This window comes from Callithrix jacchus, chromosome 2 (assembly GCF_049354715.1).
Source record: "Callithrix jacchus isolate 240 chromosome 2, calJac240_pri, whole genome shotgun sequence".
Lineage (NCBI taxonomy): Eukaryota > Metazoa > Chordata > Mammalia > Primates > Cebidae > Callithrix > Callithrix jacchus.
In genome coordinates this window covers 111746852-111807799 of record NC_133503.1, presented here as the reverse complement: position 1 = coordinate 111807799, position 60948 = coordinate 111746852, and the positions used below count along the sequence as shown (strand labels likewise).

The 60948-nt window shown below is 39.5% G+C and overlaps 1 long non-coding RNA gene and 1 pseudogene across 1 annotated transcript; both read left to right on the top strand.

Annotated features, from left to right (window-relative positions):
• Window positions 1-1047: 1047 nt before the first annotated feature.
• LOC118151453 (uncharacterized) lies at window positions 1048-45596 on the top strand. Its single transcript, XR_013532576.1, has 3 exons — window positions 1048-1179; window positions 2016-2100; window positions 45482-45596. It is a non-coding gene; the product is annotated as an uncharacterized LOC118151453 (long non-coding RNA).
• On the top strand, window positions 17584-18094 carry LOC100399157 (transcription elongation factor B (SIII), polypeptide 1 (15kDa, elongin C) pseudogene; annotated as a pseudogene).
• Window positions 45597-60948: the final 15352 nt, after the last annotated feature.

Sequence of the window (60948 nt, the reverse complement as noted above, 5' to 3'; positions counted from 1 at the left end):
CTGAGTAGCTGGGATTACAGGCACGCGCCACCATGCCTAGCTAATTTTTTGTATTTTTAGTAGAGACGGGGTTTCATCACGTTGACCAGGATGGTCTCGATCTCTTGACCTCGTGATCCACCTGCCTCAGCCTCCCAAAGTGCTGGGATTACAGGCTTGAGCCACTGTGCCCGGCCAGATTCTTATTCACTACTGTCCAAATACTGTTGGTCCTCTGTAACTTTCAGTACAGAGATTCAACTGTAAGGGACTTGAACATCTTCAGGTTTGGTAAATGGGCGTCCTGAAACTAATTCCCTGCAAATACTGAGGTAAAAACTGTAACATCCATTTTTTGCAGAAATTTTGTATTCGTCCTTTCTTTTTCAATCCCACGACCAGCTTAGTTTAGGCCTCTATTTTCTCTACATCTTTCCCTTCAGCTTACCCTTTAGGTTTCCTTCAAACTTGAAATCTAATTAAATCACTCCCCTGCTTATATACCACATATATTTATAAACTAAACTTGCATGGATATAACCACATATGTACACATCACATACTCCTAATATTTTAGTTACTTAGTGTTTTCACAGACTGATCTCAGTATTGCCTCCCATCATTCCTAACAGACACTTGACACTCTAGACACTTCTTCAGGTCACTGGAAAGGTATCTCATTGTAAATGGATATAGCCCATTTATCTTATGGGTCAATCTTTTGTAGGTTCATTTAAGTAAATGCTCAAGAACTGTTGAGTATCCTGACACAATTGTGCTGATAACTTATGAGACTTGTCAGACAACTCTCTGACCTCCCTTTTAGGACATGGAATTGAGTATTCTAAGTGCAGCATATCATTGTATCACAATATAGCATTTATTGCCATGCTACATTATGAGATCATTAAGCAAAGAGACTGTGTGCATTGTATTGACATTCATTCAATAAAAATGTAAGATTGTATTACCAGACATTCTGCTAGGGGTAGGGAGGGATCATAACACAGCAAAAACTAACACTTGCAAAGTTAAAGTCTAGTTCAGGAAACAGTTACACTATAAAATCACAACTTAGAAAAATAGTATGACGAGACATACAGTGCTGTGAGAATCCATAATAAAGAACCCTAGTCAGGAGAATCTCAAGGAAGTGATGTGATCAACATGATCTAAAGCTGAAGAATTAATATGAATTAGGTAAGCAAAAAAGGGAAATAAGAGTTGCTTTCTGGGTAAAAGAAACAACATGGGCAAAAATTCCAGGGTCAAAGAGATCATGTCAATGCACTTGCCAGTTTGCCAAGCACAGGCCATATTCACTTTCAGAAGTGTTCAGGTTTGGATAGTAAATTGCATGGCCACCCTATCTATAAGGGATTCTAAGAAGCATGATACTGCTGAAGCAAATAGCAGCTGAACAAGATGTGGCTACATAGGCCATTTAGGGCCCAAACGCTAAGTAAAGTATGTTTTTCAAGACAACAAGGAAACTACTGAAGGACTTGTAACTGCATGGTAGCTTGACGGGATTGGCAAATTGAAAGTTTTACTTTAGGCACAAATCCCAAAAAAAGGATTAGATGTGGGTTGAAGTAGCTACAGTATTCCTAATTTAGTCAGGAGTCTTTGGCAGATAAGAGGTTAGAAATGACATGATAGATTAGGGTAGTGTAATGGAACTGGAGAGAATTAGAATTGGGAAGGATGACAAAACTTGATGGGATTGGATTCAGGCAGGGTTAGGAGGAGGGATGTTGGACATTTGTAACTGAATGACATTCACTTATAAAGTAATGTATTTGGAGATGTATAGGTGGGGAGATCATTATGTTTGGTTGAAGACTTAAGAATTTCTGATGCCTTTGAATTGCCCAAGAGGTTTCTGGATAGAACATGGAGCTATGTGAGGTCTAGACTGAAAATTAAAACTGTTAAGTATGTAGGGAAAGATTAAAGTCTTGAGTATTCATGAAGTAGACTGAGAAGACAGCCTAAGTGTGTACAGTGAAGAATTCCAGTTTATATTTGACTAGGTTGAAGATGAACTGAACAAGGAGGAGTTACAGATACCAGAAGGGTGTTGTGCTATTGAAGATGAGTAAGTGCTTCATGGAAAGTGTGAGTGTTGAATAGTGTCCAGTTGCTATGTAAGAATTAGGTAGAAGGATTAACACATATTAATCATCTAAAAAACAAATACATTAATATCTTAAAAGTCTGATTTGGGAGAATTTGTTTTTCATTGTTTTTTTTCAAACAGGAACTGAACAGTACCACCATTTACAGTTGTGGTCACTTAACTGGTGTGATTTGAGACTGAGAACCTCCTATTCCACAAATCTGTACTTTATCCTCTACTAATGCTTGAAAAATCATTGATGGAAATCTATTTTAAAGCATATATTCCTGGGAAGAGTAATACGTTTAGAAGATACATAATTCTCAGCCATGCCAACATTTAGAATTACCTCAGGATTTGTACACTAAAAATGCTCAGTCCCCATCAAGAGATTCTATTCCATGGTTCTGAGGTAGGGCCTTGACAAAGGCATTTTTTAAAAGCTCCCCTAGGTGATTCTAATGTGCCATTATTGAAAAGTCATTGACAGTATCCTATTAACAGTATTGATTCATGTAACATTTTATTTAGATGAAATGTGGAGAGGACAGGACACTTATTATAAAACAGTGGTTCGTAATGGCCGTTGAGCAGGGTGGATTTCGCCCTAAAGAGAACATTTGCCAAACTCTGGAAACATTTTTGTGGTTGTCCCAGTGGGTGGTTTTTGTGGCGTTGCTGCTATTCATATGTGGTAGTTAGAGGCCAGGGATACAACTAAAAATCCTACTTTGTACTGCACATTCCCCGGTCCCCCAAAACAAAGAATGACCTGGCTCAAAATGACAAGAGTGCCCTTGTTGGAAAAAACTTGCTGTAAGCGATGGCAAGCTAGTTAGTATTTTCCAGTGAAATCTGACATGGATTGGAGTTGTGATTTGATAAGAGTGCTAATGAATGAGGATCTACTCTCTACCTAACAGCTTACCCTTTCTAATAATGAGTAGCAAAGGAGCCTTAAATAAAATATATTTTACAGAACAAAGAAATGTGACTAGCATAATAGACTGATTGCAATGTTATTTTTCTTGTTAAAAACAATTTATAGGCCGGGCACGGTGGCTCATGCCTGTAATCCCAGCACTTTGGGAGGCCGAGGCAGATGGATCACGAGGTCAAGAGATTGAGACCATCCTGGCCAACATGGTGAAACCCTGTCTCTACTAAAAATACAAAATATTAGCCAGGCGTGGTGGCACATGCCTGTAATCCCAGCTACTTGGGAGGCTGAGACAGGAGAATCACTTGAACCCAGGAGGCAGAGGTTGCGGTGAGCCGAGAATGTGCCATTGCACTCCAGCCTGGGCAACAAGAGCGAAACTCCGTCTCAAAAAACAAACAAAAAAACAATTTATAGGGTAACAAACTCTTATTGCTAGTAGGGGTGCAATTTGGTTACAACCACTTTGGAAAATTGATGGGCAGTATTCATTATAGTTGAATTTATGCCTACTCTGTTATTCAGCAGTTTCACTCCTGAGTGTATTCTTAAGAGATATTAATATATGTACCTACTAAAAGTTTTATGTAACAATGTTCCTAGCAGTTTGATTCATTATAGCCCCAAACTGGAATAAAGTATATTCATAAAATTGAGTATTATCTGGTAATAAAAAAAAATGCTATACACAGTAACATAGATAAATCTCACAGGCATTGCATTGGGTGAAATAAACACAAAAGAATTCATATTATATAATTCAATTTATATGAAATTCAGAAACAAGTGGAACTAAATGATGATGGAAGTCAGGATGGTATTGACCTTTCTGGTGTTGGTATTGACTTAGAAGGGGCACAGTAAGCCCTCTGAAGTGATGAAAATGTACACCTTGATCTGGATGGTTGTTACACTGGTATATGTGTATGAGAAAGTTCATCAAGCTGCACATTGAAATTTTGTGAACTTTATATATGTTATACCTCGTATATGTTATACTTTATTTATGTTATTCCTTATAATTAATTATTATTATTAATAAAAACAGCAAAGCCAATTATTAACTACTTGAAGTCTTCTGTCTCAAGCTTGGTTAAATACAGGATCAGCTACCTCATCTCAATAAATATAAATAACTCTAATGCATTATTTAGTAAAAAGAATATTGGATTTGGAATTGGACCATGTTTGTTTGTTTAAAACTAGTCAAGAGCAGTAGTGAGAATCTGGGAGAAAGAGTAGAATGAGTTCAATCTAGAACTTGCTGAACATCCAATTGAGATAACTCACTACCTTTGGACCATCTTCAGACATAGTTTTATATCACAGCTTTATCTATCATTAGCTGTATAACATTGAGTAGGTCACTTACTTGGGGACATTTTGTGACTATAGAAGAACAGAAGATCACTGAGCTGAGAGAAGTATAAAAAGCATTTTAAAAATTTTAGTCTTGATTCATGATCCCTCAACTGAGAAACATCCACATACATTCAGAAATAGGCCTCAGCAGCTATGAATGTATTAGGTGACCTAACACCTCTGGCTTTAGCTAAGTGAACAACAGAACCCTATCTGAATGAATCAGATTGTTCTGAGAATTTAGAATTAGGATTGAGAAAAGCATGTCAGACTGCTGATTACTTGAACTAGGAAAATATAAACTTAGGCCAAGGCTGCCTTGTTTGGTATCAAGCAGCATGTGGAGAATCTGACAGCTGTAATGCAGAACAAGAGTAATCTCAGATTACTTACTGTGTCACCCAGTGTTGTAAGTGCTGTAAGTCTATGAAGTTGGGTACAGGTTTAGTATTCCTTATCCAAAATGATTGAGACCAGAAGTATTTAGGATTTGGGATTTTGGAATATTTGCATATATATAATTAGATATATTGGGGATGGGTACTCAAATCTAAACATTGAAATTCTTTTATGTTTTATATACACCTTATACACATAGCCTGAAGGCAATTTTATACAATATTTTCATAATTTTGTGCATGAAACGTAATGTATCATATGAGGTCAGTTGTGGAAATCTGTAGTGTCATGTGGGTGCTCAAAAAGTTTCATGAAGCAGGAAGATTGCTTGAATCCCAGAGTTCAAGACCTGCCGGAGCAACTTAGTAAAACCCAAGCTGTATTTAAAAAATAATAAGTTTCAGATTTTGGAGCATTTCAGATTTTTTAATTAGGGGTGATCAACCTGTACTATTATCCTTGCCTTACAGATAAGGAAACTAAGAAGCTTGCTTAAATTAAATGCTAAAGATAAGTAAAATCCAGGCAGTTTGACCCCAGAGTCTGCCTTCATGAAGCAGTACTGACATATCAGACATAGATACAGTAGCCGCCTCGGTTCCTGATTTTAGTGGCTTGCAAAGATAGGTCTGCTCCCTATCTTTGAATTATTTATGATAATTTATCCTTATAATAAATTTTTGTGTCTTTGCTTAATCTGGCTTGAGTGGATTTCAGCCATTTGCAACTGAAAGAGCCCGGCCTCAGTTTGCCCATGAGTGGGGTTGCAAATAACAAACCTCAGAGAAACTAAAACGGACTGATGGAAGGTGAGATAGGGTATGCCTTAAATGTGGACTTTCCACCATAAGATGGAAACTTAGTTTGTGTTATGCAGCAGTGAATCTTTTATCCAGACTTTCTCCATAGTGTTTTAGAACTCAGATTATATAGTCATTGAGTAGTGTATTAGAGAATTTGGTAGCCAAATATTTTTAAATGTCAAGTATATTTGTTACTGTATGTAAGTTTTGAAAAGTACATTGGAAAAGAAAGACAAGTTTTCCAGAAGAAAGCAGATTGAAGCAAACTGCAGATTTGACAATACTAGAAGACATTTCTGCCTATGGCCTATGGTCTGAGAATGTAAGACCAGATCAGATTATTTGAGAATCATGTTTAATTGCAGCATTTTTTTGGCCACATTTTTTCTAATAACCAGAGTTTTTACACCAAATACCAGAAAGTGAAATCTTAGTATTAGGAATAAGACTCTCAAGGAGGTGCAAGTGATAGTAAGGAACTCTTAATTTCTCTGCTCCCCCCAACAAAATATATTCTACTGCCTATCCCTTTTCATGCCTCAGAAATATGATGATGCTTCACACCATCTATCAATAGCAACTAGGATTGGAATGCACTATGTGTATAGGGATATGAATAAAGGGCAAGCTGGCATGCCTACTTATTCTCTTGTTTGCTTGTGAGGCCAAAACAGAGAAGAATGTCGATGGACAGAGTCCCAGCTGTTGCTAAGAAACAGAGGTTCAGAAGAATTGACAACTTAAGGAGAAAGCTGACCCACTAAGGTCTTCAGCATTAACTAAACACAAAAGGAATCTCCCTAAAAGAAAATTGGCAGGCAATCCTTCACAGTAGAGCAGTTGTATGCCGTAAAACCCCAAAGTCTGCAGTAGACCCAGACCACAGACTATCTCAACCCGTCAGGCACCTCCCATTTTTCAATTCAAAGGAATCTGCACCTGCAAGAAGTGAGTACCCTTGCCCCAAATGAGGAATCTCAGTGTCTCTCACGAGGAAGTGTACCCGAAGGACACTATAAAAGGGAATCCAAATTGGGTGTAGCCAGATTTTCTCATAACTTGTTAGGAAGTGGGTCAATTAACATATGTCACGTAAGATCACAGGGGCCTATTATGTACTGTCCTTCTCCTGCTGGATACCTATGTGCTCTAGTTGAGCTAGTTAAATTTAAATATTTCTTGAACGTTCTCTCCCTGTCCTCAGGCTAAGTACTAGGAAAACAGTGTAAGGTCAGCATTTTTCTCACTTGGAATTGACCTTCTAGTTTGAAAGTGGAGGAGGAGAAAGACAGATGAATAAGTAAGTAACAGGATTACAAATGGAAGCTGGGTCCAGGGGTACATGCCTGTAGTCCTAGCTACTTGAGAGGCTGAGTTGGGGAGGATTGCTTGAGCCCATGAGCATTCAAGCTTTAGTGGAGACCCACCTAGGCATCATAGTAAGTCCTTCTATCTTAAGAAAAAAAAAAGGATATTGGGATGGTTTCTGTAAAGGAAAGATAGGGTACTGTCAGAAAGAGTAAAGAGACATTTAAATGGCAAGAGCAGTTGGGATGGTCAGAGACAGCTTCTTTGAGCTGTATCTGGAAGGATGAGATGGAGCTGATTGTAGGAAAAACCGTGGGAAGAGTAAGAAGGAAAGCAAATGCAAAGACCTTAAGGATGGAAAGGACTCGAGGAGGCAGATACTGCTGGAGAAAAGTGAGTAAGAAGTAGAGTTGATAATAGAGTGAGCACTAATCTAACAATTACTTTTTAAATTTTAATTCATTTTTATTAATTTTGTATTAACATTAATTTGAGGAATTAAAAAATGCTCATTTGGCTAGAAACTTCTCTCTTCATTTTTTAAGTTCTCCATACATCTTAATTTTTTAACTATCTCAAATTAGAAGTAGTTAGAGACTTGGTCTAACAGTTATAGAGCAATTTTATGGTTTCTTAACATTTATATTATGAATCATGTTTCCGTTTTTTGCTCTGACTAGTTAATATCATTTTAATTAGAGGAATGTAAGTAAAACTGTGTAAAACTATTGTTTCATATACTGTCATTTACAAAACTTCCAGAGGAGATAGTATATGAGCTTACATAACTCATCAAAAATAATTAACCAAGACAAATAGACATATTTGGTAGGCAGGGAAAAGAAATACAATTAACTCTCCATGTTGTTTTCCTGTGGGTTTTCACAACTAAATCAACGTATAGTTTTACATGACAATACATTAATAAAATAAGCTAATTAGACATTTTGAAAAGGGTTCAAACTTAAAAAAAAAAACCTATCTGTATAGCCCTTTAAGAACAGTCCAATAGAACTGCTGCAAGGAAGAGAATGGTAGTTGACTTCTGCCTGTTTTTCATACTTTGATTTCTGCTCTGTCCCTTCACCGCCTGCCACTCTCATATAGAAACCAGAGAGGAATCTATAAAAATGTAAAACAAATAATATTCCTTCAGACTTTTTCAGAAAAATTCAACCTCCTTCCCATTGAGTCTTATAAGAGCATGCATGATCTCACTTCAGTCTAACTCTCCAAAACCTCATTTCCTATCATTCTCCCTGCTACTCATTAGGTTCCAGCCAATTGGCTTGCTTTCTGTCCTCAAGCCTGCCAAATTCTTCTCCACTTGCAGGCTTTTGCTCTGGTCATTTCTGTTCCTGGAATGCTTCCTTGGCTTTTCACACATAGAGCCATTTGTCATCCTTTAGATCTGAGGCCAGATGTCACTTCCTTAAAGAGGCTTCCAAAACATTTTCCTAAGAGGGCTTCTTCTGTTACTTTTTCTAATTACCCTGTATATTTCCTTTGTAGGAATTATCATGATTTGCAATTACTTTATTTTACCTGTTTGTCTTGTCTGTTGTCTTCTCGTTACTAATAGGTAAGTTCCCTGATAAACTAATCTGATGAAACATTATAAGGATGTATTAAAAGTAAATTTTGTAGGATTTTTAAGAAGAAGCAATTACAAATTACCAGTGAAGCATAACAATTATACAGAAAGGAAACAAAATCATCATAGCCTGTTACCATCTATTGTCAACATGAAGTAAATATTGTTACTGATTTTAATAAACATGGTGATATGCAGTAGTTGTATTGGAGTGGTAGGGGTGGAGGTAGCATGTGAGTGCTAAATGACCATAGTGGAAGTTGGCGTTGTTAATCCAACCTACATTGTCTTTCTCCCATAGGATAGTGGCCACATGGTCCAGCTTTAGAGTTCACCCTGATTAACTTAAATTGATTCATGTAATCCCATCCTGTTTGCCACTCTACTACATTTATGGACGGGCAGGTCAAAGCCAATAAATTCATGGCTTTTCCTAGTCCATAGGATATAGTTAAGGAATGGGCATATAACCCAATTTGGAATAAAGAGTTATGAGAGATTTGTGTAGAAATTCAGAGAGGGATTTTTATTATTTTTTTTTTTTTTATGAGCCTCTTCTTTCCCTCTGGGTATTGGGTGTGTTGTTGTGAAACCAGGAACTGTTACATCTGTTTTGCTCACAAGAGATGCAATCAATCTAGAGATGAAGACATCACACAGAAGGGAAGAGAACTGAGGGAACTACAGAGAAACGGAGTTAGAGCTGCTGGATGAAGCTGACTCTGAGGCTTCTCATAAACTCTGTGCTTCCAGTTGTGAAAATAAATGCAGTTCTCTCTCATTTCTTCTTTTTTTTTTTTTTTTTGTAAATTTTTGAAATGTTTATTTATTTAGAAACAGGAGTCTTCCTGTATTACCCAGGCTGTTTTTTGAACACCTGAGCTCCACTGATCCTTCCCTCCTGAGTAGCTGGGACTACAGGCACATGCCACTGTGCTGAACTACAATGCTCATTTCTTAAACTAGGTGGGATTGTTGTTACTAGAAGTTGAGGCATCCTAACTGATAAAATCCTACTAAAAAGAAGTTAAAGGCCGGGAGGTGGCTCAAGCCTGTAATCCAGCACTTTGGAAGGCCGAGGCGGGTGGATCACGAGGTCAACAGATCGAGACCATCCTGGTCAACATGGTGAAACCCCGTCTCTACTAAAAATGCAAAAAAATTAGCTGGGCACGGTGGCGCGTGCCTGTAATCCCAGCTACTCAGGAGGCTGAGGCAGGAGAATTGCCTGAACCCAGGAGGTGGAGGTTGCAGTGAGCCGAGATCGCGCCATTGCACTCCAGCCTGGGTAACGAGCGAAACTCCGTCTCAAAAAAAAAGAAGTTAAGAGATAATGTCTGAAATATATAAATGAAGAAGTAGCTAGTAATACATATTATTTAGAAAAATAGAATTTGCTACCAGAATAAACAGCTTTCGGGAGCTAAAAAAAAGTCTCTGGAAAATAGAAAGCAGAGATGGGGAGAAGAGAGATGAGGCACAGGCTATTTTTTTTAAATTGTGAGCTTTTCAACACTTTGATTTGTTAATTGCATATTTTAATTATTAGCTTTTTTAACCTGATGATGCTTAGACTTTTAAATTGAGCCCATTTTTAAAATTGTATCTTAAATTGCTATTTTAATATAAGCAATTAAAAAAATATTTGGTGTTCCAGATATAGAAAATGGTTAATAGAGGAGTAGCTGGAGTAGACCTAGAAGGAAAGTCAGGATCTTAAAGGATAAGAAGTTTGAAGGTTTTGGGGTTTTTTTTTTTTAAGTGCCTAATGGCTAATATTTTTAATGTATGTACTACGCTTAAAAGAAAGTATTGCAGGCTGGGCGCGGTGGCTCACGCCTGTAATCCTAGCACTTTGGGAGGCCGAGGCGGGTGGGTCACGAGGTCAAGAGATCAAGACCATCCTGGTCAACATGGTGAAACCCCGTCTCTACTAAAAATACAAAAAATTAGCTGGGCACAGTGGCGCGTGCCTGTAATTCCAGCTACTCAGGAGGCTGAGGAAGGAGAATTGTCTGAACCCAGGAGGCGGAGGTTGCGGTGAGCCGAGATCGCGCCATTGCACTCCAGCCTGGGTAACAAGAGCGAAACTCCGTCTCAAAAAAGAAAAAAAAGAAAGTATTGCAAAAGTATTGAAAAATAACAAAAACACTGAATGCTTATCTGTTAAGATAGATTTCCTAAAACAAATTGAACATTTTATACATAATATGATTTATCAAAGCCCATTTTGGAAAGATACCAGTTTTTCTTTTTCTTAGGTTGATATTGGCAATACGTTTTCCCAAAGTAATATTATAGTCCTGTATTCCACTTGTAAAATAACAACTGGTTCTATGTATAGCAAATTTACTAATTTACAAATTTCCCAGTAGATTTTCACAGTGTTTTCATATTCACTGCGTAAAATTCCAGATAGATGTTTGATACTTAACCTCTCTTATTTCTCTTACTACAAATCCTCTTTGCATCTTATCTCACCCAAAATTCAGATGGCATCTAACATGTATTTTAGTGGAATGTTTCGATATCTTTACAACCACTTAATTTTTATACGGGATATATAGTTGGAGACACATTGAGTAATTTGTTTTACTACATAAAAATGTTCATGGGAGAGGAAGGTTGTGAAATCCAGCGTGGTGTCCATTCACCATGTAGTTGGGAATTTGCTGCCAAAAAGAAAGGGCACATTTTGTAATTGACACAAATTTTCTGTGTGTATTAGTGGTAACTAAGGTTAGAGAGAGCAGTAAAAACAGCAGTAGATCATGCAGTATATAATAAATTTTAGCTAAGGTTTTTGAAGTGCCCACTGAGTGTTAGGCAGTGAGATCACAGCGATGATGAATTCACTGGGCCCATGATGGAGTAGGGTGACCACAGGCCAGTTTGCAGAGTTCTACCCCAGTTTGCATCTGCTTTCCCATTGTTTAATCTCATTAGTGTCCCCTTTCTTGCATGTGTCACAGTTTGGACAATAAGTTATCCAATCACCCTAAATAAGGAAAAATTCATCCCAGACTGATTGGAAAAGACATGGATACATAAAAAAGCATGATCTCTGGTTTGGCATGAAAAGAAAGTTGGCAGTGGAAAATGGCACAAGGTAGAAATAAGACTGAAAAGATGTGAGGCTCCAAGATGGTATAGGGCCTCAAGCACTAAGAGCTTTAAGTTTTGTCTGGAAGGGAATGGGGACTAATAGTGGTTAAGGCAGGCATATGATAAAATTTTATCTGTTTAGAGTTGAAAAGAGCAAAAATTTTACTATGCTGCCCTCTATCCCCTCCTACAAATCCCCTGGCACTCCCTCACACACAAAGCTGGAAGAAAGAGAGGAGAATCATATTCTTTCTGAGTGTAAATGCATTCATAACTGAGCTTTACTTAACCCGTGGAATGAATGACAGACCCTCTCTATTCTATCTGTAAAAGTGCTGTCTTCGGCATGACGAATCTACATGTTTACAGGTGGTCAGCCACTCTAACATAACATGCATTTATTTTCCTATAAGTTGAATTGTATGTTTTAAGAGATTATTGTGTGTGTTTTTAAGCCTGTTAATGCTAGTTGCACATTATTGCAATTATGTAATTGAAAAAAATTATGGAAATTGATCAATTTGGAATTGAGAATTTCTGTGAGAATTTTGTTTCATGCTTTTGAAAAACTGAAAAATAAGTGTCTTAGTTCAGGTTGCTATAACAAATTACTATAGACTGGATGGCTTATAAATGACAGAAATTTGTTTCACACAATTCTGGAGCTGGAAGTCTAAAATGGGATTAGCATGTTCGGGTTCTGGTGAGTGCCCTTTTCTGGGCTGCAGACTGCCTACTTGTGGGATTTTCACATGGCAGAGAGCAGAAAGAAGCAAGCCCTCTTGAGTTTTTAGAATCCCTCATGGGATTCGTATCCCTCAAGACCACACCTAATCCTAATTACCTACCAAAGGCCCTACTTTCTAATATTATTACATTACAGGTAGTGTTGAGTTTTGGGAGGACACACACATTCAGTCCATAGCAACAGGTTGCTCAAAATATTTGGATAATTGAAATGTGGATGCAACAACTCTAAAAAACAAATAAATAAAATTAAAGGGGTGGGTAGCATAAATATCAAGAAGGTGTGTGCTCATTTTGCTATACCACATACTGTGTGCCTGTGGCCATATTGCTATGCTCTACTAAAGTTACAGGTCGAGTCTGGCAGCTACAATCAGGGATACTACTTGGTTGGTTTAGCAGTAGCCTATGGTCCTTGTCTAGGATTTATCTAGTTCTTGTGGGGAGCAGACAGGTGAATTAAATGGAGATATGATAGGGACCAAAACCGAGGCATATTGAAAGTGGGCACGGAGGTTTGCGCCTGTAATCCCAGCACTTTGGGAAGCCAAGGTGGGTGGATCACAAGGTCAGGAGTTCCAGACAGTCCTTGCCAATATGGTGAAACTACGTCTTTACTAAAAATACAAAAAATTAGCTGGACATGGCGGCACATGCCTGTAGTTCCCATCTACATGGGAGGCTGAGGCAGGAGAATTGCTTCAACTCGGCAGGCAGAGGTTGCAGTGAGCAGAGATTGTGCCACTGCACTCTACTCTGGGCAACACAAGACTCTGTCTCAAAAAAAAAAAGAATTGGCACTAATCTCCTCCATCCCCACCTAAAATGTGAGATACTGCTTTTGGTTTACTCTTGTCTGAAGTGGATTGGGGATCAGTTTCCAAGACTCTACTTTGCCTTCCTCACTACAGTAATAGCTCTTACTTCAGGATCTAGAACTCAGTGCAGGGATTACTCTAACTGCCAAGCATGTCTATATCAAATATAACAATCAGGGACTGGTGACCGTCAACTGTCCCTATGGACCCAGGGAACACATCATGAGCCAGGATTTGGCCAAGACTAAAGTTTATTGGTTTGGTGCGAAAGTAATTGCGGTTTTTGCCATTAAAAGTAATGACAAAATCCGCAATTACTTTTGCACAAACCTAATACCTGGCTCCTCTATGCTGCTGCTCTAATAAGAAGGCCAAGATGATACTGTTGGTCTGCAGGTATCAGTGTTAACTCAGATCCTATGTCTGTCTTCCCCGAAGTGTCTAAATGTTTCCCACTTTCCAATGTGCAGTTACCTAAGAAAAGGCCTAGATTCCTTTAGGGAAGGATGGGAAAAATCATTACAGTATATGATTATGGAGTCCTTCCCTCCAGGGACACGGTCATCTGTCAATAGGTTCACAGTCTGAAAATTGGCTCAGAACTGGCAATTGGGTGAGGAATCATGATGCTTTTTATTGTGATAGCCACTCTTACTCTCCCCATCCACTCTTTCTTTTTTTGATTATGTATATGAGGCCATACTCTTGTTGCCTGCCCATCTATTTTGTACCTAGGGACACTGAACTCTTAGCCAACTCCCCAGCTCGTTTTGGGTTGAACCTCCTTAACTATCACTCTGATTTTGCCAGTCATGACAATTTTGATTCTCCCTGACTTCTGGCAATAAACCCTGCCCCCCTGGCATTTAATGTGCTTCTGGAACCCATCATTCCCATTCCTTTTGATAACCAAGGTCTGTGATAGTATCTTCTATTGTTAGCTCTGATCATTAAAAGTGAACTGTCACTGAACTTTTTAGTGAGGCTGGTGCCTCTCTTACCAGTTCATTCCCAATGGCTTTGGTGAATGGCGTGTCCTCCGGGTCCTCCAATGGAACATAATGCTTGTGTAGGCTTCTGGCCTCATATACTATATCTACTTCAGCCTATCCTTTTCCCTGATCCCTTTTAATTCTGTTCTTCACTTTCTGCCTTCAGAAGTTCAGGTATTTTGACTTCATTCATCATGAGCAATTGCTTCTAGTAACCATCCTAATAGGAAGTTTGCACCATCCCTTGGCACCTCGATAGGGTATTAAATCTCATGTCTTGAAAATGTCTCCAAGTTAATAAGCTCACTTTTTTCCAGTCTTATGTTTCAGTCTTCTTGATCAAGCACCCTCAACATCTAGTCCCACATACTCCTCTGTTTCCTACCAATATATTCTGACTAACTCATGCAGTTTCTTGGAGGGTATAGATTAGGCCTAGCACATTCCCATCTAGGCTGTGACTTAATCCTAGTTACTGGTCTGGCAGCTGTGAGATGAGATAGGTTTCCAAGAGGGCCCTCTGTTGTTGCCTTATTCAGGAACTCTCTACTCTGGGGGAGTACTAGCTTTTAGTAAGAAAGGTAGACAACCTCTGCAGACTTTGAGTGTTCAGAGGATATTTAGCAGTCAAAATCTTTGGGGTTATCCCCGCAGCTGTCCTCGTCCTGTAGGCCAGAGTCCCAAGTTTTCCAACTAGCAACCAAACCTTGGCTTCAATTGTATTTTAATCTTTTTGACTATTAAATCCAGAGTTTGGCGTTCCAGCTTTTTTCTGTTTTCCCAGTGCAAAAGATAAGGGCCTCTTTGTATGCTACTAAAGAAGCTATCTGGCCTACACAATAAGTTTTCACTTGTTTGTTAACAGCTCTCAGATTTTCATTAACCTTTTGTAGGACTTAATGTAATTTTATAATAGCTGGCCAATTCCATTGTCCTTGTAGATATTATTACTTACACACACACACACACACACACACACACACTGAATTTTTGCCCCAAGGGCATTGCTCTGCATCAGAACATTCTCCCAAGTCAATCCTGTAAGTTTTAATGACTAAGCCAACACGTTCTTCCAGCGACTGGCTATAGTCCAAAAATCACATGTCTCATTGACAGTGGGACAGGTCTGATCTAACCTCAAGCCCCATCTATCTTTTTGAGTTTGTAATATAATATGAAATAATTTGGTCTTTGTTTCCAGTTCCTGTCATAGACCTAACACCCTTGAAGTTTCCTTGTTATTCAAAGTAACCCTTTCTTGATCACATCTGAGTTTATGCTAATGAGATAATTTAGGATGGGGCCCCTAAAATAGCCTTAGGATCACCAGAAAAACCAGGTGATTACAGGATTAGAGGATTGGAACTTTTAACTACACCCACCAATCTCCAGGAAAGGGAGTGGGGCTGGATGGATGTTAAGCTCTACAGGAACTCTTGGACAACATGATTTGAGGAACTGGGTTACTAAAGATACAGAGATGTTGGAAGGCTAGCACAACCAGAGAGGGAATGGCAGCTCTGTGCCGGCTTTTCTCCCCATACCTCATCATGTCCATACCTCGTCCTGTCTATCTCTTCATCTGGCTGTTCATCTGTATCCTTTATAATGTCCTTCAAAATAAACCAGCAAATATAAGAAATAGACATTGTTTCCCTGAGTTCTGTGAGCCAACCTAGCAAATTAATTAAGTGCTAGGAGGAGGTTGTGGAAACCCAGGTTTGTAGCAGGTCAGAGTGTAGGTGACAAGCTAATACTTAATCTGAAGTGAAGGCAATCTTGTAGGACTAAACCCTCAAACTGTGGGATCTGACATTATCTCCAGGTAAATTGCCAGGTGGATTACACTATAGATAGTGTCAGAACTGAATTCAATTAAATAATACCCAGTTGGTGTCCAGGAGAATTGCTTGGTTTTGGGAACAGCCCCCCACACATCTGTTCACAGAAGTGTTCTGTGTTGAGTGTGAGAGTGCAGTGGTGGGGAACAGTATGTTTCTTTCTTTTTTTTTTACAGCATTGCTGTAAGAAAATACTATAAACTGCCTGACTAATAAATAACAGAAATTTATTTCTCACAGTTCCGGAAGGTGGGAAGTTCAAGATCAACGAGCTGGGAAATTTAGTGTCTGGTGAGGGCCCACTTCGTAATAGATGGTGTCTGTCATCTTATGTGCCCTCACATAGTTTTCTCTCTCTCTTTTTTTTTTTTTTTTTTTGGTCGGAGTTTTGCTCTTGTTGCCCAGGCTAGAGTGCAATGGTGTGATCTCAGCTCATCACAACCTCTGCCTCCTGGGTTCAAGTGATTCTCCTGACTCAGCCTCCTGAGTAGCTGGGATTACAGGCATGCACCACCACATTCAGCTAATTTTGTATTTTTTTTTTTAATTTTTTATTGGATTTTAGGTTTTGGGGTACATGAGCAGAGCATGCAAGACAGTTGCGTAGGTACGCACATGGCAGTGTGCTTTGCTTTGCTTCTCCCCTTCACCCACATTTGGCATTTCTCCCCAGGCTATCCCTCCCCACCTCCCTCTCCCACTAGCCCTCCCCTAATTTTGTATTTTTAATAGAGATGGGGTTTCTCCATGTTGGTCAGGTGGTCTTGAACTCTTGACCTCAGGTGATCCACCCACCTTAGCCTCCCAAAGTACTGGGATTACAGATGTGAGACACCGCACCTGGCAACCCTCACATAGTTTAAGAGACAAACTAGATCTCTGAGGCACTAATCTCAACCATGAGGGCTAATCACTTCCTAAAGGCCCCACCCACCTCCTAATACTGTCACCTTGGAGGTTAGTATTTGAACATATGAATATTGGAGGGACATAAACATTCAGACCACTACTCCTTATACCAAATGGGTCACTTTGGATGTTCCAGGAAGCAGAATATAACATTAATTTAGAAGTACAGAAGTCCATTGGAAAAATGACAAAGGGGAAGAAAGCAGAATTGGGAAAGAAAAGGCACAGACTGTGGTGTAGATCTAACCAAATCAGGCTGGGTTGTGTGGCTTATGCTTGTAATTCCAGCACTTTGGGAGGTTGAGACAGGTGGATCACTTGAGGTCAGGAGTTCAAGACCAGCCTTGCCAACATGGCGAAACCTCATTTCTACTAAAATATACAGAAATTAGCCAGGTATGGTAGTGCACGCCTGTAATCCCAGCTACATGGGAGGCTAAGGCATGAGAATTGCTTGAGCCTGGGAGTCAGAGTTTGAAGTGAGCCAAGATTGTGCCACTGCACTCCAGTCTGGGCAACAAAGCAAGACTCTTGTCTAAATAAATAAATAAATAGAGTAGCGACACACTTTGAGTCCTCGCTTCACCAGGTACATATCTCCTGAGCGTAGTAGAAGGTGATCTGACCCAGCGGAAGTAATTCTTCCTATTGCCCCGGAACCCAAGGCAGCTGGCTGCTGGGGGTGGGGGGGGCGGCCCTGGAATAGGGGCTCTGGCGGTACGTGGGGACCCAGCTGCGGTGGCTGCGGGGCTGACGGGAAACTGCTGAAGTTCTTGGGTAAGCAAAGTAGAATTTTTCATAACAACAAAATGGATGGAGAGGAGAAAACCAATGGTGGCTGTGAAGGCCCTGATGCCATGTATGTCAAATTGATATCATCTGATGGCCATGAATTTATTGTAAAAAGAGAACATGCGTTAACATCAGGCACAATAAAAGCCATGTTGACTGGCCCAGGTCAATTTGCTGAGAACGAAACCAATGAGGTCAGTTTTAGAGAGATACCTTCACATGTGCTATCAAAAGTATGCATGTATTTTACGTACAACGTTCGCCACACTAACAGCTCCACTGAGATTCCTGAATTCCCAATTGCACCTGAAATTGCACAACAACTGCTGATGGCTGCGAACTTCCTAGATTGTTAAATAAAATAAATTATAATAAACTGTTAACTCTTTTCAGTATTTAAATAAATAAATAAAGATATATAAAATAAAATCTCAGCTAACCCATTGTGGGTATCTAGAGAAAATATTGCTTGTTAGGGAAATTCAACATTGGCCAGAAATGACTAGACCCTCATACCATTGCCATGTTCAGTCATTGGCTGCGGGCTGTCAGGGAAGAGGTTGCCTCAGCTGGTATGCTATAGTAGATCTTGACAGTGCTACAGATGGAGGCAGTTAACTTACTGGTATTCAATGCACCCTAATGGCAAGTTCTATCTAAAAGGAAGACATTAGCAATGTACCATTATTGCTGCCCACTGACCTAACCTGAGAAGGTTCAGGAGGTGCCTGCAACTAGTAGCCTAAGCATTTGATGGGGAAGGAGAATAAGGCCAAAACAAGGCAGGCTGGTTGAAAACTGATGACGAGCAGAGTCAGATATCTCCAGCTGTCACTAGGCAAAGTCCAGTAGAAAACTTTTTATTAGTACACTGTCACACCTATTCATTTACATATTGCCTATAGCTTCTTTTTATTTTTTCATTTACATATTATCTATGCCTCCTTTATTTATTTTTATTTTTATTGTTTTTCTTTCTGAGATAGGGTCTTGTTCTGTTACCCATGCTGGAGTGCAGTGGTGCCATCACTGCTCTCTGCACTCTCAACCTTCTGGGCTCAAGTGATCCTCCCACCTCAGCTTCCCGAGTAGCTGGGACCACAGGCGCACACCACCACGCCCAGCTAATTTTTGCGGGGTTTTTTTTGGTAGAGAAAGGGTTTTACCATGTTGCCCAGGATGGTCTTGAACCCCTGAGCTCAAGCAGTCTACCCTCTGGGCCTCCCAAATTGCTGGAGGCATGAGCCACTGCACCCAGCCTGGCTCCTTTTTTACTACAATGCAGTGTTGAACAAATGAGATGATATTTGCTGTTTAGTCTTTTCCAGAAATGTTTGCTGAAAGGTTTGCTGATTCTCAGTCTATGCTGTTGGAGTTATTTACATCTAAGCATTGAGGTTATTTGTATCTATTGTATCCCTGTGGTAGAATTACTACATAGTGGTGTGCCACTGCTTATCTCGTCCCAACTGCATTCAGAGGAATCATGTTGGTATTTTAAATTGGCTGTAGTGGGGGAATTTTACCATAGAAGTTAGCAAATGCTACAATTTGGGCCTTTTTCTTTTTGGACAGCTGATTGTTAAATATTGACCTGCAGTATTTTTCACTACAGGGTATTACGGCTGAATTGTTTCCCCTCCCCAGAGGTATATGTTGAAGTGCCTACCCACAGTACCTCAGAATGTGAGTGTGTTTAGAGCTAGGGTCTTTAAAAGGGTATTTAAGGCTGGGCACATTGGCTCATGCCTGTACTCCCAGCACTTTGGGAGGCTAAGCCAGGCAGATCCCCTGAGGTAAGGAGTTTGAGAGCAACCTGGTCAACGTGGTGAAACCCTGTCTCTACGAAAAATACAAAAATTATCTGGACGTGGTGGCATATGCCTGTAATCTCAGCTACTTAGGAGGCTGAGGTGGGAGGATTGCTTAAACCTGGAAGGCAGGTTTCAGTGAGCTAAGATCACACCACTGCACTCCAGCCTGGGTAACAAAGTGAGACTCCATCTCAAAAAAAAAAAAAAAGTTAAAAAGGCATTTAAGTTAAAATGAGGTGATTAGGGTAGGCTCTAATCCAGTATGACTGGTGTCCTTATAAGAAGAGGAAATGGGTACAAACACGTATGGGGGAAGACCACGCGGTAACACAAGGAAAAGCCAGCCATCTACCAGCCAAGACCAGAGGCCTCAGAAGAGAACAACCCTACTGGCACCTTGATCTCAGACTTCTAGCCTCCAGAACTATGAGAAAATAAATTTGTCATCTCACCTTCCTATTCTGTGGTACTTTGCTATTGTAGCTCTAGTAGACTGATAATATAAGTGACCTGAGAAAGTCAAAAGTTCCTGCAGAAGAAATTGATTAAAATGGTTTCCAAAGAGCTCTGGTCTAGGACCAGGCATAGTGGCTCACACCTATAATCTGAGTGAGCACTTGGGGAGGCTGAGATGGGAGGATCACTTAATGCTAGGAGTTCAAGACCAGCCTGGGCAACATAGCAAGACCCTGTCTCTAACGTCAGTTTAAAAAACAAACACAACGACAACAACAAACAAAAAATGAATATATACTGCATGGTCTTTTCTGGAAAAGTTTTCATCTCACAGAAGTTTGCTAACTTCTGTGGTAAAAAATTCCCCCACTACAGCCAGTTTCAGGCTACCAACGTGATATCTATGAATGCAGTTGAGGATAAGTAGCAGCACATCATTATGCAGTAATCCCCCCATGGGGAGACAGTAGATACAAATAACCTTAATGCACAGATGTAAATAACCCCAAGAGCATGTCAGCAAATACACCTGGTTCTCCTTACCCCAGCCACATTTTGGTGACATTTAATAAATTTGTTGGGCACTCTATGTATCATGCAAGCCTTTTGGACTCTGTAAAGACCAGTTTTACTAGGAAATAATCTGCAAGACTCTAGAATCAGAGTTTTACAAAGGCAGAACAGTTTTGTTCCCTCCCACCTGTACCCTGCCTTTTGTTGGCCTCATTCCTGAAGTAAAGTGATAACTAGGTAAAAAGCAAAAAATACTAACAAGTCTTAAGGGAGAATTTCAGGAAGGATCCAGTAGGCCAGGTGAGTGACACCTGAGCTCCTTTTTGTTTAAGATATACTCGTGTAGAAAGCTCTTGAGAGCTGGGTGTGATGGATCACGCCTGTAATCCCAGCACTTTGGGAGGCCACGGCAGGCAGATCACCTGAGGTCAGGAGTTCAAGACCAGCCTGGCCAACATAGTGAAACCCCATCTCTGCTAAAAATACAAAACTTAGCTAGGTATGGTGGCGGGTTCCCATAATCCCAGCTACTCCAGAGGCTGAGGCAGGAGAATTACTTGAACCCAGGAGGAGGCGGAGGTTGCAGTGAGCCAAGATCATGTCATTGCACTCCAGCCTAGGTAACAGAGCAAGACTTGATCTCAAAGAAAAAAAAAAAGAAAGCCCTTGAGAGAAAGGGGCAAGTAATATGAATGTACCACTCTCTAGATAGTAAAATCTTTGGCCTTAAAAGTTCTCTGTGACTTGACCTAAGGTGTTTTTAACAGGGTAAGAGCAAACTGATTGGGAAAGTAAATTATCCCAAGACTTCAGGAGAATAAAATAATCCCAGTGACCTTTTATGCTGCTGTGGTGTGAATATGGCACCCCAAATTAATATGTTGTAACTTACTAGCCAATGTGATAATATAAAATGTGGGGCTGTTCGAAGGTAAGGCCCTTATAAAAGGGCTTGAGGAAGTTGATTTGCTTTCTCCCACTCTTGCCATGCAAAGACACAGCAGCTATTCCCTTTTTGGCCCTTCTGCCTTCCACCATGTGAAAAGGCCCTCACCAGACATCAAATGCCAGTGCCTTGATCTAGGACTTTCCAGCCTTCAGAACTGTGAGAAATAAATTTCTATTGTTTACGAATTATCCAGTCTGTGGTATTTTGTTATAGCAAACAAATGGACTAAGACATATGCCATTAGCACTTTTGGAACATGATTTACTGTACTGGCACAGTACATATATAAAATTAACTCTCATTTCCTTTATCCTTTTGAAAATCAATAAATATGCTTTGAATGCCTATATGTTTATGTAGATGTACACAGGCTATAATAGGAGAGCTCTAAGATATTTAAACATTTATTCTCCCATTATTAATTACTTGATAGTATAAAGGACAGAAAGCCTTGAAGTGGTGGGAGCATAGCCACTGCTGATTAAAGACAAAAAATAAGAAAGTAGGTATACAATTATTTGTCAGTTAAAAATAAAATCAAACTTTAAAAAATTAAGAAAATATATATGTGAAGTTCTGTGTTCTTAAAAGGTCAGCTTACATGTTACTTTTCTGGAACAAATATATTTACTGAAGTAAAACATATATATATATATATATGTATAAAGGCATACTTTCATTTAGTACTACTAACATATGAAATTCCACATTTATAAAGTATACAAACTATTAAGTTTCTCTAGTGGGACAGAACTAATAGGATATATATATATATACACATACATAAAGGGGAGTTTATTAAGTATTAACTTACATATAATCACAAGGTCCCACAATCGACCGTCTATAGTCTAAAGATCAAGTAGATCCAATCCAAGTCCCAAAACTGAAGAACTTGTAGTCCCATGTTCCAGGAAAGGAAACATCCAGCACAGGAGAAAGATGTAGGCTGGAAGCCTAGGCCAGTCTTGTCTTTTCCCATTTTTCTGCCTGCTTTTTAATTCTAGTCCCACTGGCAGCTGATTAGATGGTGCCCACGCAGATTAAGGGTGGGTCTGCCTTTCCCAGCCCGCAGACTCAAGTGTTAATCTCCTTTGGCAACACCGTCACAGACACACACAGAATCAACACTTTGTATCCTTCATCCCAATCAAGTTGACAGTATTGACTATCACACAAAATGCGGTGGATCCTTTGGCTTTCCAAATGGTTATGCCGTGAGATTAATCATGTATTTCACAAATTGAACGCCAATAATACTCAAAAATATTTTGCAACCAAACACATTTTATGTAATCATTCAATGGCATTCTTTAATTTCATGAAAAAAACACAAATTCAGCACCCCCAAAATGAAAATTATTTGTACAATAAAGCATAATGTAAATGTGTTATGTAATGATATGACATATAACTTTTTGCTATTAATACTGATTTAGACTATGTTGTATAGTGAGTACTAGAATGTGTATTTGAATACAATTCTTTGGCATAATTTGATTTAAGGATTTTATTTTATTTTTTAAGACACAGGACCTCACTCTGTCATCAAGGCTGGAGTGCAGTGGTGTGTGATCATAGCTCACTGCAGCCTTGAACTCCTGGACTCAAGCAATCTTTCTGCCTTGGCCTCCCAAAGGGATTACAGGCTGAGTCACTGCATGTGGTATATTTTACTTTTTAAAATGAATTTTTCTAGCCCCTTTTGCCATAACCAGGACCTACCCTTAGGTGAGGCACAGATGGACATGCACAGCCAACACATCAGTCATCCTGAGCTGGGTCAGAAAACATATGTGATTCCTGGGAGACCCTTTGAGAAGTCCCCCGTTAACCAAGAGTTAACACAGATAGGCAAGTATGGCCTTCAGAGCAAATGTGACATCTGGAGGGTCAAATGTACCCTGGACAAGATCTGCAGGGCTTCCCAGGAGTTGCGATGCTTGATAAGAAGGACCCATAATGTCTGTTTGAAGGCAGTGCTCTGCTGCAGTGACTCATTCACATCAGAGTACTGTACAGGGGCAAAATGAAAGTGGATTGCATCCTAGGCCTGAGGATTAAGACTTTCTTGGCCAGGCGCGGTGGCTCATGCCTGTAATCCCAGCACTTTGGGAGGCCAAAGTGGGCGAATCAGGAGGTCAAGAGATCGAGACCATCCTGGTCAACATGGTGAAACCCTGTCTCTACTAAAAATACAAAACATTAGCTAGGCACGGTGGCGCGTGCCTATAATCCCAGCTACTCAGGAGGCTGAGCAGGAGAATTGCCTGAACCCAGGAGGCGTAGGTTGCGGTGAGCCAAGATAGCGCCATTGCACTCCAACCTGGGTAACAAGAGCGAAACTCCGTCTCAAAAAAAAAAACTTTCTTGCAGAGAGATACCTGCAGACCCAGCTCTTCAAGCAGAGATTGGCCAAGTCCAGCCATTATGCCCCTGTGCTGACCCACTAGCACCATATCCGGATCTGCAGGTAGTGAACATCCTGTATGTCCTTCATCGTCTGCCTGGACTCACGGCAGCTTCCCTTTGCTCTTTGTTTGGCAGTGGTCGCTTGGGCCTCCTGAGGAGAAGAATTCCAAGAAGGGCCAGGGTGGGGCTGGAGCACTCCTAGAGATAACCAGGAGGAGAGTTAAGCACACCCATCCCCTCCTGGAGTGGTGGATTGTCTAGTTTTCCAGTCAGATAATGGGATCAACACTTTGAAAAAAAACATGTATTCTAGGGATGATGCTTCTCTATTTTTCATTGATACTATAGAAAAATGTTTTTGAATGTACATACTTTTATATTCCATTAATAAGTACAATTATCTACCCATATCATTTTTTCCTGCCATTTCAGTAACTTAATTTGAGAGAAGTAAAAATGCTTTGTTTTTTTCTTTAAACATGCACAATCTACTTTCTAAAATTCTGCAAGCATTAAAAAGAAGCAATTCTTAAAACACATACCATTTACCAAGAAATCTGTTAATGTTCAGGTGGTGCTGCAGTTTTCTAGGCAGAATATTTAAACCATATGTGCAGTAATAGCCACATACCTCCTTTGGACAATATGGAATTACTTTCCCTAAGGTATTTTCAAAAAATGTCCATGTATTTTTTAGCAATGGAACTTTTTTTTTTTTTTTGAAATGGAATTTCACTCTTCTTGCCTAGGCTGGAGTGCAATGGGGTGATCTTGGCTCACTGCAGCCTCCGCCTCCCAGGTTCAGGTGATTCTCCTGCCTTTGACTCCTGAGTACCCGGGATTACAGGCATGTGCCATCACACCTGGCTAATTTTGTTCTTTTAATAGAGAGAGGGTTTCTCCATTTTGGTCAGGCTTGTCTCAAACTCCCAACCTCAGGTAATCCGCTGGCCTAGGCCTCTCAAAGTGCTGGGATTACAGGTGTGAGCCACTATGCCTGGCCACAGTGAAACTATTTTTAAACAAAAATTTGCTTAGAATCTTACAAGTTGAAGAGGTAAACATAGCGAGGCTAGAATTGAAGCAGGGTTGGGATGCAGAGGCTCTTTCACTCAGCCATTTATCCATTTTCCTAGAAGCCCTGTAGGTTTCACCAAGAAACCTGGGTCCCTAAGACATCTAGTTTGGGAACTGGCATAAGGAACATGCACTGGATTGGAATCTGAAAGCTTTGTTCTGAGTTTGAGACTTGGAGCTTGTCATTAACTGTCTCTGGTTTTTGGTTCCCTGATGGTATAGTAGAGGTATAAGATGTAGATGATCGGCCGGGCGCAGTGGCTTAAGCCTGTAATCCCAGCACTTTGGGAGGCCGAGGCGGGTGGATCACGAGGTCAAGAGATCGAGACCATCCTGGTCAACATGGTGAAACCCCGTCTCTACTAAAAATACAAAAAATTAGCTGGGCATGGTGGCACGTGCCTGTAATCCCAGCTACTCAGGAGGCTGAGGCAGGAGAATTGGCTGAACCCAGGAGGGCGAGGTTGCGGTGAGCCAAGATCACACCATTGCATTCCAGCCTGAGTAATAAGAGCAAAACTCTGTCTCAGACAAAAAAAAAAAAAAAAAAAGATGTAGATGATCTCTAAGGTGCTGCCCAGCTCTAAAACTTTTTGATCTCAAGGGCTCCTGGTGATAAATTACTCCACATCTGTCCAATTAATGCTGGAGATTTAATCTAAATTCATGAGCAAGCCAGGCTGTGCCAAAGAGGAAATTGTTCACAACTCTGTATTTGGCATTGTTTTTAACACTGGAAGCAAATTCCATTTTTCACGTTGGCTACATTCATCCCTGATTGTGAACCAAGAATTATTTCAACATTGCCTAGTTTATCTGACATAAGTAAGGAATGTTTATGTTGCATATTTGAAAACTCTGACTTCTCTTTCATGAGTATCAAGTTGAACAAAACCTTGGCACATAGTAAGCACTCAATAAATAGTTGTTGTTTCTTATGACCTTGCTAAAAACCACTGAATTGTACACTTTAAAAGAGTGAATTTATAGTATATGAATTGTATCTGTTTTTTAAGTTGTTGAATGAATGAATTAAATAGTTATATTTGTTGCAATTTTAAAATCCTCATTTCTGGTGCTCAGAACAAAACAACAGCAACAACAAAACCAAATTTAAAAAGAACAAAAGAAGTTTAAATCAACAAGCACCACTTGTTGTCAGGTGACATTAATTAGGGCTGGACACAGTGGCTCACACTCATAATCCCAGCACTTTGAGAGGCCAAGGTGGGAATATTGCTTGAGCCCAGGCTTTCAAGACCAGCCTGGGCAACATTGTGAGACCCTGTTTATATAAAACAACAACAACAAAAATTTAAGCACTTTGGGAGGCCGAGGCGGGTGGATCACGAGGTCAAGAGATCGAGACCATCCTGGTCAACATGGTGAAACCCCATCTCTACTAAAAATACAAAAAATTAGCTGGGCATGGTGGTACGTGTCTGTAATCCCAGCTACTCAAGAGGCTGAGGCAGGAGAATTGCCTAAACCCAGGAGGTGGAGGTTGCAGTGAGCCGAGATCGCGCCATTGCATTCCAGCCTGGGTAGCAAGAGCGAAACTCCGTCTCAAAAAAAAAAAAAAAAGATATTTGGGATATCCTTTTTGTTTTTTTTGGATATGGTCTCACTTTTTCATGCAGGCTGGAGGGCAGTGGTGCAAACACAGCTCACTGCAGCCTTGACCTCCCAGGTTCAAGCGATCTTCCTGCCTCGGTTCCCCAAGTAGCTGGGACTACAGGCCCATTCCACCACACCCAGCTAAATTTTGTATTTTTTGTAGAGATGGGTATTTGCCATGTTGCCCAGGTAGTCTTGAATCCCTAGGCTGAAGAAATTCTCTCATCTCAGCTTCCCAAAGTGCTAGGATTATAGGTATGAGCCACTGCACCTGGCCACATTCTTAAATTTTAAGATTTTGGCAAGCATGTTACATGATAGAATTTTCCTTGCTGCTTTTTCAGAGGTGAAGTAGTGACTAGATTAACTTCACTTATAAATTTCTATGGCATTTTATAGTATTTTTATGGGCTGGGTGTGGTAGCCCACACCTGTAATCCCAGCACTTTGGGAGGTTGAGGCGGGTAGATCACTTGAGGTCAGGAGTTGAGACCAGCCTGGCTAACATGGTGAAACCCATCTCTACTAAAAATACAAAAAACTAGCCAGGTGTGGTGGTGCTCACCTGTAATCCCTTCTACTCAGGAGGCTGAGGCAGGAGAATTGCTTAAACCAGGGAGGTGGAGGTTGCAGGAGCCGAGATGATGCCATTGAACTCCAGCCTGGGCAACAGGAGCAAAACTCCATCTCAAAAAAAAAAAAGTTTTTATGCTTTATAAGTATAAATTTAATGCTGTGAATTCACGATGCCTAATATGTTGCCTATTACTTATTTCCTTGGATCAATTTCCTAAAGCAGTGAGAGCCATGGGCTTACATGTTAACTGTAAAAATTTACAATTTGGGGGAATCAAGTGCAGTGGTTTGCACCTGTAATCCCAGATACTGGGAGGCCAAGGCAGGAGGCTTGCTTGACCCCAAGAGTTCTAGACCAGCCTTAGCAACATACCTAGACCCTGCCTCTACAGAAAAAAAATTGTATAAATTAGTCAGGTGGGGAGCAGCACATGTATGTATTCCAGGGTGCTTGGGAGGCTGAGACAGGAGGATCACTTGAGCCTGGATTTCAAGGCTGCAGTGACCTATGATTATCCCACTGCATTCCAGCCAGGGTAAGAGTGAAATCCTCATCTCTGTAAAAATAGAAATTACAATGATTGATCAAATGTACATGACGATAGTATTTTTATGTATTTCCTTTCTGAGTAAATAAGTATTTGTTGGGAGGATTTTATAAATTAGTTTAAAATAAAAACTCTTTATATTTGGTTTATTTCTTACCTTTACTATATTATTAACAAGAGAGGGCAGCCATAGACTGTTTTAAAGAATTCTATGGCTTACATATATTTCAGAGGTAAAAGTCCTTTAAAACACTTCATTCAGTAACACATGGCACATACTTTTTTTTTTCTTTGAGACAGAGTCTTGTTCTGTCACCCAGGCTGGAGTGCAGTGGCACAATTTTAGCTCACTGCAACCTCCGCCTCCCAGTTTCAAGCAATTCTCGCACCTCAACCTCCCAAGTAGCTGGGCCTACAGGCTCACGCCACCATGCTGGCTGATTTTTGTATTTTTAGTAGAGACAAGGTTTTGCCATGTTGGCCAGGCTGTTCTCAAACTCCTGACCTCAAGTGATCTGCCTGCCTTGGCCTCCCAAAGTATTGGGATTACAGGCATGAGCCACTGCGCCCAGCCAGTACATACTATTTAAAGTCATTGTTGACACATCATTTATACCTCTGATATAACCCTTAGAACATGGAAGAGCCTAAGTAACTGTCTAACCATCTTATTTTATAGGTAAGAAAAGTAAATCCCAAAAATCTTACACGACATGTCTAAGACTACCTAGCCACTTGATGGCAGAATGTGTTTAGTTTTGTCCTTAGCACCACCACCCCGCCAACCATTTCTTCATTAAGTATCCGTGACATAGAAACTAGCTATGTAGCTTATAGTGGATTCAGGAGAGAGCTGAAGAAATTTAGCCTTGAGTAAGATCAGGTTTACACTTCAGAATTACTTAGAAATTCAAAAATTTATTCAAAAATCATTTACATTATCAGATTCACAAACCTGATGGCTTCTTTTGATCCTATAGTCTAATTCTCATTAACCATTTTTCTCCTGTTGCTATGTTAATATTTATATATATTTTAACTATTTACAAAGAGTATTTGAGTCAACTCAGCAGCATGTTTTTTTAAAAGCATAAAGCTCTTAGGCTTATAGTAATAAATTTGAATGATTTTTTTTTTTTTTTTTTTTGACAGAATTTTGCTCTTGTTACCCAACCTGGAGTGAGGTGGTGCAATCTTGGTTCACCACAACCTCCGCCTCCCAGGTTCAAGCAATTCTCCTGTCTCAGCCTCCCAAGTAGCTGGGATTACAGGCATGCGCCACTATGCCAGCTAATTTTTGTATTTTCAGTAGAGACGGGGTTTTACCATGTTGGTCAGGCTGGTCTCAAATTCCTGACCCCCGGTGATACACCCGCCTCAGTCTCCCAAAGTTCTAGGATAACAGGCGTAAGCCACCACACCCGGCCAAGTTTTGATATTTTCTAAAAGTCATTATTTACAGCACATTATAATGACATCTATGTGTCTGTTAAATGTTATTCTTTATATAGGCTTTGAACATTTCTGGCAAAAAGTGTATTTTTTTCTCAATATTGTAGTACTCATTCTAGCGCTATAACCTGAGGAAACTTAAGATCAGAAGCATGAGGAGACACATTTTTATGTACTTGTTCCTCTTAGTTAAGAGATTTTATGTACTTGTTCCTCTTAGTTAAGAGATAAGGTCCCTCAACCTTGGTTTTCCCACCCAGGTTTGTCTCTGCCTCAGAGATGAATTGAATTATCACCAGCTGCAGGTACAGTCAGTGAGTTTACCAACGTATTTGTTATATCACCAGAATACTTCTGTCATCAGTAATCATTTTTTATTATCCACTTACCAACCAGAGATTGACTAAATACACACACATGCATGCACACACACAGAGACACACTTACAAAGCTACAAATCAGGTTCTATGATGGATGATGTGGTATGACTCCCATCACACCCCCCCAATTCCAGCCCCTTAAGGACTAAGACACTCATGCTCCCATTTACCCAGAGTATTGGCTGCTGACAGCTGGTAGCTACATTCTTCTTGTGAAATTGTTCTTAACTTAAAGTTTACACCCCCTCACCTAAGTTTACACCCCCTCTATTGATGTGGGAATTCAAAGGCTTGTCCCCTTGGCTTTAATTTAGAACTTCTCTGAAGAAGCTTCAGAGCCCCTGTGGATCAACTGAGACCTCTGTTGTGACTGCATCACAGTTCAGCTTTTCCTCTCTAATCTTACTTTCTTACCTCTCACAGATCATGTCCTGGGAGAAACGCTGTTTCCCACAACAAACCTCCTACATGCACAACTCAGAGTCTATTTCCTCAGATCCCAACCTGCAACTGCTTATAAATATGTGTGTGTGAAAATGGAAGGAGAGAAAGTAAGAAGTTTGAATGAGTTGGTTAATTTTGCCCATCATATGTGGCATAATCATGGGAGAAAGGACAATAAAACAAGGCTTGGATATTAAATTCATTTTTTTTTCTTTTTTTTTGGGATGGAGTCTCGCACTGTCACCCAGGCTGTAGTGTAATGGCGCAATCTCAGTTTACTGCAATCTCTGCCTCCGGGGTTCAAGCAATTCTCCTGCCTCAGCCTCCCTAGTGGCTAGGACTACAGACACGTGCTACCACGCCCAGCTAATTTTTTTGTGTTTTCAGTAGAGACGGGGTTTCATCATGTTGGCCAGGATTGTCTCGATCTCCTCACCTCATGATCCACCTGCCTCGGCCTCCCAAAGTGCTGGGAATACAGGTGTGATCTGGCCATTAAATTCATTTTCTTGTATAATACTACTGGTTCTATTTTATCTATAGTCCTTACATTGGATTATCATTTATTTACCTCTCAATGTTAGACCACCTCGTCCTTCCATTCTCTACCCTCTTTTCTCTCTATAATTCCATCAAGAGGCCAGATGGGGCTCACATCTGTAATCCCAGCACTTTGAGAGGCTGACATGGGAGGATCACTTGAGGCCAGGAGTCTGAGAACAGCCTGGGCAATATAGCAAGACTTAGTCTCTCTCTCTCTTTTTTTTTTTTTTTTGAGATGGAGTTTCGCTGTTGTTATCCAGACTGGAGTGCAATGGCATGATCTCGGCTCACCGCAACCTCCGCCTTCTGGGTTCAAGCAATTCTCCTGCCTCAGCCTCCCGAGTAGCTGGGACTACAGGCGCACACCACCATGCCCAGCTAATTTTTGTATTTTTAGTAGAGACGGGGTTTCACCATGTTGACCAGGATGGTCTCGATCTCTTGACCTCGTGATCCACCCGCCTTGTCCTCCCAAAGTGCTGGGATTATAGGCGTGAGCCACCGCACCCGGCCAAGACCCAGTCTCTTAAAAATAGTTATAAACAATCTTTTCCATTCGGGTAAGTCTTATGAATTGAATTAGCACCTGTACACACATGGATTCCTAAATCTTTAGCTCCAATTCTAACCACTTTCTGAGGTTTAGATAAGAATTTTCAAAGGCTATTTTACCTCTCAACTTGAATTTTTTGCAGACACTTTAAATTCATTGTGTCCAAAACTAAACTCATTACCATCAAAACCACTTCCCCATATGGTCTCTATCTCTTGTGTAATACATTCACTATCTGCCCAGTTCCCTCAAAGTAAATTACCTAGTTGTCAGTATTCTCACACGTTATATGAATGATTGATCACCAAGTCTTGAAAATTTGAATCAGAAATGTAAAATCTATTTTTTCCACTGCTTTACTTAAGTCTTGTCATTTTATTCTCTTTTTTGGTCTGAAAGACTACCTCTATAGTCAATTTTAGTTCTTTAACCATCTTCCCAGTTTCTCAGTCTAACTCACCACACACCACCTACCATTAGGCCTATAAAAGAAACTGTATTCAGTGGTATTTGTGAAAAACAGTTTGGGCTCCAGTTCCCTGTTTCTGATCCATTACATATCCTGAGTTCTTATTCTGTCTCTTTTACTTAGAATTGGCATTTAAGTGTGTGTTTGGGCTCTTGAAACCTATTTATCCTGTAGGATTCTGACTTGGCTGTCTCTACTCTGGACCCCTGCAGGTATGATATCATAGTCATTCTCATACTCTGTGATCTGCAGCCTCTGGGTACTAAGGATATAGCAGTCAACAAAAATCACTATTCTCATAGAGCTTACATTCTCTTGGGATAAGTGCATCTGTTGAAGCCAAGAGATGAAGAAGGGGAATGATAACCACAATATTTACACTTTCTCCCCTGGCTGACATAGTTTGTTAAAGAGACGTAATCTGTTTGTCCAGCAGATTGTACCAGCATCTCCTCCCATAATTGTCCAAGGGATCTGCAAGCCATTGCTGCTTCACCCTCTTCAAACGTATCTTGGGATCAATTAAAAACAAAAACAAAAACAGCCTTCCTTGCTTAAGCAACTGCAAATTCATATGAAAGCCTGAGACTTGTAACTGGCGTGTATAATAGGGTGATACTTTACAATATTATACAGATACAATGTAATCTTCACAGCCTTCCTTTTCCTTGGTTTGAGGCTTATTACACAAAAGGAGCCAGAGGATTATTACACAAAGGAAGCTACACCAGAAAGGACACTGATTAGCTTTGAGACTCAAAGCTGACTTCCCTGACCTCTCTAAGAAGAGAATTGTCTTGCAAAGCTGGAGAATAAAAAGGTTTCCCAAACTCCTTTTGCTAACATTAACACATCAAAGGCTAAGCCTGATAACTATTAGGCTCTCAAATCACCACTACCCACAATAGGAAACATCATATTGTGACCCAGTTCACATGTACCTAGACTGGATATTATATGTACATGTGAAGTGGGTCATAATATGATATGTATATATATATATATATATACACACACACAAACATGCATTATTGTGAAACAAGAGTTTAACATGCATTTTGATATATTCATCCACTATAATTTTATTTCTTTTTAATACACTATTCACAGCACTCTGAACTGTGATGTGCATTTAAAAAAAATTACAGCCCAGGATTTTTCAAAAGCGAAAATTCAGTGAGACAGAAAAAGAAGTTAATTCTCCTTCTGCTGGGGGCAGGGTTTGGGGTGGGTAGGGGTGGGGGCCGTGCTTAGGGAGAGGATCTGAAGAATCGGAATGTTCAAATCCTTGTTGTTGAGTAGATTTTGACCGGAGGGAAAATATCTTACAGTGAAGAACAGAATTATTTGATGTTGGTTATTAAAAGCGGAATGTTTCGAAGTCACTGCATTCATGGGGAAGTGTAAGGTCACCAAGACATTGTAAAAACTAGATAAGGATGAGGCAACCGCAGAATGTTTACATTTGTACAGGGATAAGCACAGGATAAGCTAAAACCACAGCTGGTGTTTGACCAAAGAAGAACCGGCTGTAACTGACATTGCACACTGTATGGGTCCCTCCTGATGACCTGGGCAATGAAATTCCCCTCATGATAGTGCTATTATAAAATGAAAAAAGTAAGAAAATTAAGTAATTGGTAACCAGTGGTGGAGAAACCTGTGGTCTAGTTAGTGTCATCTTGAGGGAAAGACGGGAGTGCTTGTGTGCGTGGTGGGTTGGGTGGTGGTGGCGGCAGGAGAAAAGTTGTGCAAGAAAGATGAGACCATGAAAATGATAAACACGGGGTAGGCATAACAATGCACAGACTTGCATACTTAACAAATACTTGGGTGCCTTAGACACGGTATAATTAACTGACAAGGTTGTGTTCACTAAAGATAATAGAATTCGTTGTCTCCACATTGCCCATCAGTTTGCCCCATCCTACCTTTGAAGCAACAAGTAGATTAAATTGCAGTTTTTCTGAGTTGGGTTAAATTTAGATTTTTTTCTTCCTTCCCTCCCAAAAGGGGAGGAGCTAACAAGAAAGATCAGATAGGTTATAGTAAATGAAAAGACCTCATTGTCATTGTACATTCAAGTGTAGTGAGTAAACGTGTGACCCCATCCATATGGTCTTTGCCCAAATGTCACCTGTCAGCAAGCCTTTCCCTAACCACACTGTAATTTACCCCAAGCGCTCCTTCTCCTGTTCTGCTTCACTTTTCTACATAGCATTTGTTGCAAATAAACAACAGTGTGTGTGTATGAATAATATAATGAATCTCTTATGTTCCCATCACCAAGCTTCAATAATTATCACTATTTTACCCATCGTTTAATCTATACCCTCATCATTTTGTTTCACTTTGTTTAGGCGTTTTTTATGAAATATTTTAAAGTGAATATGAGATATGACATTTCCCCTCTTATTTAATGTCTGACTTCTACTTGAATATGTGCTCACCGAGGGCAGGAATTTTTATCTACTGTTGACAGAAACATTCTCGAATCTTTTTTTTGTCTTTATAAATTCATTCAAGTTTGAGAAGTGATTCCCAGCATCCTTTTTTTTTTTTACTTTTGAATTTTAATTAATTAGTTTATTTTATTTATTTTTTATTTTTTTGAGACAGAGTCTCGCTCTGTCACTCAGGCTGGACTGCAGTGGTGCAATCTCGGCTCACTGCAACCTCCACCCCACAGTTCAAGTGATTTTTCTGCCTCAGCCTCTGAATAGCTGGGATTACAGCACTAACACATCAGCTAATTTTTGTAATTTTAGTAGAGCTAGGGTTTCACCATGTTGGCCACGCTGGTCTAGAACTCCTGACCTCAGATGATTTACCCACCTTGGCCTCCCAAAGTGCTCGGATTATAGGCGTGAGCCACTGCACCTGGCATTTTTTTTTTAAAGACAAAGTCTTGCTCTGTTAGGCTGGATTGCAGTGGCATCATCATAGTTTACTGCAGCCTCAGCCTCCCCAGGGTTAGGTGAGGCTCACACCTCAGCCCCTTCAGAAGCTGAAATTGCAACTGCACACCACCACATCCAGTTAATGTATTTTTTGTAGAGATGGGATTTCACATGTTGCCCAAGGTGGTCTCAAGCTCTTGGGCTCAAGTGATCTGCCCGCCTCAGCCTCACTCACAAAGTGCTGGGATTATAGGCATGAGCCATCACTCCAGCCACAGCATCTTAAAAATGTCTTGCAAACCTGGAGAAAGTTCCTTAAAAATGTTCCTGGCACATAATAAGTGCTCAATGCATTTTTTTTTTTGAGTGAATAAATATGGAATCCAAAAAGTAACATTTTCAGTCTCTTGCTAGTTAGGCATTGTCTCAGTCAGTTCAGAATGCTATAGTGGAATATCATAGACTGGGTGGATAAACAACAGAATAGTTTGTTTTTAGTGTGCAGAAATGCAGATAATTTTTTATATGTTTGTTTTGTATCCTGCAACTCTCTGAATTTATTAGTTCTAAGAGGTTTTTTTTAATGGCATTTTTAAAGCGTTTTCTATACGTAAGATGTTGTTCACAAAGAGGGACAACGTTACTTCTTCCTTTTAGATTTGAATGCTTCTTATTTCTTTTTCTTGCCACTTTGCTCTGGCTAGGACCTCTACTATTTTGTTGAACTGAATTGGTGAAAGTGGGCATCTTTACCTTGATCAGAGAAAAGGCTTTCAGTTTTCCACTGACAGATATGATGTTAGCTATTGGCTTTTCATATATATACTTTATTATATTGAGGTACTTCCCTTCTCTTCGTTTTTAAAAATTTTTTAACAATTCCCATGAGCTGGGCACGGTGGCTCACACCTGTAATCCCAGCACTTTGGGAGGCTGAAGCAGGCGGATCACCTGAGGTCGAGAGTTTGAGACCATCCTGACCAACATGGAGAAACCCTGTCTCAACTAAAAATACAAAATTACTGGGTGTGATGGTGCATGCCTGTAATCCCAGCTACTCAGGAAGCTCACTTGAACCTGGGAGGCGGAGGTTGTGGTGAGCCGAGATTGCACCATTGCACTCTACCCTGGGCAATGAGAGCAAAACTCCATCTCAAAAACAGAAAAAAAAAAATTCCCAAATTGTAGTAGAGAGAGTCTGAGTTTTGTTTTTGTTTTTGTTTTTGATTTACAAAAGGATGTTGAATCTCATAAAATGCTCTTTTGGCATTTATTGAAATGATCATATGGATTTTATCTTTGATGTGGCAAATCACACTGATTATTTTTGTATTGGAAAAGAAAATTAGGAAAACAGTCCCATTTACAGCAGCACCAAAAAAAATAAAATACCTAGGAATAAACTTAATTAAGGAGGTAAAAGACATACACTGAAAACTGTAGAATATTGCTGAAAGAAAGAAGATATACATAAATGAAATGATACTGTGTTCATGGATTAGAAGATTTAAAATTGTTAAAATATTCATACTATACAAAACAATACAGATTTAATACAATCCCTGTAAAATCCCAATGGCATTTCTTACAGAAATAGAAAAAGCAATTCTAAAATTCATGTGGAACCACAACAGACCATGAATAGCCAAATCAATCTTGAAAAAGAACAAAGCTAGAAGCATCACACATCCTGACTTCAAAATATATTACAAAGCTACAGTAATCAAAACAGTATGATACTGGCATGAAAACAGATACATAGAAAAGTGGAACAAAACAGAAAGCCCAGAAATAAATCCATATGTATTCTGTCAACTGATTTTTGACAAGGATGCCAAGAATACACAGTGGAGAAAGGATAGTCTTTTCAACAAATGGTAGTGGGAAAACTGAATATATGCAAAATAATGAAATTGGACCCTGATCTTATACCATCTACAAAAGTCAACTCAAAATGAATGAAAGGCTTAAATTTAAGGCTTGTAACAGTAAAACTCCTAGAAAAAAGACTTAGGGGAAAAGCTTCATGACATTGGTCAGCAGTGATTTTTATGTATATGACGCCAAAAAGACAGGCAGCAAAAACAAAAATAAGTGGGACTACATCAAGGTACATAAACCTGAACAGAAAACAAACAAACAAAACAAACACACAAACAAAATTAACAGAGTGAAAAATCAACTTACACCTTACCTAATGGAAGAAGATATTTGCAAACCATATTCTGATAAGAGTTAATCTCCAAAATATACAATGATTTCCTACAACTCAATAGTAAGAAAATGGATAACCAGATTTTAAAAATGGTCTAAGGACTTGAATAGACAATTTTCCAAAGAAGACATGAAAATGGCCAAGAAATATGTGAAAAATAAATGTTCAATATCATAAAACAGGGACATGCAAGTTAAAACAACAATGAGATAATAACCTTACACCTATCAGGATGCTTATTATCAAAGGAAACAAAAAACAAGGGTTGGCAAGAATGCAAAGAAATTGGATCCCTTGTACACTGTTAGTGGGAACATAAAATGGTGCAGTTGCGGTAGAAAACAGTAGAGAGCTTCCTAAAAAAAAATTAACAAGTAGGACTACTGTATGATCCAGCAATCCCACTTCTGGGTATATATCCAAAACAATTGAAATCAGGATCTCAAAGATGCTAGCATTCCTATGTTCATTACAGCACTATTTCACCATAACCAAGATGTGGAAATAAACTAAATGTTTATGGAAAGATGAATGGATTTTTAAAGTGTGGCATATACAAATGGTAAATATTGACCCTAAAACAGAAGGAAATTCTACAATATGCAACCACATGGATGAGCCTTGAGGACATTACATTAAGCAAAGCAAGCCAATCACAGAAGGACACATACTGTGTGATTTCACTTATTTGTTTTTACTATAATAAAATAAAATTTTTAAAAAAAGGAAAAACTGCCAAGTCTAACACTGCTATCCTACCAATGAGCACTTTTCTCCTCAAACTTGCAGCAGCCACTGCTCAAAGTTCTCCATCTCGGTATCCATTTGTCAGTAACCCACCATCATAAGCCAATTACTGCACTGTGTCCTAGATCATTAACACTTCTACATACTATACAAGCCCAAGGCATAATTCACTACAATAGAATTTGCAGAGCATGTTGCTCTACCCATTCAGCTAATCACAGCAGTCATTACCATTACAGCTTCCATCCCTAATTCTCCACTTCCCTGCCCCTCCAAGAACCAGCCTCTGATTGATAGTGGGATAAGCTGCCTAAGAAAACCTACAGGATCCACTGCTCTTGGACATCTAATGTTTTAGCTTAGTCATCAGATTGTCATTCTTATGGTAAATGCACCAGATTTTTGCTTAGGGCACTGTCTCTCTTTGGTTCCCATTCAGCATTGTTAGGTCGGGACTGATCCCTCCACCTTTGATCCAGAAGTAATTATGTAAGCCAGTCAGAGAATCTCATTAGCCTTGTCACAGTGCTTGGGTCATAGACAAATGTACAATGGGAAATAGGCACATCAAAAGCATTGAAAGCCATTTCTGAGCTATACATTGGAATTGTTGGGGGCAGAAAAGCTCTCTTCCCAACAGATTTTAACCTAAAAAATTTTGAGCTGTTGGTTGCACTTTTGATATCATATGTGGAGAGCCTGAGGGTCAGCCTGTCTGAGACTCAAGATAATGCTTAGGAAAGGAGAAACAAGAAATGACTAGTTATTGTCAATTGAGCAATTACTATGTGTTAATCACAATTGATCATTTCATTCTACAGTAACTCTAAGAAACAGGGTTCACATTTTTCATCCACAAGCCAGAGATGAGGCCAGTGAAGATAAGTGTCTTGCTTAAAGTTTTATAGCTAGTGCCAAAGCTGAGATTTGAACCTAAGCAGTCTAGATTTAGAACACATATTCAGCTCCACTATGCTACACTGTCTCAATGCATGCTAATATATTGACTAATAAATACATGCCCTTCAGAGAGAGCTAGAGAGAGAGCAAGAGCCTGAGAGACAATTAGTCCTGGTTATTTGTCTTTGAACGCCTGGATCTAGTCATACCTAAAATCATAAACTTTTTTTTTTTTTTTTTTTTTTTTTTAGGCAGAGTCTCGCACTGTTGCCCAGGTTGGAGTGCAGTGGTGTCATCTTGGCTTACTGCAACCTCTACGTCCCGGGTGCAAGCGATTCTCCTGCCTCAGCCTCCTGCGTAGCTGGGATTACAGCCACTTGCCACCACACCCAGCTAATTTTTTGTATTTTTAGTAGAGATGGGTTTTCACCATGTTGGCCAGGCTAGTCTCGAACTCGTGACTTTGTGATTCGCCCGCTTTGGCCTCACAAAGTGCTGTGATTACATGTGTGAGCCACCGTGCCTGGCCCTAAACTTTTTTTTAAATTAAATAAACAAATTCTCCTTTCCTTTTCACCTTTTTTCAGCAGTCAGTTTGACTGTTAAAACTGAAAAAACTCTTATTATATTCCTTAATATCCAAGGAGTATACAGAAATCTATATCAAACATGAAAGCTTACAGATCACACTGAAAACACTGGATGACTGTACATACTTTGTAAACATTTACAATTGCATCTAGGGGAAATCTGAGGACTATTTCATGAGATTCTTTGAGATAATTCATTGAATTAACCAACCCTTCAGTATTCTTCCTATACTTACCCCTGCCCACTCTTGTTTTCTTTCATGTCTTCATGCCCGGCCTGACTGACATACACCTTGCTCTATAACTAGGGCCTACAGCTTCAGGCAAAATCAGAGTACGCAGTAAGAGCAGTGCTCTGGTGAGCTGGCATGCTGCAACCCAGGCTTACATCTCAAAATTGCCCATAAATGTATGTTTTCCTTGGACCTTCCCCAAAATAGTTATACTGAGCCTTGTCTGGTAGGGGAGTCCTGTGTCTGATATAGTGTGCATCTCAAATTTGTTGCTTTAAGTCATCGTAATACACCCACACAAGAAATCTAAAGGAGCATGACCTGACCCTGCTCATTTGTTCTTTCTCTGTTCCTGTTTTTGTCCTGTCCTTAAGTGATTTCCAACTGGAGTTGCCTCTTTTTATCCTACCATTTCTGTAGGCTGAGATTTCTTAATCAGTATTACAGACAACACAATAGTAGTTAGGACCTGGAGTCCCAACTACTCAGGAGGCTGAGGTAGGAGGATCCCTTGGCCCAGAAATTCAAGGTTACAGTGAGCTATGATCAGATCACTGCACTCCAGCCTGAGAGACCCTGCCTGTAATGAAAAAGATAAAAAGTTGATTTGAATAATTTGTTGATGATCTGGAACTCTCATGCATTTTTGGCAGGACCATAAATTGGGACAACATTGCAAAAACAGTATTAATCTGCTAAAAGTTTAATCTCCTAAAATCTTAGGGTTATGCTTACCAGGAATACAAACATACATATCAAAACTACACTGGAAGTTCTTAACAGTATTATTTATTCTAGCTATAAATTGAAAGCAACCCAAATGGAATTGGAATGGATGAATAACATGTGACATATTCATGGAAGAAAATACCACTCAGCAGTGAAAGTGACCACACTGTAGCTGTGTATACAATATGGATGCATCTTTTTTAATATTTCCTGAAAGATACCAGACACCAAATAATATAGAGGCATGATTCAATTAATGTATACTCAGAAACAAAATTTTAAAAGTTAGAATATTGGTTGCCTTTGAGGAAAAGAAAAGGGATAGTTCCACCTTGCTCCAGAATACTCTGGTAGCATACATACTACCATGGCTGTCTGATGGGTAATTCTGCCTTCTTCCCCAAGTCCCATGTCCCATTCTAGACCACAAGCAGGTTCCTCAGTCTTTCTACCTGATTCACCAATGAAATGGATGGTGGAACTATGTTCCAACAATGGTCAACAACTCCGATTTTCCTAAATATTCCACATAAATGCATAACTATTTCATATTGTTGCCTCTGTCTAGCATAGAATTCCCTCTTCTCTCTCAGCAGAGAAATTCATGATCCCAATTCAAAATACAGATGGCACCACCAAAAGCCAGAGAAAGAGGCAAGAAGTTTTAGTCAGACCTGTCTTTGATTCTTAGCTTGCCACATGCAATCTACATGTACTTGGCCATCGCTTAACATTTTAGCCTGTTTCTCATGTATGCAATGAGAATAATGATATCCAGCTTATGGGCTGTTTAAAGGAATACATGAGGTGATAAGGTAAGAGTTTATTACATATTATTTTTCTTTGTTTTGCTTTTTCCCTTGCAGTATTGCTTGCTTTCTGCTATGTACTAAAACCACTCATAATAATTTTAGAGTCATTAATATTATTAATTTATATTTTCTCTTTTATTTCTTTAAACAATTTTTTGTTTTTTAATTTTAAAGACAGGGCCTTGCTTTGTTGCCCAGGCTGGTCTCAAACTCCCGGCTCAGATGATCCTTCTGCTTCAGTCTCCCAAAGTGCTGCAATTATAGGCGTGAGCCACAGTGAATGGCCCCAAGTCATTTATTTTATTTTGTTTTATTTATTTATTTATTTATTTATTTATTGAGACAGAGTCTCACTCACTCTGTTGCCTAGGCTGGAGTGCAGTGGCACAATCTTGGCTTGCTGCAACCTCCCTTCGCCTCCCAGTTTCAAGTGATTCTCCTGCCTCAGCCTCCCGAGTAGCTGGGTTTTTACAGGAGCGTGCTACCATGCTCAGCTAATTGTTGTAGTTTTAGTAGAGATAGGGTTTCACCATGTTGGTCAGGCTGGTCTTGAACTCCTGACCTCAAGTGATCCTCCCGCCTTGGCTTCCCAAAGTTCTGGGATTATAGGCATAAGCCACTGCCCTGGGCCCCAAGTCATTAATTTTAAGAAGTATTTATTTAGCATGGGTGTACTTGGTAGGAGCCAGGGTTAGAAAAAGAGCAAGATATGATTCACAAGAAATTATTATTTTGGCTAGGAATAACAAGTTAGTTAGTGAATAAGAAAATGTCTAATGAAAAAATAATTTGGGGGAATTTTAGGAAGACTTTAAGAAATTTTAAAGCCATTATGTTCAAGAGACTAGATTTTTTTTTTTAGATAACCAGAGAGATTAATTAGGAATCTACAGTAGCCATGCTGATCTAAAGTTATCAATATCTAGCTTAATATGTGTGTCAATGGAAAGAGAAAAAAAGATATGACACATGAGACATTAAGAAGGAAGAAGCATTAGAATTTTTTAAAAATAGATACTGTATAAAGAATAATACAGGCCAGGAATGGTGGCTCACACCTGTAATTCCAACCCTTTTGGAAGCCAAGGTGAGAGGATTGCGTGGGGCCGGGAGATTGAGACCAGCCTGGGCAAAAAAAAGCAAGACCTCCATCTCTAAAAATAAAAAGTAAAAAAAACTTTTAAACTAAAAAAAATTTTATTTAAATAGCCGGATGTGGTGTGTGCACCTGTACTAGGTGAAAGAGTAAGATCCTGCCAAAGAAACAGAAGTAGAAGGAAGAAGAAGGAGAAGGAAGAAGGGGAAGGAAGGAGAAGGGGAAGGAAGGAGGAGGAAGAGAAGGAGAAGTAGGAATAGGAGAGGGATGAGGTAAAGAAGAAAGAAGAAGAGAAGAGGAGGATAAAGAAAAGGCGGAGAAAAGAAGAGTAGTACGTTGTGAAACTGTTTTGTGTTTTTTTTGGTTTTTTATTTTTTAGAGACAGGGTCTTGCTAAGTCATCCAGGCTAGAGTACAGTGGCGCAATCATAGCTTACCGCAGCCTTCTGTACAACAGGCACACGCCACCATGCCATTTTTTTAATCGAGATGAGGTCTTTCATTGTTACTCAGGCTGATCTCAAATTCCTAGGCTCATGCAATCCTCCTCCCTCAGCCGCCTGAGTAGAGGAGGCATGAGCCACTGCACCTCTCAATTTCAAAGTCATATAGAAATTTTATTTGTTTACTCTGAAATAAAAAACCTATCAATATTTTATCTGTCTAACTTCCAATGGTTTTAGCTGAAAATTTCAAAGAAGAAATTCATCATGTGGATTCTAAATAACATTAAACATGTTTTATTAAACATCGTGATTTTAATTTTTAAAAGATGGTGAGAAGGTTGTCACTTTTGTCAAAAGGTCTGTCTTGGAAAAAAGAAAATAGGATGCAAGAAAACATCAAGTAGCAACTATTGCTACATAGCTAGAAGGTTTCATATGTTTCAGTTATTAGAGAACAATTTTGATGCTCTGTGGCTTTTGAAAGATTACTGTCTCTGTAATGGGACGTAAATCGTAAAAATACATACAATTCAACAACTTGAAATTTATTGATATTGTTATGAGCTGTTTAACTGACAAAGTTTTACTTTGACATTTGAATAAAACATCTAATATGCAATTTGCTTAACACATACTTTGCATATCATCTGCTATTATACAAACTTTTATTGTAACAATGGGAATATAAGATATAAAGACATTTTTGCATAGTAGAAGTGAACTAATGAATCCTTTAAGATGAAATGTGAAATCCTGGCAGGGGAGGGGAAAAGAACAGAAGATATATATTAACAGAATGCCCTAAGATGGTCTGGGAACACTTACCCCAAATCGGTATTTCATTAAGCAGATCACATAGCAAAGCTACTTATGTTATTAAGCAGTGAATTAAGATACATAAATAGAGAAAAAAATTTGTGATACACAAAATAAATTACATGTTTACAATTGTAGATATATAAAAAGCCAGCATTTAAAAAAATATTCTGGAAGTTAAACAAATTTAATTCTGGAGTGCCAATAATCAAAATTGATTCTAGAGTGTTTCATCAATGGAAGATCTTTTGAAGTAATAGAATACTCATAATGTGGAAGATACACTCAGGAGAGAGGGAGAAAAAAACCTGAGATAAAGTCATGGAATATCACAATAACTAATAGGAACAAATATTCCTATTGAAGTATTATACTTTAATTTTCCTATTAAAATACTAAACTCCTGGATCCTACTCATCTGGCAGAAGACTGTTGAACCTTATTGTTATGCCTATACAAGTGTTTGGAATGTAACTTTATCTGGAACAATACTAGTACCTGGAACTTTTTTTTATAATTTCATGTAATTTGCCTTATGAGTTTCCACTGCCATTTGGGAGTAACTTGCATTCAGTCCTTGCCTCTGTGTTAGTTTCTTGTTGCATTGCTGTAAAGAAATGCCTAGGTGGGCACAGTGGCGCTCACACCTATAATCCCAGCATTTTGGGAGACTGAAGTGGACAGATCACTTGAGCCTAGGAGTTTGAAACCAGCCTGGGCAACATAGTGAAACCCTGTCTCTACAAATAAATTCAAAAATTAGCCTGGTGGTGCACACCTGTAGGCCCAGCTACTCAGGAGGCTAAATCTAGGAGGCGGAGATTGCAGTAACCATGATTGCACCACTGCAGCAGCTGGGTGACAGAGTAAGACCCTGTCTCGAAAAATGAAAAGGGAGAGAGAGAAAACAGAGAGAAAGACATACATGAAGCTGGGTAATTTATAAAGAAAATAGTTTCATTGACACACGGTTCTGCAGGCTGTACAGGAAGTGCGTGTGTGTTGGCATCTGCTTCTGGTGAGGCCTCAAGGAAGCTTACAAACATGACAGAAAGCGAAGGAGAACCAGCATGTCACACATACAGTGATGGAGGAGATGCTATATACTTTTAAACAACCAGATCTCACGTGAGCTCAGAGCAAGAACTGACTCATCACCAAGAAGATGGCACTAAGCCATTCAAGAGGGATTCACCACAATTACCCAAACACCTTCCACCAGGCCCCATCTGCAACACTGGGGATTTCATTTGAACATGAGATTTGGAGGGGACAAACATCCCAACTATATCAGTTTGTACCATGGTACGGGAATCCTCATTGCATATAGTGCCCTGCCATGTTGGGTGCCCTGAATTTCTTTCAGTCCTACTAGGTACAAAAGTTAGCTTCTTGTGGGCAGTGAGTAACATTCGTGAACTTTATGGGGACTACAGAATTGCCTAACTCTTCAGTTTGAGGATGTCCCAAAAGAGGGCTTTTAGATACCTTGATAATTAATCTTTTTGCACATAACATCAGCTTCCAAAGACACAATATTTTATATCCAAACATTAGAAGAACAGAGTTCATGAATGTTTATGCCTAAGCATGGACTCTGCTGAAAGCTGTGGCTTGTTTATGTGGGTGTGTCTTTAGTTAGGTACCCCATATGGGTGTGTCTTTAGTTAAGTACCCTAACCCTCTAAGGTGTGTCTCTAACCCTCTAAGGTTAAGGTAAAGATACACCCATATATTGTACTTTAGAGTTTAGGGTACTTAACTAAAGACACACCCACATAACTCTTACTTTGCTGCCTTGCTCTGACTCACAAGTAAAGGTGGAAACTGGCAGACATAATCCCTGTTCCCTGATTTCATGTACATGTCTGAGAGTAGCTGTGCTCCCTCAGATCACGTGTAGATTCCGGTCATGGTGGGTTCCCAAGCATTAGAAACCACATCTGTTAGGGTCTAGGACAGGAAACCCAGATTGTGGCAGCCTAAGTGCCACCCCAATCAGAGTAGACAAGTATGAGAACGTATTAGAAAAGGTCTTCCACCCTCTCAAGCAGCTCTGTAGTTCCTTTAGTTTCAAAGCAGTAATTTTAGAGCCTAGGAGTTGCCTCTGTTTATACACTGATATATGTCATAATTTTCCTGGTTCCTGCAAAAAAAGCTGTAATTCTTCTTAGGATTGGGAGTGCATATTTTAAAGGAGTATGTTGATAGACACCTGTTACAGGAATTCATTTTCCCCTCAAGCCACTTCATGGCGGCACCAGTACAATTTGTAAATTTAGTGAGACCATAATTCAGGGATGCACTGGAATTGGGCTTCAAACTGAATGCACAGAGATCACTGGAAGACTTAGGGGGAAAAAGGAAGAGATCCTATGAACAAGGGGGAAAAAGTGACAGACAAAAAGGGTAAAACAGAATGGTAACTGTCAGAAGAAGGGGTGTAGTTTAATTCCTTACATCATCCTTTCTTATACTGCCTAGGTGAAAAGGCACGGCTGCTGGCATGATAGGGGTTTCCTAGAAAGCAGTGAAGAGACCATAGCCTAATGAGAGCAGAGACTTGGGACCAGGAAGCATAAAGCCATGAAATAATGACTCTACTGTATTAGAGGTAATTTATTGCTGTTTCCAGTATTTAACATATGGAGTAAAATCCTAAATGCTGAATGAAAGAATCCAAAAGCGGAACATAATATAAGGTATCTTAGGGTCCCTCAAAAAAGAATTAAATACCATTGGTTTAGAGAAAGGTATTTTATGGATTGACGTTTTCTGGGAATTTGAGGGTTTGAGAAAAAAGAATATACTAGATGATTAGTATTTGGTTGTATTACACTATATGTTTAAATACATAAACATTGTAATGTAAGTTCATTGTCTGAGAATTTGCTCGATTTTTAGATATCATTAATACTTCTAGGAAAGAGTTTCCAGAACATTTTATGAAACTTTAATCAGTAGGTATCTATAAATTTTATTGGATTATGATGCCATGTAAACAGGTAAGAAGGCATTTCCCCACCTAAAACATTCTCCACACAAAGTATTCACATTTAAAGCATGAACTTTGTTTCTCCTTGGCCCTACAACTCCACCACCACCAGAGCAGATAAACTAGTTCTTAGGATCCCATGCCTCATAAATGTATTTTCAGGTTAGTCTGTTGTTGGCCAAGAAAAATCTATAGGGCCATAATAACAGGCAATTTGTAGCAAGAGAGACTTGAATTTAAAGTACCTCATGACTTCACCCATGACATTGGGTCCTGAAAGAAGGCCCAAAGGACAGATCACTGAGCCCCTTTCAAGTCAGGAAATTATCTAGTGGACTAATACCTCATCGTTCTCTTCCAAATCTCTCCAACCTATTTTCCATTGCTTATATTTAGGCTCTTTCTGTATAAATCTCATGTTGCATCCTGACTGCTTTTCTGATAGAGCTAGGAGAAAGAGACAGCATGTTCCATTTCTGCTTTCTGGACTCCTGGGATCCTAGAAGCCAGCTGAAGCACATAGTTGTAGGGAGAGCTACCTGCTATAGAACAGAAGAGCCAATCTTTCCTTGAGTATTCTGCCAGAACTAATTCTAGCTTTCCACTAGCTGGCCCCATTCCACCTTACTCCTGTGTCAGGTAAATCTGAGTCATCAAGCACAGCCAAGCTCAGCCTATTAGATGTGTATACCCCCAGATTAAAACCTAATGCTTCTCACCTCACCCACTCCACCTGACTTCTCATTCTAAAAGTTTGACTCTATTAATTAAGGGCCTAATTGTTCTTTTTTTTGTGCCTTGCCTCCACTTTCTAATTTTAATTATTCAGTTTCTTTTGTTTTTTCATATTGAACATTTGATACATATAATGTAATTATCCATAATTGTTGCTTGATACCATAGTCTCATCATTTGTACATGCAGGGCTTCCTTCCTTCACTCCTTCCAACCTTCTTTATTTTTTATTTTTTTACAAGCCAGGTCTTGCTATGCCACTGGAATGCAGTGGCATAATCATAGCTCAAGCAGCCTTGAAATCCTGGGTTCCAACAGTCCTCCCATTTCAGCCTCTAGAGTAGCTAGGGCTGCAGCCATGTGCCACCATGCCCAGCTAAGTTTTATTTTATTTTTAATGTTTTAGAGAGAGGGTCTTGCTTTGTTGTCCAGGCTGTTGCTGAACTCCTGGGCTCAAATCATTCTCCCACCTCCACCTCCCAAAGTGCTAGGATTATAGATGTGAGCCACCATCCCCAGTCTTATTTCTTTTTTAATTTATTAGTGTAGTCAGGGTCTCATTATGTGGCCCAGGCTGGTCTTGATCTCTTTGGTTCAAGCAATCCTCCTGCCTCAGCCTTCTGAGTAGCTGAGACTATGTGTATTCACCACCACACCTGGACAATTTATTATTATTTATTTGTTTATTTATATTTCTAATCTCTTTTGATTATAATTTTTATTATTCACTGACTATTCCCCAAAGATTTAAAAAATTATTTTATTGAGACAGGGTCTTGTTTCATTGTCCAAGCTGGAGTGCCATGGCATGATCATGGCTCACTGCAGCCACAACCTCCAGGGCTCAAGGGATCTTCCTGTGTCAGCCTTCTAGTAGCTGTGACTACCGACATTTACTACCATACCTAGCTAATTATTTTTGGGTTTTTTTTATAGAGATGAGGTCTCACTATGTTGCCCAGGTTGGTCTCAAACTCCGGAGCCTAAGTGATCCTCCCACCTCAATCTCCCAAAGTGCTGGGATTATAGGTGTGAGCTACGGCACCTGGCCTTATTTTTTAGAGATGGAGCCTTGCTATGTTGCTCAAGCTGGTCTCTAACTTCTGGCTCAATAAATCCTCCTTTCTTACTCTCCTGGATAGCTGAGAGGCCAGAACTGTAATGCTTGGCTCATATCTTTTATTTTAATAATTTTATATATTTCAAAAAAAGACCATTTATGAGTCTACCACAGGAAAACTAGAGCACAGACAATAATTTACATCTACCTCTGTGGCTCTTTCTCGTCTTGTTCCCTTCTGCTTTAATTTGAATGTATTTCCCCAAATTCATGTGTTGGAAACTTAATCTTTTTTGTTTCTTTTTGTTTTTATTTTTTTTTTTGGAAACTTAATCTTCAATACAACAGTGTTAGAATGTGGGCCCTAATGGGAAGTGTTTAGGTCATGAGGGATGGACCATCATCAATGCATAATGCTGCTATAGAAACGGCTGGTGAGACTGGGCATGGTAGCTCAGGCCTGTAATCCCAGCACTTTGAGAGGCTGAAGTAGGCAGATCATTTGAGGTCAGGAGTTCAAGGCCAGCCTGACCAACACAGTGAAACCCTGTCTCTACTAAAATGACAAAAAAATTAGCTGGACATGGTGGCATAGGCTTGTAGTCCCAGCTACTGGGGTGGCTGAGGCGTGAGAATCACTTGAACCTAGGAGGTAGTAGTTGCAGTGAGCTAAGATTGGGCCACTGCATTCCAGCCTGGATGACAGAGCAAGACTCTATCTCAAAAAAAAAAAAAAAAAAAAGGCTTGTGAGAGTAGTAGGCTTTCTGTCTCTCTCTCTCTCTCTTCTGCCATATGAGAATATGGTGTTCTCCCCTCCGAAGGAAGCAGTATTCAATGTTCCATCTGGGAAGCAAGAGAGACTGGGCCCTGATCTGCCAGTGTCTTGATCTTGGGCTTTCCAGCCTCCAGAACTCTGAGAAAGAAATTTCTATTCTTTATAAATCAGCCATTCTCAGGCAGTCTGTTATAGCAGCACAAAGCAGACTAAAACACCTTTATCCCTCACTGCATCCAAGGTAATCACTATTCTGAATCCTGCGTTCATGATTATTTTGCTTTCCTTTTACTATGGTACTATCTGTATATCTTATTAACCAATCAATTATTTATTTAATTGTAGAGATAGGGTCTCCCTGTGTTGCCTAGGCTGGTCTTGAACTCCTGGGCTCAAGCAGTCCTCTCACCTTGGCCTTCCAAAATTCTGGGATTACAGGCTTGAGCCGCAATGCCTAGCAAGATGTATGCCTTAAAGGTTTTAACTGTTACATGACTCATTTTCTTTTGACTTCTGACTTGAGCCCTCACATGACTGGGTGTTTAGTTTCTTAATCTGTCATGGTCTTGCATGAACTAATGGTGAGCTGAAAGTCAGATAAATAGTAATTCAAAGACACTTGATATGACATCTGTGCCTTATTTGCAAAAGAATCCAGTAAAGATGCTCTAAAGGAAAGAAAACAAAGGAAAGGTTTTCTTTCCTTTAGAGCATCTTTACTGGATTCTTTAGAAAGGTTTCCTTTCCTTTCCTGACAGGGCGTGGTATCTCACCCCTGTAATCCTAGAGCTTTGGGAGGACCAGGAGGTCAGACCATCTGGGCCAACATGGTGAAACCCAGTCTCTACTAAAAATACAAAAAAAAAAAAAATTAGCTGGGCAGGGCGGTGCATGCCTGTAGTCCCAAATACTAGGGAGGCTAAGGCAGGAGAATTGTTTGAACTGAGGAGGCGGAGATTGCAGCGAGTGCCTGGGGGACAGTGCAAGACTCCATCTCAAAAAACAGAGAGAAAGATTTCCTTTCCTTTTCTTTAGAAGGGCTCTAAAGGAAATTAATATGCTATTAATATTTGCCCTTTCTTAAACTCTATCTATTCCTTTAAAAGCTTTAGAGAGAGATTACCTGATAAGTAATCCTCTGAAGATTTCTGATAGTTTGCTGTTTTTCTCTTCACTAATCTTCTTTACCTGAGGGTGTTCTACTCGTGGTTTAAGATACAATTTAAAATTCACCTCAGGGCAACAAATGCAAACATAGACAAATGGGGATTACATCAAAGTAAAAATCTTCACAGCAAAGGAAATAATCAACAGTGAAGAGACAACCTATAGAATGAGAGAAAACATTTGCAAACTATACATCTAATAAGAGGTTAATATTCAAAATACATAAGGAGTTTAAACAACTCAGTAGCAAGATCACTCAATTTAAAAATGGGCCAAAGGCGAGAATAGGCATTTTTTTTCCAAAAGAAAACACACAGATGGACAAGTATGCAAAAAAGCTCAACATTATTAATCATTAAGGAATCAAGGAAATGCAAATAAAAACCACAATGAGATAACACCCTCCACTCCTATTAGAAAGGCTACCATTAAAAAGATAAAAGATAAACAAGTGTTGGTGAGGATGTGGAGAAAAAGGAACCCTTGCACACTTTTGGGAGGAGTTAAAGTAGTATGGCTATTATAGAAAACAATTTAGGGGTTCCTCAAAAAATTAAAAATTAAAAAATCATAACATATGATCCAGCAATCAACTACTAGGTGTATATCCAAAGCTAATGAAATCAGTATGTCAAAAAAAAATCTTGCCACTTATGTTTATTGCAGCACAATTCACAATAGCCAAGACATAAAATCAACCAGGATGGTGTAAGTGTCTTAAAATGTGCCAGCTTTTGCGGTAATTAGATTGGTTCTCTCCAGAGGTAACCTGCCAAGAAAAGAAGCCATAGATGTTACTCTTATACTGTAAAACATTATGAAATCAGATTACTTTAAAATGATGTATTACAAAGTTATGGGAAAAAGCAGTTGGGACTATGGAAGCCCAAGGCTTATATCCCAGCTCTGTCTTACACTAAATATGGGTACAGCATTTCCAGTCTTTGTCTGTAAAATGGGAGCTAATATCCTCTAATGTGTGTCCCTGACATAGTGGTTAAAAGGATTAAGCAAAATAATAATTTGTAATTTATTCTGTCAGAGCAAATTGCTGGTAAATAAATAAAAAGGAGTAAGTTGATTAAAAATAAAATTAAAACAAAATCAACCAGGATAAAGAGAATATTGTACTTATATATAATAAAATACTATTCAGCCATAAAAAGAAATCTTGTCATTTGCAACAGCATGAGTAAACCCGGGAGAAATTATGTTAAGTGAAATAGACCAGGAACAGAAAGACAAATACCACATGATCTCACTTATATATGGAATCTAAAAACTTTATTCCATGGAAATAGAGAGTAGGATGGTGATTACCAAAGGCTGGGGTTGCGGGAAGGGAGAGAGGAGAGATTGTGAAGATGTTGGTCAAATAATATATAATTGCAGTTAGAAGGTATAAGTTCATGCGCAGAATGGCGACTATAGTTAATTAAGATATATTCTTGAAAAATGCTAAGAGTTAAAAAATGCTAAGTGTTATCACCACAAAAATGTTAACTGTAGAGTAATATATTTGTTAATTAACTAGATTGAATCATTCCGCAATGTGTATATATTCAAAACATTATATTGTTCATAATAAATACACAGAATTTTATGTCAAGTTTTAAAAGTAAATAATTTGAAAAAGAAAGTCACTTCAGAAAATCCTTGTACAACTCTCATAGGCATATAGTTCTCCCTCATTTGCTCTTTAAGCACATGCCCAAATCATTATTCTAGAATTTACCTCACTTTATGATGATTATTTCTAAAGAAGCCTGTCTTTTCAAGTCACTGAACTATTGAAGAGATGGTCTTACTCATCTTTGTCTTTTCCAGAAATTAGTCCAGTACCACAGCAAGAGTAAGTATTTGTTTAGTAAATAATGAATGAATGAATGATAGACACGACTTCAGATTCTTAGAAGCAGAAAAGAAGGGGGCACGGTGTTGCATGTCTGTAGTCCCAGCTACTTGTGAGGCTGAGACAGGAGGATTGCTTAAGTCCAAGAGTTCAAGACCATTTTGGGCAACATAATGAGACTCTGCCTCAATTTTTTTTTTTTTTCAGACAGAATCTAGCTCTGTTGCCCAGGCTGGAGTGCAGTGGCACAATCTCGGCTCACTGCAACCTCTGCCTCCCAGATTCAAGTGATTCTCCTGCCTCAGCCTCCTGAGTAGCTGGGATTACAGGCAAGCACCACTATGCCTGGCTAATTTTTGTATTTTTAGTAGAGACAGGGTTTCACCATGTTGGTCAGGCTGGTCTCGAACTCCTGACCTCGTTTGTGATCTGCCTGCCTCAACCTCCCAAAGTGCTGGGATTACAGGTGTGAGCTACTGCACCTGGCTTCAGATTTTTTTTTTTTACAAAAAAAAAACGTTACCAAATGTTTACCTTATAATCACAGACTACAATAAGAATGCTGTAACAAGAGTGAACTTAAAATTATTTCCATATCTGCTTACTCTACTAAGCTCTTTTTTTTTTCCTGTAAATGGTATCACTGAATAGAAAATGATGGCAAATCACGTTTAACAATCATGCAATAATCACAATATTGGTGGATACTATAACTGATACTGAGACTGAAGATTATATTCATTTATATCAGAGAATTCTGACTCAAAAGGCGTATTTGAGACATAGTGGTAGAGGGGACAATAGCAGACAGGGAATTTGTTTATTTATTTATTTGGGACAGGGTCTTGCTCTATCACCCAGGCTACAGTGCAGTGGCACCACCCTAGCTCACTGCAGCTTTGAACTCCTGGGTTTAAGAGATCCTCTCATCTCACCCTGCAGAGTAGGCTGGACCTCTGGGTGCATGTCATCATGCCCAGCCTCAGACAAGGAATTTAAACAAATATTTGGTAGATGGAATGCAGAGGAGGAGCAATAATTAAATCAGTAGAGAAGAGTACGCTGCAACCTAAATGCCTGCAGAAGGAAATACCAAAGAGAAGCAAACAGAATTGTTTGACTCTGGCAAACAGTTAAATGAGCAAGGCAGGAATGCCGGAAACAGAGGAAAGGTCTCAAAAACCTATACTCAGAGTAGCTAGAGTCCCCTACAGTTGTCTCCTTATCTCCCACCAGGGACTAGATGTTTAGTCTCTGGATATATTGAATTAGAGAAGCTCTGGAACAGGAGACACCAGCTCAGCAGATTGTGATGAGGGAGGGTTAACTTCAGACACTGAAGGTGGCATCCTCAGTCCATTTATTCTTTTCCCAAAATGCCAACAATCAGGCCTATGCCCTATTGGACAGGAGATCAGAGATCAGGGAATTTCTTCATGGAAATACTCAATAGCTTTGGGATCCCCCAACCAAAAAGTCAGCTTTTTACCCAGATAATCTAGAATAAAACTAGCCAATAAGCTTTATACTGCCTTAACCTGATGTGTAGATGATTAGCCAAAGATCTTCAGGTGTTTGAAAAGGACACCTTGACACGAGAGGCACAAGTTCAATCAACCTAATAGGGAAAAGGAACCCCGAGGATATTGAGACAGGGCAAGAAGAAAAGAAACATTCATAATATTCTCAGAGAAACAAGAGAAGATATTGCATCCTTGCCACAAAAATCTGTGTTACTTCATAGCAAAGAAATAAGATACTATATTTTTAAAAGAACAATTTGGGAACCCTCCCACCAAAAAAGTCGTCTTAGAAAAAAATGGCAAATGGAAACTTAAAGAAAATAGAACAACAGCAGCAAAACAAAGCAATGGAATATATATATTAAAAAAAGAATATCCAGGAAGTTTTGACCAGGTGTGGTGACTCATACCTGTAATCCCAACACTTTGAGGCCAGAGGATGACTTGAAGCCAGAAGTTTGAGACCACCTTGGGCAACAGTGAGACCCTCCATCTCTACCAAAAGAAAATTCAGGAAGTTCGATATTTGATTAATAGGAGTTCCAAAAAAAAAAAATACAGAATAAAGAAAGTGGAAATGAGGGAAGTATCAAAGACACAACATAAAGAAAATTTTCTAAATTGAAAGAGCAAGAGTCCATGTGTTTAAAGGATCCACTTAGTGCCCACAGTAGCAATTGAAGACCAACAAGAAGTCATAGCACCATGAAATTTCAGAATACTGCAAATAAAAGGAAGATTCTTTAACCTGCAGAGAGAGGAAAAAAAGTAGTATGTGGAAGATTATGTCATCAGACTGCAAGAGCAGTAAGTATATCTGTAAGACAGTGGAGCAATGCTCTCAAAATCCTGAGGAAAAAAATTTTCAATCTAGAGTTTTATATTCAGCCAAATTCTTCATTAGTTATAAGAAAAAACCAAAGGTATTTTCAACATGTGAGTCTCAAAAAATATACTTCCCTTCCATTCTTTCTTAAGACATTACAAGCCATGTCTGGGCATGGGGGCTCAAACCTATAATCCCAGCACTTTGGGAAGTCGAGGTGGGCAGATCACCTGAGGTCAGAAGTTCGAGACCAGTGTGGCCAACATGGTGAAACCCCATCTCTAGTAAAAATACAAAAAAATTTGCCAAGTGTGGTGGCACACACCTGTAATCCCAGCTACTCAGGAGGCTGAGGCAGGAGAATCTCATGAACCCAGGTAGTTGCAGTGAGCCAAGACTGTGTCACTTCACTGCAGCCTGGGCAGCAAAGTGCGACTCTGTCTCAAAAAAAAAAAAAAAAAAAGATATCACAAGCCAGATGTGGTGGCTCATACCTGTTATCCCAGTGCTTTGGGAGGCTTAGGAGGGAGGGAGCCCTTGAGACCAGGAGTTTAAGGTATTGAACTATGATCACAACAGTGTACTCCAGCCTGGGTGACAGAGTGAGACCTTGTCTCTAAATTTTTTTTTAAAGATATTATTTAATGAATTACTCCATTTTAACATATTTTTGGGCATCCTGGATCTCAGAAATTAGAAACAAATCATGAGCACTGAGATCCAGGATGCCCCAAAATAAAGGCAGGGTAAAGGAATTCCTGGATGGCAGCTATGTATCTGGCATTGATGGATAATCTGATGCATTTTTAACTATATACAAAATAGTTTTGAGGACATTTTGAAGATCTTTCTGAGAATTTGGAAATAATGTTTGATAGGTATGTGAGAAAATAAGCAATTTAGAATGATAATTTGTAACTCAGAAAAAAGAAGAACAAATGGAAAAAGGAAAACATTCCAAAATGAAAAACTATCATATTACACAGTGAATCAACAGTAGATTATATTTTAATATTCATAATATTCTGAACAGTGACTGGTAATTTAAGATATTTAGAGAAATTTTAGAGGAATGAGGTCACATACATTCTTATCTACTATGATATATATAATTCATAAAACAAAAATTAATAATATTTGTATTTCATTACAAACTCTTTCACCTCAACAAAATATATGAATATTGAAAAGTGGTAGCATTTAAGGAATAGAATGAGAAAGGTAGGAAGGGATAGGTTATAATTTGCTACAATTTGTTATAAGCCTTTTTCTGTTCCATTGAACTTTTAAATTGTGTGTATACATTATTTTAATAAAAGTTAAAATTAGTTAAAAGTCAAAAGAATTGCAAATTACAAATTATAACCATATACACACAGATAGAATACATTAGCCCTGTGTTAGTCTGGATCATCCAAAGAGCAGAAGCCAAGATGGGATTAAATAGGAAAAATACTTATTAGGGTAAACACCTGTGAAAGAAATGTGGGGAGTTGGGAGAGGCTAGGAGAGCCATAGGACTACAATGCATGTCTGATTCTGAGTGAGGAAAAGAGAAAAAGAAAGGAGGAAGGTAGGCAGGCAGGAAGGAAAGAAAAAGAAAGGACAGGTAGAAGCATCTTTTACTGTTGTGTAATCAAAGGAAGTCTACAAGACCACTGGAGAGTCCTCAAACCAAAGCAGACAGGCCAGGTATGATGGCTCATGCCTGTACCCAGCACTCTGGGAGGCTGAGGCAGACAGCTCACCTGAGGTCAGGAGTTCAAGACTAGCCTGGTCAACATGGTGAAACCCTGTCTCTACTAAAAATACAAAAATTAGCCAGGTGTGGTGGCACGTGCCTGTAATCCCAGCTACTCAGGGGGATGAGGCAGGAAAATGGCTTGAATCCAGAAGGTGGAGTTTGCAGTTAGCCGAGATTGGGCCACTGCCCTCCAGCCGGGGTGACAGAGCAAGACTCTATCTCAGTAAATAAATAAAATAAACAGACAAACAAATAAATAAATAAATAACGGACCATCAGAAGAGTCCTGGCATCTCCCAGGAACAGGTCTGTCTTCCTGCTGGTTGGGAGCAGCTCATGGGAAGTTTGGCTTCAGTGTGCAAACCTAGCAATTGATTTCAGACCACAGAGGTTAGAGCTCTTGGCCAATCAGACTTCCTCTGTAGAAGATCTAAGAGGCACATTCTGTTGGTTGCCACTGCCACAAGGACTATATTGAAAATAAAAAGATTTTATGTTATCTATCTCTTGGGAGCTTTGTGAGAATAAAATGAACAGAATGATTAGATAGATATAGATACATTTTAATATCATAGCCTGTCACATAAAAAATGCTGTATAGTTATACATTAGGGAACAATGCTACAATAAGGTAGGCAATGCTGGGTTTTATTTATCTACCTAAAAGAAAAGAAATCATTGTATCAAAATCTACCTGCACTCATCTTTATTACAGCAATATTCACAATAACAAATATGTGGAACTAACCTAAGTGTCCATTAATGGATGACTGAATAAAGAAAATGTGTTATATATATATGTATATACACACACCATGGAATACTGGTCATCCATAAAAATGCATGCAATCATGTTTTTTGCAACAACATGGATGGAACTGGAGGCCATTATATTAAGTGAAATAACTCAGAAACAGAAAGCCAGATACCTCATGTTGTTACCTGTAAGTGGGAGCTAAATAATACGTACACATGGACATAGAGGAATAATAGATATTGGAGACTTGGAATGGTAGGAGGGTGGAAGTGGAGGGTGATGGATGAGAAATTGCCTAATGAGTATAATGTACACTATTAGGATAACAGGGTCATTAAAAGCTCAGACTTCATCTCTATGCAGTGTATCCATGTATCAAATCTCCACTTGTGCTGTGCCAGTGGCTCCCACCTGTAGTCCCAGCACTTTGGGAGCCCAAGTCCAGGGGTTCAAGACCTAAACATAGGGAGACCCAGTCTCTACAGTTTTTTTTAAAAAAACAATTAGCTGTGTGTGGTGACACGCACGTGTGGTCCCACCTACTTAGGAGGCCAAAGTGAGAGGATTGCTTGAACCTTGGAGGTCAAAGTTACAGTGAGCCGTGACCATGGCACTGCACTCCAGCCCATCAACAGAGCAAAATTTTGTCTCAAAACAAACAAACAAACAAAGTCACTTGTACTCTCTAAGTCTATAAAAATTTAAAAGAATAATAATAAAAGGAAAGTTGATCTATGAAAAACCAAGCTTAGAAATATTAAATGAATAAGTCATTTGATAGCATTAATGTAAACCTTAATTTTGAATACTAAATTTAATATTGCTCCTTGTCTTTGGATTTCTAAACTGTGTTGAGATATTAAAGAGAGATGAATGAGTAACTAGTGTCTTAGCTCTACAAGTGTCTTAGTAGAATTAGAGTCTGCTGAAGTCATTGGCATTGCACATTCATTAGACATTTTATATATTTGATTTTGTAAAAATTATTTTTATTTGGAGGGTCTCTCCATTTTGCCCAGGCTGGACTTGAATTTCAGGGCTCAAACAATTCTACCACTTCAGCCTCCCAAGTAGCTGGGACTATTGGTGATTGCCACCTGAGTAGCTGGGATTATAGGCATGCACCACCATGCCCAGCTAACTTTTGTATTTTCAGTTGAGACAGGGTTTCACCATATTGGCTAGACTGGTCTCAAACTCCTGGCCTCAAGTGATGTGCCTGGGTGTGGTGGCATACTAGCATATTTAATTAATATTAAATAAAAATTATACAGTTCTTGGCAGAAGCTTTGCATCCTTTCCTAATTCCCACCTGTCATTCTTGACCATTTTCTCATAGACTCAGACACTAGTTTGGGCTCTTGATGACTTATAGATAGTAAAAGGTTGGCATTGTGGAAGACAGTGTGGTGATTCCTCAAAGACCTAAAGACAGAAATACCATTCGACTTAGCAATCCCATTATTGGGTATATACCCAAAGGAATATAAATCATTCTGATATAAACACACATGCACGTGTATGTTCACTGCAGCACTATTCACAATAACAAAGACATGGACTCAACCTAAGTGCCCATCAATGATAGACTGGATAAAGAAAATGTGGTACATATATGCCATAGAATAAGAATGCTATACAAAAAAATGAGGTCATGTCCTTTGCAGGGGCATGTTTGAAGCTGGAGGCCATTATCCTTAGCAAACTAACTCAGGAAGAGAAAATCCATACTGTGTGTTCTCAATTGTATAAGTGGGAGCTAAATGATGAGAACATGTGTACACATAGAGGGGACCAACACACACTGGGGCCTATGATAGGGTGGAAGGTGGGAGGAGGCACAGGATCAGGAAAAATAACTAATGGGTACTAGGCTTAATACCTGAGTGATGAAATAATCTGTTCAACAAACCTCCATGACATGAATTCAGCTATGGTACATGTGCAACAAATCTGCACATGTACCCTTGAACTTAAAATAAAAGTTAAAAACAAAAGAGGGAACTGCGGGTAAGGGGAGGGAGAGCATTAGGACAAATACCTAATGCATGTGGGGCTTAAAACCAGATGACAAGTTGATAGGTGCAGCAAACCACCATGGCACATGTACACCTGTGTAACAAGCCTGCACATTCTGAATGTGTATCCCAGAATTTAAAGTGAAATAAAAAAGAGAACTATCCCAAGCAAAAGTATATCACAAACAAAAAAATGGTTTTCTGGAATACCTACAAGCTCCAGTAGATCTCTTTGAATTCTTTCAGTAAGTGAATTTTTTAAAAGGGAAGGTTTCAGGAATGGAAGAGAAAAAAGAACAGGAGACACTACTTTCTCAATTAGGAGGACACCTAAGGCCATTTACCACTTATCCATAAAGAAAGCAAGGTTTATAGAAAACAACTGAGTGAGGAAAAGCCAGCTGCAACACCACATGTATTCAAGGAACTTTGAAGAGCTCTTCTCAAAGAAAAGGGTCAGAGTGTGCCTTTGGGGCAGGTAGGAGGATGAAAAAATTTTGTCCTAGTCACTGTAGGCTGTGGCACAAACTGAAAATGGTTGAGAAAGTACTGCTTTAACCTTTTCACCAGTGACATAAAAAACTCCAGCCCCCAGCATTGTTACCTACTTTTGTTTTTATCAGTAGGTATCCTCTTTTGGAGGCAAAGTGAAGCAAAAAACACTTTCAGTTCCCTCAAGTGTACAGCCAATAGCTTTTATTTTGTCCTCCTGTTAATCCACCTGAATTTAACACTCAAACCATGGCATGTTGCTGTTTCATTCAAAGGAGATCACAGAGTACTTGAAATACCCTAACTGGGCCAGGTACAGTGGCTCCTGCCTGTGATCCCAGCACTTTGAGGGGCCAAGGCAGGCGAATTGCCTGAGTTCAGGGGTTCAAGACTAAACTGGGCAAAGTGGGGAAACCACTGGGTCTTCACAAAAAATACAAAATTAGCCAGACATGGTGCTGCATGCCTGTAATCCCAGCTAATTAAGGGGCTGAGACGTGAGTTTCACTTGAGCCCAGAAAGTGGAGATTGCATTGAGACACGTTCACACCACTGCACTCCAGCCTGGGTGACAAAGCGAGACCCTGTCTCAAAAAAAAAAAAGAAAAGAAAAAAAAAGAAATGCCTTAATTGTTTATAATCCTTACCATGGCTCCTTTATATCCGTCAGAGATAGGCCATGTAGCCCCCTCAAGGCCTGGTGTTTCCCTTAGACACATCAGAAATAGTATAGGACAATACTTTAACTGAAACGGCATATGACAACTCGAAACTATGTATGTGGCCAACTGAGAGCTAGCCTCTTAGAATGATCCAAAGACATTGTTAAATTTGACTAGCATTTTTGATAAATAAATACTGAATTCGAATGTCCTTAGGCTAGGCATGCTTACTCTAATTTGCAAAAGGCAACTACCTCTTCTATTCATCCTATTATTCACTGCTTTATTTCCTTGTCTCTGAACTCCCCAATACAACTTGTAATGTTTTTTAAATGTCAACTTGACCGGATTACTGAACACTAGAAACCTGGTAAAGCATTATTTTGGTGTGTGTCTGTGAGTGCGTTTACAAAAGATATTAGCATGTGAGTGTGAGTGGACTAGGTGAGGAAAACCCTGTGGGCACCATCCAGTTTGCCAGGGCTGAAAGAACAAAAACAGAGGAAAGACAAATATGTCTATCTATTTCCTAGAGTTGAGATGCATTTCTCCTCTCCTATCCTTGGACATCAGTCCTCCAGACGCCGGCCTTTGGACTCTAGGACATAACACCAGCAGCCCCCAGATTCTCAGACCTTCAGCTTCCAACTGAGAGTTACACCATTGGCTTTCCTGATTCTGAGCCCTTCAGACTTGGGCTGAACCACACTACCAGCATCCCAGAGCCACCTGTTTGCTGATGGCCTGCTGAGAGACTTCCCACCCTCCATAATCATGTGAGCCAATTCCGCTAATGAATACCCTCTCATATGTCTATGTACACACCCTATTAGATCTGTCCTTCTGAGAACTCCAACTAATATACATCATCTACATATATTTGTGCAACTTACCTGTCCCCTACAAGTACTTGGGCTTGCTACTTCTTTTGTAGCCTGCATTAGGCAAAGCAGTCTCCTCTATTGCTATCCTTATTTTATTTTTCTTTTAATTTTTTATTCTTTCTGGCATATATATGCCTCTAGATATGATTCTTTCCTTATTTTAAAGTATGCTTAAGCCAGGCGCAGTGGCTCACACCTGTATCCCCAGCACTTTGGGAGGCTGAGGTGGGTGGATCACCTGAGGTCAGGAGTTCGAAACCAGCCTGATCAACATAGTGAAACAACATCTCTACCAAAAATACAAAACTAGCCAGGTGTGGTGGCACATGCCTGTAATCCTAGCTACTTGGGAGGCTGAGGCGGGGTAATCGCTTGAACCCACGAGGTGGAGGTTGCAGTGAGCCAAGTTTGCACCATTGTACTCCAGCCTGAGTGACAAGAGTGAAATTCCATCTCAAAA